General features: G+C 43.4%; 1 protein-coding gene across 1 annotated transcript; it reads right to left on the bottom strand.

Annotated features, from left to right (window-relative positions):
• Positions 1-36,604: 36,604 nt before the first annotated feature.
• TNFSF13B (TNF superfamily member 13b) lies at positions 36,605-67,540 on the bottom strand. Its single transcript, XM_049647207.1, has 6 exons — positions 66,915-67,540; positions 66,734-66,821; positions 52,241-52,297; positions 41,769-41,881; positions 41,533-41,683; positions 36,605-38,479 (listed from the first exon to the last, which is right to left on the bottom strand). The coding sequence occupies exons 1-6, from the start codon at positions 67,482-67,484 to the stop codon at positions 38,367-38,369; spliced, it is 1,092 nt and encodes a 363-aa protein (XP_049503164.1). The 5' UTR covers positions 67,485-67,540; the 3' UTR covers positions 36,605-38,366.
• Positions 67,541-72,089: the final 4,549 nt, after the last annotated feature.

The raw sequence follows: 72,089 nt of genomic DNA, 5'->3' as shown, positions 1-72,089 counted from the left end.
AATCTCACAGTTGTGAGATCAAGCCCCACATCAGGTTCTGTGCTGACCATGCAAGACCTATTTGGGATTCTCTTTCTCTCTCTCTCTCTGCCTCTCCCCTGCTCATGCTCTCTCTTTCAAAAAAATTTTTTTTAAATAAAATAAAAAAATAAAAGCAATATAATAAAAACAAAAAAATAAAATGGTAGCCACGTTTTTATTTTTGTTTAATGTTTATTTATTTTTGAAAGAGAGACAGGGCATGAGTAGGGGAGGGGCAGAGAAAAAAGGAGACACAGAATCTGAAGCCGGCTACAGGCTCCGAGCTGTCAGCACAGAGCCTGACGCGGGACTCGAACCCACAAACCATGAGGTCATGACCTGAGCTGAAGTTGGACACCCAACTGACTGAGCCACCCAGGCGCCCCAGTATTTTTAAAAAGTATAAAGAGACAGATAAAACTATTTTTATACACTTTATTTAACCCAACATGAAATCACTATAGCTACTACTGAGATATTTTAGATTTTTTGTACCAAGTCTTTGCAATCAGTTTTGTTTTTTTTTTAATGTTTATGGCCCTCCTCAATTCAGATGCTAATTTTTCAACAGGAATTCTTGACCTATACTTGCATTTTGTACATAGAAAAGTAGAGTCACACACTCAGGCTGTTCCCAGTGTACTTAAATGTTGTCCAATAACTGAGCCAATTACCAGTTTTTGTGAGCAAGGCCAGTGCAAATGCCCAGTGGCCGCTTGGTGTGCTTGAGAGACTGCATGGACAAAGCTGTTCTATAGCTCAGCCTGCATGCCAGTTACTTGGCTGTGCTCACTCTGCAAAAATCCACCTGGATACTGATAATTTGTGTCTTTTCCTGTACATACACGTGATTCTTCAACTTAAAAAAGAACTTACTGCTTTGGAGTAAAGGCTGAGAGTGAGAAACCCTGGACCAGGGGACAATGTCCTTTTATCGTAAGTCCTCCAGCATCATTTGCTTTCCTAAACATACGTGTAACTTGTGGGACATTCCCTTAATTTTACATTTAAAGAAAACTTTTCACATTTTGTTTGTTTGTTTGTTTGCCGCATTCCTGGTAATGAGATGAATACCAGCCCTGAAATTGAAGCTTAGTCTGAGCACCGTACCTCTGCCCCTGAGCTAATTCACTAGATGAAGCGGCCGGACCGGAGGAGCTGTAAGGATTCAGTGGCTTCATGATGGTATGAATTCGTCTACTTGCTTAAAAGGCTTTTGAGAAAGTAATAGCTGCTATCGTTTTCCGGTTTCACGTTTTTCTCCGAAATGCATGTATTTGACCCTCACAACGACCTCATGAATCGTTGCCGTCATAATCCAGGTGCCCACACGTGGGAGCGGAGGCACAGAAAGGGTATGTGATTGCCACACATCCGGGAGGTGGCGGTGCGACAAGCGTTCAGACCCTTCAGACAAGCGTTCAATGCAGGTGTGCGGCATTGAATCAGCACACTGTGTAGATAAAAGTACGTGTGGATGTATACACACCCATCCGTTCTCTGCTGTACGTTAGTACAGGGGACACAGAGGTAAACAAGAATAAACCCACTCCTTGTCGGGCTCTACATTCCACACCCGAATACTGGAGGCCGTGGGGCCGCTCAGACAACTGGTCACTCATTTGTCACGGCCCCGTCATGACAGTCCCGGCTGTGTGATCTCCCACCACCTGCTCTTTCCCACCCATCACGTGAACAACTGGTGTGGCCGCCCTGCACTGAGACCGGCAGGTGCAAGACGCGCTAACCACGGCCAGCGCCCTCACCTGTCGCTCCAACACTTGGCCCTCGTGTGTCCTCAGCTGGTCTTCCCACCTGCCCCCTCCGCATCGCCACTGGCTCTGCTCCTGTTTGGAATCCGTTTCACCCTCACATTCCACAAGGCTTATTTTCTGCCTAAGGAAGGTGGCTGACCACTTTGCTCTTGAACAAAAACTGCATCAGTTCTGTGTATATTTTCAGAATAGAAACAGAATGCTCGATCCCCTTCCTCCAACAGAAAGCCGCAATGCCCTCAGTCCCCCACCCCTCTGGGCCCTCTTAGGATGCCCAAGAGCTGGGACTTCCAATACATCCATTTCCTGTGCTTGCCCAAGAGTTATCAGCTCGATGGTGTGAAAGGGACCTGAGAACTCAAAGTGACATTGATAAGTAATAAACCTCGGGACTCAATTATGGGAACCTGGATGATCTAAATAATTTTCAGGTATTTGCTTGTCACATTCATTCAGGCAAAGAGGAGTTTTCAGGTGTGTGGATGACAAGAAGGCATAGGATATAAGACAGGTTTATTACAGCTCATACACCTGCCCTGCCTTTCTTACAGGACCTGTGCAGACAATAAGTCCCAGGCACTCAGCACCTGCTACTCCGATTCCTGTGTCGTTTGCTCATCCCCAAAACAAAATTCAGAGGTTAAAGGCAGACCCCTGCCAGATTTATATCCTAGCATTGACAGCCCTCGCTGTCCGTATTTATGCAGGATGTATCCGTTACATGAATATTGTTGCTGAACTTGATGAACCGTGACAGAGGGAAGGCAAAGTCCACGCAGAAATTGCTTTTCCTGGTGCTTCAGACCGACTGTGAAATAGTATCGTTGACACTCCCGTCTTGTAAATGGGACTGCTAACTGCTAATTGCTCCGTTGATGAATAGGTAGCTGCCGGCTGCCTCCACAAAAATGAATTGCTGTCTTTCAAGGACGTCTTTAAAATCTCCTTGGATCGTGTGGACTCTCAAGGATTGAGTGGGTAAACATTTTTGTGCAGGAAATAAATATTTAAAACTTCTAACGCCATCCGGATAGCCTACCATACCCATCCAAAGAATAACTGAGTCACCTCATCAAGAGCACAATTACAGTCAGTAAGTTCACATTGGTTCTAAATTCTTCATTTATGCCTTAACTGTCTCCACTCCCTAAATTTGGGATAATCTTTAAAAACCATCTTCCAAGTGTGGTGATGTTAACTAGGCTTATGGGGGTGACCATTTCACAATATGTACACAAATATCAAATCATTACATTGTGCACCTGAAACTAATATAATGTTGCATGTCAAGTGCAGCTCAATAAAGAAATGAAAATTTTTTTAACGTTTATTTATTTTTGAGACAGAGAGAGACAGAGCATGAACAGGGGAGGGTCAGAGAGAGAGGGAGACACAGAATCGGAAGCAGGCTCCAGGCTCCGAGCCATCAGCCCAGAGCCTGACGCGGGACTCGAACTCACAGACTGCGAGATCGTGACCTGAGTCAAAGTCGGCCGCTCAACCGACTGAGCCACCCAGGTGCCCCAGAAATTAAAATTTTTAAAAATTGAATCTTGAGGGGCACCTGGGTGGCTCAGTCAGTTGAGCATACTACTCTTGGTTTTGGCTCAGGTCGTGATCTCATGGTTTGTGGGTTTGAGCCCTGCTTCAGGCTCCTCACAGTGTAGCGCCTGCTTAGGATTCTCTCTCTCCCTCTCTCTGCCCCTCCACAGCTCACCCTCTCTCTCTGTCTCTCAAAATAAACACACAAATAATTTTTTTAAAATTGAATCTTGAAGTATGCACAGAAATTAAATAAATGGCTCCTTCTCCCATGGGTCAGAAACATTTCATTATTTAGACACTTCGTATTTTGAACTGGCTCTTGGGGAAAACTGTGTAACATGTGTTTGTCTCCTAGACATCATGCCATCCCTCCTTTGTAAGTCCTCTCTTTAGGCTTCAAGTTGTCAGCGGGTCCACGCTATCCTGTAATCTGTGCAGATCCACCGGAGGGAGGGCCACAGCGTTGGGTACGGGTATTGATATGTCTGAAGCCGAGGTTTTCTGGGGAGAATAGCCTTCCTCAGTGACCGTGGAGTCATGTCGGGAGACAGCACATTATGCAGTAGATGTCCTCTGGAAATCCCCCAACCCTGTGAGCCTCAACCTTGGCTCCACAGGAGAGTCCCCTGGGCAGTCAAGACAAACCATGTTTTCTTCATTTCAACAGAGTGGGAAACCTGGCCATAGAGACTCTGGGTTGTGTCCTGACAGGCACAAAGCAGAGTCTGGGGGTCAAATCGTAGGACTCAAGGTCATCACAGGTGTGAGGGCCCACAACGTAGGAGGTATCGTCTCCAGCCCTGATCACAGGTCAACCATCCACTACACAGGGAGATAAACTTCATTTTGCCCTTTAAGGCCCATTTTTGTGATTTCTGTTTTTGCTTTTCTACATGGCTGTCATCACTGACACCAAGGCCATTAAAGCCAGGGGTAATGCAAGAGAAGCGAGGAGCTCTCAGAGAAAATCCTTGCCACGTGATTCACTGTCACACCTCTGCCCTAGCCGAATACATTAGCGTTCCAGCAAAACGGCATTAGCAGAAATTAATTCAGAGCAAATATATGGGCGCTCTACAAAGAGCACTATTATTCTTAATTTTTGGCTATTGTTGAAATGTCTGCTAAGTATACACTTTTATAGTTATACAGACAGTTTGTCTAATAATGTGCCACACGGAATGTCATTGTCACCTCCTTTTAGAGGTAAAAACAGTAGTGCCAGTCCTTTTGTGATTCAAAAATCACAACCTGTTCTTTTCCGTGTGCCCTCTCTCTGGTATATAGGTGATATCTGTGCCCTGCTGTTGGAGGGTATGCCCTGGGAGTCTCCCCCATATCGTGCATGGATTTGGGGGCCACACCATGTGAATTCCCTTCACTTCTCTCATCCTTAGTTTGGACTGCTTATAATTCTGTTTTTAAATTGAAACTTTATTTTAGTTAAAGTGTAATTGACATACAGCGTTATGCTAGCTTCAGGTATGCAGTATAATGGTTCAGCAGTTCTAGACATTTCTTAGTGCTCGTCATGGTAAGTGTGCTCTCAATCCCCTTTGTTTGTTTCATCCAGTTCCCTGACCCGCCTCCAGCAACTACCAGTTTGTTTTCTGTATTTAAGAGTACATATTTTGTTTGTCTCTTTTTTGTTGGTCATTTGTTTTGTTGTTTCAAGTCCAATTACGAATGAAATCATATGGTGTTTGGCTTTCTATGACTTCTTTCACTCAACAATATATACAACCTGTAGGTCCATCCATGTTGTTGCAAACAGCAAGATGGCATTCTTCTTGTTATGGCTGAGTGATATTCCATTGCGTGTGTGTGTGTGTGTGTGTGTGTGTGTGTGTGTGTATCACATCTTCTTTATCCATTTGTCTATCAGTGGACTTGGGCTGTTTCCATAATTTGGCTATTGTAAATAATGCTGCAATAAACTAGGGGTGAATGTATCTTTTCCCATTAGTTTTTTCATTTTTTTTGGATAAATACCCAGCAGTGGAATTACTGGATCACATGGTATTTCAATTTTTAATTTTTTGAGGAACGGCCATACTGTTTTCCACAGTGGCTGCACCAGTTTGCATTCCCACCAACTGTGCAGGACGGTTCCCCTTTCTCCACGTCCTCACCAACACTTGTTGTTTCTTGTCTGCTTTATTTTAGCTGTTCTGACAGGTGTGAGGTGGTATCTCATTGTGGTTTTGACTTGCATTTCCCTGATGATGAGTGATTTTGAGCATTTTTTTCATGTGCCTGTTGGCTATTTGTATATCTTCTTTGGAGAAATGTTTATTTAAGTCCTCTGCCCATTTTTAATCATATTATTTGTTTCTGTTTTGGTGTTGAGCTGCATATGTTGTTTATATATTTTGGATACTAACCCCTTATCAGATATATCATTTGCAAATATCTTCTTCCATTCCTTGGGAGAAGACCTTGCTTTGTCCTTGTGTTGATCATTTCCTTTGTTGTGCAAAAGCTTTTTATTTTGGTGTAGGTCCAATAGTTTATTTTTGCTTTTGTTTCCCTCTCCTCAGGGGACATATCTAGGAAAATGTTGCCATAGCCCATGTCACGAATTCGTGTCTGTGCTCTCTTTTAGGAGTTTCATGGTTTTGTCTTTCACTTTTAGGCTTTCAATCCATTTTGAGTTTATTTTCATGTGTGGTGTAAGAAAGTGGCCCATTTTCATTCTTTTGCATGTAACTGTCCAGTTTCCCCAGCACCATTTGTGAAAATGACTGTGTTTGTCCCCGTTGTATATTTTTGCCTCCTTTGTCATAAATTAATTGACCATGTGTGTGTAGGTTTATTTCTGGGTTTTCTAGCCTATTCCATTGAGCTATATGTCTGTTTTGGTGCCAGTACGATACTATTTTGATTGTTATAGCTTGGTAGTATATCTGGAAGTCTGGGATGGTGATACGTCTCACTTTGTTCTTTTTCAAGACTGCTTTGGCTACTTTGGGTCTTTTTTTGGGATTCATACGAATTTTAAGATTATTTCTTCTGGTTCTGTGAAAATGTTGTTGGCATTTTTTTTGAAAGAGAGAGAGAGAGAGAGAGGAGAGAGAGAGGATGAATGGGGGAAGGGCAGAGGGAGAGAGACTCTTACGCAGGGTCCACACCCAGAGCAGAGCCCTATGGCAGGGCTCGATCCCACAACAGTGAGATCATGACTTGAGTTGAAATCAAACGTCAGATGCTTCACCAACTGAGCCACCCTGGCACCCCTGTTGTTGGTATTTTGATAGTGGGTGCATTGTCTATGGATTTCTTTGGGTTTTATAGACGTTTTAACAATGTTGGTTCTTCCAATCCTTGAGCACGGAATACCTTTCCACTTGCTTGTGTCACGTTCAATGTCTTGCATCAGTGTTTTACAGTTTTCAGAGTACAAGCCTTTCACTTCCTTGGTTAAGTTTATTTCTAGGTTCTTTTCTTTTGGTTCCATTTTATTTATTTATTTTATTTATTTATTTTTTCAATATATGAAATTTATTGTCAAATTGGTTTCCATACAACACCCAGTGCTCATCCCAAAAGGTGCCCCCCTCAATACCCATCACCCACCCTCCCCTCCCTCCCACCTTTTTGGTTCCATTTTAAATGGATGGTTTCCTTAATTTATCTTTCTGCTACTTCATTATTAGCGTATAGAAATGCAACAGATTTCTGTATATTAATTTTACATGCTTAGATTGTAACTCATAATTTTATATTGTGCACCTGTAAAAACTGAGGTTGTGGGCTCAGTACTTTACCCTATGTGAGGATACATTCCCCACACCTATAAGAAGTGGAAAGTAACCCACGTTCCAAACCTTGTCGCATAGACCACATGAAAGCATGGATGTCAAAGGCCCTGGCAAAACGCCTGGGTGGCCATGGGTGCTCGGTAAATGTTATTTGAAAGCACTCAGTTACGGCCCAGACCAAGTCACTAAGGCTGATTTGGGATGACCAGCATTCGTGCTTGCCATCTGTATTTTACCCCTTTGTAAACGAATCTGCAAATCTACTTAAGATTTTTGGCCTGGCTTCCCGATTATGTCTCTCACTAGCAGTTTATGCAATTATGCTCTGTATCTTTCTTTAGCTTTTCACTGTCAGTCCCTCCACTGCAACTCTGCAGACGCATCATTTATGCACCTCATTAGACCACGGCATGGGATCGTGAGGGGTTTTTAAAGGAGTCCGTGAGGCACAAAAGGCCTAATTCTGTTGTTACCGGTTCAGTTTTTTTTAAAGAAAAAGAAAACCTTTGTTATGGCAGTGATTAGCAACTGGTCCTCTGGTGGAAAGGATCAAAAGTTTACCCCCCAAACAGCTGTAATTCCTGCCATCCACCCCCAGCTGTCCCAGATGGTATTTTTAGCAGCACACTCTCTAAATGCGGGAGGCATGAGTCAAAATACAGTTTAAGAAGAATATCATTATGGAGGCTCCAGGAAGGGAATTGGGTTTTTTCTCTTTTTTTTTTTTTTTTTTTTTTTAATTTGTGTTTGCTGCAAATAAGTAAACCCCAATAGGGGTGAAAATAGTTCCTCATCGGCTGGTCAATAAGTAACCACCAGAATACACTGGTGCAAACGGAGATCATGCAGACACCTTCTGGACGCTCTTCTGTGACACTAGTGCAAACCGGGACCACGTTCGCTTCCGGTGAAAGAAAAACATGTGACTATACACTTCCTATCTCTTCACGGGAAGGATTCATCGCTTACCAGGTAGTCTAACCTTCCTGTGAATTGTGAAAAGAAATATCCTTTATCTGTCAAAAACAAACCCAAACAAACACCGCCACACCCGACTGTCTAGCTGTTAACCCCGGGGTATGAATGAGAGAATCGAGAACAGACTGAAATGCTCGGTTTTGCGGCAGAGTGTTTCCACAGGCGAATACAGTTAGTGACCTTTGTGACCGGATCTTTGCGTCGGCGGAACTGCCAGTGAGCGCACACTTCACCTCTGCTGCCTCAGTCCCCTCCTCTGCAGACAACGAAGACTTGGAGCCTGTAGGTCTGAGATATTCACACCCAAGATCCACCTTTAACCAGGCCAGGTGATCCACTGTGAGGCTGGAGTAGACGCCGCTCCCAAGGCTGGTGCTTGGATTCCTCTGACATTCCTGTAGCCGCCCCGGGGCCGGCTCGGAACATGCCAGGGTGGCCAAGCCTCTGCTGCCATCTCTGCCTCTTTGTCTTTTCTGATGAAGATAAAAAAAAAAAAAAAAAAAAAAAAAAAAATCAGGGGCGCCTGGGTGGCTCAGTCGGCGAAGTGCCCAACGTCAGCTCAGGTCACGATCTCATGGCTCGTGAGTTCTAGCTCTGCGTGGGGCTGTCCGCTGTCAGCACAGAGCCTGCTTCGGATCCTCTGTCCCCTTCTCTCTCTGCCCCTCCCCCTCCCCCTCTCTCTCTCTCTCAAAAATCAACTTAAAAACAATTTTTTTTTTTTTTGAATCTTATTCATGCTCTAGCTGGTATCACCCGGTTTCACGGTGTTGCTGTTTGCTGATGAGTCCCGACTGTGCATCTATAGTCTAGGCTTTTCCCCAAACTCCAGAAACCATATGTCCACTTGTCTCCTGGTCCTTCCATCGGGAATCATCGGAAACTTCTGCCCTAACGCAGACTTCTATATTCCTGCCAACAGGATTTCACCCCATGACTTTTCCCAGCCTCAGGCAAAGGCAACCCGGTCCAGCAAAACCCTCACTCTTGAGCCTCCCCACCACTCTCACACCTGCATTTCCCCCCAGCTGTAAGTCCTGTTGTCTTTCCCGCCATCCTCACGGCCAACTCTTTGGTCAAGGCCATCACTCACCCTGGGTTTAATCTTGCCCTGACTTCTAACTTCCTGCCTGCCTCTGCCACGGCTTCTCTATGGTATATTCTCCACACAACCATCAGTATAAACCCGTTAAAATATATGTTGGCATTGCTCTGTGCACGACTCAACAACTGATTCCCATCTCAGAGAAAAAGCCAAATTCCTTTCCATCCCCATAAGGCCCTCTCCTTACGGGCTGCCCTGGCCCTCCTGACCTCACCTCCCGACCTCTCCCCACATCCCCTCCACCCCAGTTTTCAGTTCCCCAAACATGCCAGGCTGTCCACCAGCACCTGGTCCACTATTTGCCACATGACCGGCCCTACTCGTTGATCAGTTTTAACTCAGAAGTCACTCGCTCTGTGAGGCTCGCTGTCTCTGTACTACTGAACTATCAGAGACTCCGAGCTCATTCCTGCTTTGGACTCAGACATTTCATAAGCCTCCTCCCTCTTTTACATCTTCTCCCAAGCACAAATTACTATTATGTATAATGTGTGCTTTATGCATTCAACCCACTTGTTTTCTGTCGCCCTCCCTGGAATATAAGTGAAATCGCCAAGCAGAGGTTTTGTCTTGTTTCATACCACATCTCCCAAAAACTAAAACAGGATGACACATAACAGGCTGCCAATTAAAATCTGTCTCATGATCCCCCACGTGGCTTGGAGGGTGAATCTTCAAGAGTTATGGTCCAGAAAGCAAGGCACGGGACTGTGGTTTTACACAAGCAACACCAAAACAGAAAATCAAGGGATGATGTTCAGCTAAACAAGTGAACAAAGAAACAGAGTTGCCTCATATTGGAATCCACTCATGTGATCAGTTAACTCAAGAGCCTATGGAGACATAGACTATATATCCCTTTTCCTGTTGGAGGCGTGAATGACCGGGTTTCAAATGTATCAGGAGCTTCCATGAGTTTGACTATTTAGATACTTCTCATGTGTAGAAAGCGGGGTTCGCTTGGGTGGCTCATTTAGTTGAGCCCCCGAGTTGATTTCTGCTCTCAGATCATGATCCCAGGGTCTTGGGATTGAGCCCCATGTTGGGCTCCACACTGAGTGTGGAGCCTGCTTGTGATTCTCTCTCTCTCTCTCTCTCTCTCTCTCTCAAAATTAATTAATTAATTAATTAAAAAATAAATAAGCAGAAGGTAGAATGGAGGTTTCCAGGGGTTGGGGGGTGGGGAGGGAATGAGGAGGAGTTGTTCAAGGGACAGGAGACTCCAGCTCTGCAAGATGCCAAATGAGTTCCAGAGACCTGGGGTGCCACACGGGCCTATAGTTACCAATACTGTATAGTACACAAAAATTTGTTAGGAGGGTAGATCTCACGTTCTCTTTTCTTACCACAGTAAAGGCAAACTGTATCTGGGAGAGAGTATTATATGGATTTGTCTCCTGAGACCATGGAAACACCTTCACATCAATGAGAGTTTCTCAAAAATTATTTGGTTGGTCAGAGAAGTGAAAACACCCCCTTCTCTCAGGTAGAGATGGGGCATAAGAATATACAGCAACAGGGGGTGTCTGGGTGGCTCCGTCTGGGTGGTTGAGCGCCCGACTTCAGCTCAGGTCGTGATTTTGCAGTTCATGGGTCCGAGCCCCACGTCGGGCTCTGTGCTGACAGCTCAGAGCCTGGAGCTTGCTTCGGATTCTGTCTCCCTCTCTCTCTGCCCCTGCCCTGCTCATGCTCTTTCTTTCAAAAATAAACAAACATAAAAAAAATTTTTTTTAATATATTGCGACATCTTATGCCTGGCCCAACATCCTTATAAAATAAAAAAGCATAACGGAGCTCATCACTGCCAAGAGCTCTAAGCTGTAACCATTCCTCAAATGGCTAAAGAAAGTGCTTGCTGACCCTGAGTGTATCTGCTGCCTGTAACTCAGGAGGGGTGTTAAACACTAACAGCGAGCAGTTGGCCACCTGCGCTAGAGGTCATGACACCCTCCTGGATGACTAGTCCCTTGTATGGGATGCCTCCTCGGGTTTCACCTGCAGAGGAACAGAACCCAACACGACCATGTCAGGGAGTCATCAGATAATACTGCAGGATTCCTGCCCAGCTGCTGATGGCTCACAAGTGCAGAGCTAGGTTATCAGGTAACAGAGGTTTCCCCGGGTCCATTCTGTGGGGGAGGGAATCTAGCGCCCCCCCCCCCCCACTGCCACTGAGTGTTCGTTGGGAAGAGGGCCCGTGTCTTTTCTATTTCGAACGCCGTGAGTCTAACATACACGTTGCGTGTACTAACAAATGATTGCTAATGGAACGACTCATGGGAAGCTTTCAGAATAAAGCATTGTATACCAACTCTCCATTTAATATGTTTAGTAAAAGCTGATGTGCCCCCAAGGTAAGCCCATTAGAGCAAAGCCAGTGGGCAGTGCTCACCAGCGAATCTGTTGACCTTACTCACGATTTTTCATCCAGGGGCTGTGTTGTTAGTCATCCTGTCAATAGTATATTGATGAAAAGAAAAGCTGAATTCATCTTCCTGTCTTTTTTTTCTCTTCAGGCTTCAACTCACTGAATCTTCAATTACCTAGACCCAACGACAGGACACTTTTTACTAGCCTATTTCCTGTACATCAAAGTTCAAAATATGTCAGATGCTTCCCACAATCTGTCTTCTTTGACGTTAGGTAGTTTTGAACATTTGTGTATATCACTTTGGACATAAGTGCCTTACTCAGCGGAGAGACCTCTCACAGCCACCGGGGAGAGGTTAAATGCATCCCTGGCTCTGTTTTGGCTTTAAATAGAATGGCTCTCAGAGGATTACCCAAGAAAGCACTGCACTTGACAGAGACTTTGAGCTCTATTTTCAGGCTAACAAATTGCCGAGGCACAATGGCGTCCTTTCTCCTCTGGTCCTCATGGAATTCCAGGTTCTTTGAAACACAGCCAAATGAAATTTGGTCTCTTTGAATAAAGAATGGTATCCCCAAAGGACAAAAAGATAAGCTATAGTGGGGAGAGGCAGTGAATTGTTTTCTGGAGGAACCACACCGAAGTCTCTGGCAGGAGAATCGCACGATTTCCATCCACAGACCACTACAATGCACATCTGCCACTTTCCGGAAAAATCGAACCTGAATACTGAATTCTCTGGATCTCTTCTTGTTCTGGGTCATGTGGGGCTTCTGCCCCTTGGCATTTAAGGGCACCCTTTATTTCCACCCCAGCCCCTGCTTGTCGAGCTGAGACAATCCATAATGACTAATTGATTTATATCAGTCCGAATGGATTTAAAAATTATTATTAACACTATGACCTCAAGAGATAAAAATGACAATATTAAACACTAACAAGTTCAAAGCTGCCTATCAGAATTGTTTCTTTCTCATTATGTCCTCACCGTTTTCTTGCCAAGCTTTGTATGTTTGCATTTAGAAAAATTTTGCCTTCAGCTCTCTGTGCACTTGTCTTGCTCTGTCCCTTCTTTACAATGCCAGACCGCGTCAATGACCGCTAGCCCGAACTTCCATTTCGCGGGACTTTTAAAGAAACAGATGCCAGGTGACTGAGATCTGAAAATGTTCCAAGAGTATCTTACAACCTATCAATTTCTCCCTCTGTTTACTCTAGTACTGAGATTCCACTATAAAATGTTCATTTGGGGGGTTAAATGCCATCCTCACCGATGAGGGAGCATGGGGCAAATTGAAGGCAGAGTACAGGCTAACCGTACCCTCCCCCCACCCCTGCCAGGTGGGATCTGTGTGACACTCCTCAAACACTCCTTGCCACCCAAGAACAGGGGAAAGGAAAAAGGAAAGAAAGCAGATGGTTGACTGATAGCGATCACAGTCATTCAGGACAGGGGTCCCCTTCGGTTTAATGGTAACTTACTAAACTGCAAGAAAGAGGCAATTTATCCAGAGCCCAATCTCTGGAAACCTATAGACTCTGTCTCCTGAAGCCCTGATATCACCCTCATTAAGATGTAAGGGGTTTAAGTGCTTGCCATGGTGATGTGGGAAACTAAGGCAAATGAAAATGTAAATTCCCTTACTGCCTACAGCCCACTGACAAGTCCTTGAGAGCGGCAGAGTGACCTCCCTCAGCTGCCTCGATGATGACACTTTTCTGGGGACAAAAGAGAATCTTGGCTTCACATGATCCCAACCTCAATGACCCTGTAAGTCTACTTCCTTTATCTCAACTGCCCCAAGGTACATGCTGGCGATCATGCTATAAGCTTATGACCCCCCAATATGCATCTGAAGGGTCTCATAACTGAGGTTTTATTAAACGGTAATAAGTGGCATTTCCCTGGCAACGGATAGCCCCTCAAGGTCCTGGAAACCTTGCTTCTAAAATACCTTAAACACTTACTCTATCCCTAACCCCCTCCCAACCCAAGGGTAGATAATAATGAGTTAACCCATCAGGAACCAGTGCAGCTCTACCTGGCCACGGGTCTTGTCCCCGTGCTTTAATAAAATCACCTTTTTTGCACCAAAGACCTCTTCAAGAATTCTTTCTTGGCTGTCGGCTCCAGACCACCCTGCCATCACCTGAAAACTTCATCTCTCACCACAAAAGCATTATTTAAAATGTTAAGAATAAACTTTTAGGGGTCTAAGAACACTCTAGATCTGAGGGGGTAAGTATGATGGAGAGGAAGGAGATTGTTGCTTTCTTAGTGGGTATTATTCTCTAGATTTGTTTACATCTATTCTTTTTTCTTAATTTTTTTAATGTTTATTTATTTTTAAGATAGAGAGAGACAGGGTGTGAGCAAGGAAGGGGCAGAGAGAGAGGGAGACACAGAATCCAAAGCAGGTTCCGGGCTCCGAGCTGTCAGCATAGAGCCCGCCGCGGGGCTCGAACTCACGGACCATGAGATCATGACCTGAGCTGAAGGCGGATGCAAAAATGACTGGTGGTGAAAACGACACCACCCAGGTGTCCCTACATTTATTCCTGTTCAATGTCTATAGCAACCATTGATGAGTAAACAGACGTTTCAAAAATTTAATAGCTTGTCCTAAATAATAGTGTCATGACTGCTGCATTCTAAATTTGGCCAGTAAGCATGGGTAAAAGGAAAAAAGCTGGAGATGGTGTCACCCTCTTCTGATTCAGTGCTCACAACAACATGACCAGACGATTCACCCAACTGAATTAAGATTACAGGCACAAAAGCAATTTGCAATAAAGGGAAAATGCCTGACCAAAATTACTCTGACTTTTCTCTATTTGAACTAGTTGCTTTGGCCTGACTGGGAGGAAATATAATGTGGTAGAGTGTGTTCCTTGGGTTACGTACACTTGTGTTAAATGGCAAAGTTGTCACTTCTTAGCCGTGTGACTATAGAAAAATGACTAATCTTGCTACTAAATAAATATCGTTCCGGGAATAAAATGACTTGAAAATGAAAAATATAATGAGAATAAATACTCCCATTAAAATCCCTGGCACAAAGTATTTATCGAAAAATTAATGTAACAATAGTAATGATAATAAAAAGAATCGTAATAGGAAGCCTAAGAGGAAAGAGAAGGCATTGCTTTTTAGATCTTTCAAGATAGTCATAGCATGGTTTGCAAAACATAAAACAGAAATCCTCATAATAGCCCGAAGACACGAAGACATTTATTTTCAACATTGCATTCGGTTCTATGTTCCATGTTTTTACGAAGGCCTTTGGCATCGTGAAATGTTACTGGATTTCGGGCCTAATCTGGGCTTCATTATTGGAAAGATTTACACCTCAGCCATCCCAGTCAAACAGCTGGAGGTCTGTTGTGTCCGACTGGGTTCCACCTGCTCCCTCAGACAACCAGCTGCTGACTACTAGTTGTGGATAGAAACGTAGTCCTGCCAGTCGGTGTCATCACTCATTGACGTGAAGCAGCACTGGGGCTCTCACCTTCCCTTATGCTTGGAAAGAGACCTTCGGTGGCTAAGAACACATTCTGCATCCTTTGGGTCAATGCAGCTGTCAAACAGGAGAGAAAGAACTCGGGACCAGGAATTTTCTTGAAAGGTACGTGGCAGGGGAAGAGAAGGAGTCTCTTGGCAAAATGACACAGCAGGTAAATTCTGTCTCAGGGGTTTGTTCCCAGTTGGCAGAGCTCGGCACCTGAGTCTTGAGACACTACATTCCCACGCCTTGTCTCCCCAAACCCTCTGGCGCAGTTTCTTGCCACAGGAAGTCTCTCCCCTCCAACAGAGTCTTCACATGTCTGCCAACTCTGTCCTAAAACACATGCGATTGTCTTCTTTCTGCCTAATAGGAAAAACAGTCCCTGTTTTCCTACAAGGTTCAATTTTACTCCCTCTGTGACGTGGGAAGACTTCCACAGTCTAAAAGCCACGTCGCTTGCTGGCCTGACCACCTCCGTTCCCTCTGACCTCTGCTGGGACCCATGGCTCCGCGGTCTAAGATTCTCTCTTCCATGTGGAAGGGCAGCTGGGTCAGTACCACTTGTCAGATGAGCCACCCTTGCTCCACGGAACTCAAATACCATTTTTGTCCGGTATTTTATCTCATGTATATTGGGCGGAATTCCTGGATTTCATATGGCTAAAATTATTTGGTTTGCTCTTGGGTTAAACGGATCTATTTATCTATCCCCATGCCAACACCACATTGAGCCGATTCCACTAGCTTTGTAATATCTGCTGACAGCCTGACAAATAGACTTTTCAAAAAGTTTTGTTGGCTATTCTGGAACATTTGCATTTTCATACGAATTTGAAGATCATTTCATCCAACTGCAAATCGGATAAACTCTTGTAATTGTTGTTGTAAATTTTAGCAAATTTACATATTAATATTGACAGAATTGACTTTCCTGGTATAAATAATGCTCTTTATTATGCTTGGCTTTTTGAACATGTCAGATACATTTTAATTTCTTTATAAAAGGCCTTATTAATTTTTTTTACCAAAAAACACAGGACAAATGAAAGTAGCCGTTTTGGACATTCAAAAGGTATTTGGGCTTTTTATAGCTTTTTTTGAGAAGACGGAAAGAAAGACAGTGTTAAAAGGAAGTGTTGGTGGTGGGGAACTTCTGGGTGACTGAGGTAATGACAGTCCCTTAAATCTGCGTCACTTTGCATATCCTCCCAAACTCTATGCAGATCACCAAGAGGGACAAATAGACCCACAAAGCATCATGCCTTTAGCAAAACTACATCAAGGAAAAAGCAACAGTTTCAACAAAAATAACACGACAGAGCTGAGGGCAATCATATCAGTGCCATCGATAGCAAGAGCAGGTTACATGCCACACACACACGAGAGACACACGCCAAACGGTGATTCAGCACGGCTAACACGAGAGGAGGTACAAAGCACACAAGGCCCGTGGAAATAACGAAAATGTTGGAACGTCGATCCTGATAGAGACAAAGTAGAATTTGAATCAAAAGCCTTCAGTGAAACAAATTAAATACCATTTCATTACTTTAAATATTTTATATTAAGACCCAGAAGGCATGAATACGTAGACACTAAATCACACATTTACTCCTTCATGAGACAGAAACTATGGGAGGTGGAAGCTAAATAGTAACACACTCTTGGTGCAGAGAGATCCAGTGGACAAAAATATATCGAAGAATGTTAAAGACCCCAAGTGTAATTCTAGGTAAGTTTCCCCTTCGCCAGATGCTGTTTCCACCTATGATGAAAAAAACAAACAAACAAACAAACAAAAACACCCATCATGAGCAGGAGTTAGGGAAATATCACAGGATTGGATGGGAGCATTTGGAAGGGGTCAACTGAAAGAGCCCCAGTCGCCAAAGCTGGAACAGTTAGAGGAAGAACAAGAAAAGGGGTCTTGGATTATAACCCAAAGCATCAAACAACATCCAAGAGTCCATCTGATACAAACAAATGATTGAATATATTAATAGATACGGGAGAGGAAACAAATCTGCCATGCAGAAGAGTTTCAAGTAATTTAAACACATACTCTACCCTCAAATGAAGGCAACTTCTCACTTGGGTGTGGGCTGAACACGGTGATCTCCTTCCAAAGTAGAAAGTGGAGGAATCTGACATACTACCTCAGCCAGGCAATCGGGGCCAACATCTAGTCATAAATCAGGCTGATAACATGTATACTCATCCAGACAGGATGACAATGGTTCTTTGTGCCTATGGTCTTCCTCTCAAGAATCCATAACCCCTGTCTCATCATGAAAAAAAAAAAAAAATCAGGCAAATCCGAATAGAAAAGCATGCCGCACAATGCCTGAGGAACACTCCTGAAAACCATCAGCGTCCTCACACACAAGGGAGGTGTGAGAAGGGGTCACGGCCAAGAGAAGCAAGAAACAGGGCAGCTACGTGTGATGTGGGACCCTGGATGGGACCATCAGGTAAGAAATAGGACATAGGAATAGGAAACCAGAAAAGGACTTCACGTAAAAACCAAGAAAATATAAATAAAGCATGGGTCATAGTTCATAATTGTGTATCAGCACTGGTTCATTAATTGGGACGCATGGTACAGGCCAAATGAGAATTTTGTACTAACTTCCCATTTTTGCCTATAAAGCTAGAACCATTCTCAAAAAGTCCACCAGATTTAGGGGCCCACATAGTGTTTTCCTGTTTCCACCGAGGTATTTTTCAGGAATTCCTGCTAGCAAAGTACGCTCAGGTGTTTTGAGTTCGGGGGATTTTTTTTTTTTTGGTCCCTGATAGATGAAAGATGAGACATATTTTGAAGCAGGTCCCCCAGAGCACAGCATGCAAGTGTTCACTTGCTTAAAAAAGCTGGCCTCATGTGAGGGCATGTCTTACATAAATGTCTTGTTACTGTTGGGGAGAACAGATTTACGATTATTGGCCATGAGGGAGCACTTCGGTGACTTGGGAAATAACAGAATGTAAGGCCATTTTTACCGGCCTCTCCTACTTAATCATGTAATCAATGGCTTCTTTTATAGCAAAACCTTAAAATAAAGTGCCATCTCTGTAACCGAATGTAAAGGACACTTCAACTGACAAACGATCTCCTAGTTGCTGAGATGTGTTGGCAATGCCTGTTCTTATCTCCATGGATGTCGTTACGCACGTGCCCCATGAGACTAGCCGGGGCGCCGGGCAGGGAGCGGAAGCAGGTCGTTTCCACTTGATCACGCTACCCAACCAGTGAGCAAGCCACAGACGACACAAACTGGGCCAAGGCTTCAGGTGGACACAGAGCCCTCTCACTCCGCAGGGTTCTCGGAAGCCAGCGGGAGTTCATGGTCAACGCAGTCTGCGTGGGCTGGAGAGGCCCCCAACCACAGAATCACGCCTTTTCCCATTCGAGGCTGGGGAGGAGGCCAGTACTGCACCAAGGTCCTTCTCGCGGTGCGAGTCACACGCCTCGCTTAGTTATCTCTTTCTGAGCCTGGGGTGGGGGCGGGGGGCCCACGGCGCCGGCCAGCGTGCGTCATCGGAATGGCGCTACCCCACAAGTTACCCGCTCTGCCCACCGGTTCCACTGCCTCCTCCTCCGAGCGACTGCCAGGGTGCAGAACTTCCCGATGTTCTTGTTTCCTCTCCCACGGTGACGAGCCAACTACTGCAGCGCCACCAACATCATCTTACAACTAAGAACATCGCTTCCCCTTCAAAAACAAGCCAGTCACTTAACTCCCATCGCCCCCAACGGGCACGTTAAACTCCCTGACATGTCCCATGGGGATGTGCTCTCCCAACAACGTCCTTAGGTTTCCTGGGCAGATGGAAACCCTCCGTTACGTGATGCCTGCCTCCAACCCTGACCCCAACACTTGAGCCCTTTGAGAACATCTCCCTAGTGTGTACTGTTAATCTCTTTGCCTATAGGGATATAAAACTCCTGGAATTTAGGTGTTCATGTGAATGTTAGAAGGTCTGTAGGCTTAACCTTAAAACGATGGATGAATTGTTGGTTGAGTTAATTAAGACCTCCTAAAAACCTAGGGGCGCCTGGGGGGCTCGGTCAGTTAAGCATCCGACTTCCACTCAGGTCATGGTCTCACAGTTCATGGGTTCGAACCCATCAGGCTCTGGGTTGCCTGGAACCTGCCTCTGATTCTGCGTCTCTCTCTCTCTCTCTCTCTCTCTGCCCCTCCCTTGCTCACACTGTGTTTCTCTCTCTCTCTCAAAAATAAACATTAAAAAAAAAAAACCCTCCTGAAAACCTTTCAAACCGAAGCTGTTTGAGGAGAATGACGATATTTCACAAGCCCTGACTAGGTGTTAGACTCTGTGCTGCTCACTGATGTAAGATAGAAAACATAAGACCCCCTGACCATTGGGTCTCAACAGTCCCACCTGGATGTGAATAACTAATGTCAAATTGAAGTAAATGAAGTAAATAAAAAAAAAAAAAATCTAACATTTACTGAACGCTGTGATGGCCAAGCTGAAAGGCATTTTACATATTTGATTTCTGCTAAGCCTCAAGAAGATTGACGGTGCATCACATGATTGGCCCTGTTACAAAGCCCAAGGGGAGGTCCCCCGTGGTACAGCTGGGCAACACGGGACCTGGGATGCAGTCCCCAATGTGGCTGCTTCCAAAGCCCTTGGAGAGTGAGAATTTGCAGCATACTTTGGAGATTGACTCTATGGTTCCACTCCACAAACACTGCCCAAGGGACTCGCGGTAAGGACGGATCACTCAATTTTTGAGTGGATATAATATGGAAGTTGAGTTGGGTCGTAGTTATAATAAGGTCTGTGCTGGAGTTTCTGTGTCCAGCCCAGGGATATTCCCGCCCAAGTCCATATTCTCCCTGCCCTACGGGGGGCTGGAAGTCCGCAAAGTACATTTTCCAGCTTGCCTGCAGGATTTTAACTTTGATGTCACCACTGAGAGTGCTCTCGAAGAACCGGGGGAGGAAGTTGCTGAGGGCGCTACAGGCTCCGGGGACCCTCCTGTAGGTCACTTTCCGTCCTGCCATTCCTGACCTCCTGAAGCCCAAAGCCATTGTCCTTCATACTTTATCAGGCGTAGAAGTTCAGATTTATGCGACATAGTCAGGGATTGATCATTTTGGGTACCGGAACTCCTCAGGGCGACCTGTTACTTTGGGTTTCTCCCAAGGTGCAGAGTTTGTACCGGTCTGGTGTTTGCTCCTTTCTGACAGTGGGACATGTGAAGTTCTTGCCCGTGAGCAAAGTGTCCACTTCTGCTCTCGCACAATGTAAGCACCTTTCATTCCGAGTTTTCCTTTTCTGTCCCTGACAGCAAAGACGAAATGTTACAGCTAATCACGGCTTTGGAGAGTTTAAGGCTCAGGTCTGCATTCTTTATTCTTTTAGATAAAATATTAGGATATTATTATTACGTGCTCACCTATTCTTGGGTCCCCAAATTGCCCACACTCACATGTCGCCCCCTGCTCTGTCAGCACTGGGGGCCTCAGCATTGTACACATTTGTTGCAGTTTCTCAGAAAGAACCAGAAGGCATGGAGGCACCAAGGACAGCTCAGAGGGCTCTCCAAAAAACATGGCCCCAGTAAGACATGAGATCGGCTCAATGGCAATTAAACCTCTGAGTTCTCATTGTAAAAATACGATTCACAAACTGTATGGAGAGTTGAGTTTACAGTTTTTGCAGCTCCTGAGAAGAGCGTTCTGTTATTAGCCACCGAAGAGCTGGAGAAGTAGGCCCTGTCATTGCGCCCCATCTAGTGGGTCAGCACCAGAGACGGGAGCAGCCTTTTGTCCTCACAAGTGAGGACCCAGCTGGGACCGAAGCCAAGTTTTCTCATGCCTTCAAGTGCTCCCTGTCAGAAATCAAACCACCTGGAAAAGTAGATTAATTTTTTTAATCCATTAGAGTATTAGCCAGTGAAACTTAAGACTGGTGCTTAATGAAGAAAGTATGTCTTCAAATACTTGAATTAAATGTGATAATTTTCAAAGGTCATTCTATCCCACAATTAGCTTCAAGAAATCACCGTTTTCCTTTTATTGTGCTCCTTCCCTCTTCCCAGAAGAAGGTGTCTTTTTTTTTAAAGTGTATTTATTTTGAGAGACAGAAAGCATGAGCGGGGGAAGGGCAGAGAGACAGAGAGAGAGAGAAGAGAATCCCAAGCAGGCTCTGTCCTGTCAGCACAGAGCCCGACATGGGTCTCAAACCCCTCAACCACGAGACCGTCACCTGAGCTGAAATCAAGAGTCGGATTCTTCACCAACTGAACCACCCAGGCACCCCAGAAGCAGGTATCTTCAATATAATTTTCTCATGCAGGAAGTTAGATTTCTGGTCAGTACCCTTTCGCTGTTAGTGTCCGTACTAAGTGACCCACTTTTGTGCAGGTGATTTTGTTAAAGGCTTACACTTTATTAGACAATAACGGATATTGGGAATGGCTTGTAATTTCAAAACTGTTTCTCCATCCTGAATTTTTTTCCTACCAACTCCAAGCAAACGATTGATTTATCCCTAAAGACCATCTCTCTAATGAAAAAGAATCCTTTAAGATCACTTCAATTACCTGGTAGCAGCCTCACACGGCACTGTGTTAAGAAATGGCGTATGATTAGGTGGAAAGCAATTTAGCCAAAGCAGTTTGGATTATGGTGGCAGGACCAAAAGTACGATGTTTGACATAAAAGCCCAATTGAAAATGAATATTCTTCCAGTGATGTGTTTGTCTTTTAAGTACAGTGCTCCTGAAAATATCTAGGTGCTATTAAGAAATGGGGAGGGGATTTCTACTGTATTCTTTTGTAATTTACTTTTTAAAAATCTATATTCATCCTGCTTTGCTCTCTTTGCAGTAGCAGAAGTGTGGAAAACCCCAGATACCCACACACTGAAAATTGTGACATCTTTAAAATGACTATCTCTGGGTCGTTAATATTGCAATGCGGTCTCTGGAGGGGGGATGATTTTATTTTTCTCCCTCAATCTATTTAAAATAGAGCTAAATCAATTAGAAAAATTAGGACAAAGAAATCGAAGGTATTGACAAAGATCTGAGAATTTGATGAAAATATTCAAAGACAGAATGAGATGCAAAACTCCAATGATGCAGCAAAAGTATCACTATTCAAGGAGTTTGTGTGTGTTGATTATTATCTCTAACATTATTATTCTGACTAAATTATCGCAGGGCTGAGTTTATGCTTGGCCAAAGGATATTGATCAAATCAGCGATGGGCAGGCAGGATGGACCGAAAGCCACAGGGCTCAGCCAGGGAGAACAATTAGATTGATCGGAGATGTCAGCAGGTACTGGAAGGGGAACTAAGTCATGATGGTCACTCAGGGGCGAGAAGGCCAATACACTTGCCCCGGAAAAGAAACCATATTTCTATAAACAAAGAGAAAATGTTTGGAGAGCTTGTCTTGCCATCTTCCTGCTGCAGTAAAAATAACAAAGGGATCAAAGAATTCCTCTCACTTTAGCCTTTCCTTGGGAAATAGAACGTAAAATCTTCTGCCAACTCAGACATCAGTACAGAGAGAAAACTGCTGTATTACTGAAGCAGCGTTAAATCAGAAGGTGGTGCACATAACAGGTGATCTGCAAGGTGAGAACGAAATCTCACCCTCTTGTGCAGCGGAACAGGTGCAACCTAGTACATTCGTGCTCTCAGGATAGACAGTAACTAGTCCTCAAGTGACAGGACTTGACAGCCCTTCTTGCCCCACATGGTTCATCCTACATCCACCTGGTAATCAGGTGACCATCTGCGTTAGTTAAATGGCTTTATACAGAGGGAAATAAACTACCTCTGTGCAGGGAGATGGGGCAACCATCTTTCTTGATGTCACGTCTCATAGAGAAGGCTCCCGGTCCTTGAGAAAGACTTTTCCAGGCTGGGAAACTGGCAAGTTTAGCTTTTAAAAAGATTGACATGCATTCAAAGAGACAGAGAAAGAACCTGCAAGGTTTCTAAAGAAAAAAAAAATGCTCTAAGGAAAAAGAGGAGAGATGTGTCTCCTTATTTTTAACAGGCAGGATTAAACTCTGAGTGTACTTTTTATTTTCCCTACAGCTTCTGCTCCTGTTAGATCGCACAGCAGACCCACTGCCTGTGCTGCCCTGCTGTCCTTGCATGCCAGCTGGGCAGTTCTGGGTGGTCGTCTCCTCTGGGTGGTCGTCTCCACCCTCGGGGAACCTGCCTTCCAATGTCACCCCTCCTTCTGTGGTTCCCACAGCTGCCTCGCCTCCTCTATCGCAACTGCTCTGGGACTAAGCTGCCAGCACTCTGCAAAATTGCGGAGTGCTTTAAAATAACAGGTATCATGGATAACTTCACTGGCTGATGCTGTTACACGATCTGTAATTTCTTTGTATATTTCAGCACAAACGTGGCGATGTGTGTGTGTGTGTGTGTGTGTGTGCGCGCGCGCAAGTTGCCTTTAATTCGCGCTGGAGGATTGAAGGGCGATGGAGGAAGCACAGAACAAACCTCAGGGTGGGTGACTGAAGACCCTGGTCAGGACTCCAGAGGCTAGGACATTAAGCTCCATGAGTAACACCATCCAATCTGCCCTGGAGGGCTATTAATTAGCATATTTCACTGGAGAAATGAGTGGTGTTCACGCTATATGGTTGCTGACAATAGTGTTAGGCACCTTGGCTCTTACGAGATCATGTATAACAACCTGGTGAGTAAATAGCTTAACCTTCCAAGTGGCGCCAAAGGTCTAAACCTTTGGTTGATCCTGTGACCAACATCTTCAAAAACTTTGGTATATCTACCGTCAGACATGGTTGATTTTGTAACTGAGTAAAGTTTTCATGCAAACCACTTATTGAAGTACCTAAAAAGACAGAGGACTGATTGTCTGGTTGTGTGGCCGAAGTCAATACGCTCTGTCTCTCTCTCTGTAGTATTGTCTCCTGGTAGGCATTTTGCTGGGGGTGTGGCAGTGGGGGCTACCTCCAACTGTTAGAAAGCTACTGATGCTCGAAAAGGATATGGCAAGTATGAATCGCCAAACTGACTTGTGTCACATTTTAACAGGTATATCAGGAAAAACTTAATTCATGAAGCAATGACAGAAACAATAGGATGTGCCAATAGGAGACACTGAATGCAATGAACCCAAAATCTAAGAGGATAAGTAAAGCTTCACTGTTTTCTGGAAAAGAAAAAAACGCACATGTTAGTAATAAATAAATGAAAACTTAATTATGTAAAAGGAAATAAAAGCGATTCCACAAATTTTGAATCCACCAAAACTTGCAGTAATAATCTTAAGGAGTGCCTGGGTGGCTCAGTCGGTTGAGCGTCCAACTTGGGCTCAGGTTGTGATCTTGCAGCTCATGGGTTCAAGCCCCGCGTCGCGCTCTGTGCTGACAGCTCAGAGCCTGGAGCCTGCTTCGGATTCTGTGTCTCCCTCTCTCTCTGCCCCTCCCCTGCTCATGCTCTGTCTCTCTCTCAAAAATAAATAAACATTAAATTTTTTTTTAATCTTAAAAGATCATTTGGTAGGACTTGTCTTTTGAGCCACTTATTAAAAAAAGGGGGGGGGTTGCCTGTGTAGCTCAGATGGTTAAGCATCTGACTGCCACTCAGGTCATGATCTTGCAGTTTGTGGGTTCCAGCCCCACTTCTGGCTCTCTGCTGACAGCTCAGAGCCTGGAGCCTGCTTTGGATTCTGTGACTCCCTCTCTCTCTGCCCCTCCCTCATGCATGCTCTGTCTCTGTCTCTGTCTCTGTCTCTCTCTCAAAAATAAACATTAAAATTTTTTTAAAAAGATCAAACGATAAAAGATTTGATAAAAGATAAAAAGATAAAGATGGGCCTACAAAATAAGCAAAGTTCTCACTTATTGTCAAATCAGGCTTTTCTGACCTTCATTTCTCCCCATGCTTATTTATTTTGTATCAGGAAATACTTCCGTGCAAACAGCATTTATAATTTTGGGTATTTTATTGTGGATGTAATTTTATGAATTACAATCCATAACTGTGGGTTGGTGAATTTCAGGAGTTGCCCAAAATGGTGTTGGCTGAGCTCGAACTGCAAACTCTATTTCTTGGTCAGAGGTCTGGTCTCATTTCAGATATTCTGTTTTCAGTTCTGTGCTTTGAGTCTATTCTTTGCATGCCTGTGTCAAGGGTCAGACAGAGAGGTGGGTGGGTGGGCCTTGAAAGACCCTGTCCTTTCAATATCCTTCAACAGCTACGTTTTACCAGCTCTTTTCTGACTTCCTAGAGAATTTGACTGGATTTTTCAAAAATTTTTAATGTCTATTTATTTTTGAGAGACAGAGACAGAGAGAATGAGCGGGGGAGGGGCAGAAGAGGGAGCGACAGAATCTGATGCAGGCTCCAGGCTCCGAGCTGTTAGCACAGAGCCCGATGCGGGGCTCGAACCCAAGAACCGCGAGATCATGACGCAAGTTGAAGTCCAACACTCAACCGACTGAGCCACCCGGGTGCCGCAAGACTGGATTTTTCTACACGTGCCCCACAACCCCTGGAGAAAGTTCCTGGTAGAACTCTGATCTCCCACCCCCTGCCCCGCAAATGCACACCCCCCACCCCCACGCCTCTCCTCACACACCACAGCCTCCAGGTAACGGCTTTGTGCACATCCAGGTTTTATACTTGTTTTCTTCTGGGGGTTTTGTCTAGTGAAGACTTGGTCTTTTAGTGGGGACATCATGGAGGTCCTGTAGCAGAAGTCCCCCGATTACTTCTGACCATACTTAACATCATTACCAGAACCTGGGGAAGGAGAGTGTATGCGCGGTGAAGAGGGGGGAGTAAGTCAAGGGCCTACGCCCTAAGCTTCCTAATTCAACCATGCAGATAATTACAGTACTTTACCAGTTTGCCTGTTTCTAGGACATTTAAATCCAAGAACAGAGATGACAGGGGTAGTTGTCAGAACCTCTCATAGACCTTATCCATAAGGAACAAAAACAGTATCGTCAAATCTTTGCCTCAGATCTTTGCTACCTGAATGGTGACTCATCTGGAGCCATTGTTATTACGAGCTTCCTGACAAGTGCTTCCTTGACCCCGTGAGAATTGTGGATACAGGAAACAACACCTCACTTAACACACTCTTTGCCAGTATCTTAATTCCCTTTATTTACTTGAAATGTAAAAAAAAAAAAAAAATTTATTCCTCCCAATAAGACCTTAGATGATGCAACGTAAAAGTACCTTACCTGTTTAAAACCTGACGTCATCTATAGAAAGAAATTGATACAGGACGAGAAAGTGGCTTCCCAGGTTTTCCAAAGTTAGAGTTTACGAAGACTTCCTTCCTTTAATAATTAATGTCCTCAATCAAGAAAAACAGAAACCGGCAACTTTTCTAAGCAAAACACCCACATGGGGAGAGATGCAAAATCCTCATGGCAAAGAAAGTGAGTTCCTAGCCACACAGAGATACTAGTATTCGATTCTGAGTTAAACACAGCAAAATGGAAGTGATTCCATCCCAGCTGCCATTTTAGAGACATACACAGACTGTTCCATGGTTATTAATTCATAGCTTGGAATTTCCAAGACAAGTGTGGGGGTGAAGATTTACAGAAGGTTTTTTTTTAGTTCAGGAGTAAAACGTGTTTGATTTGAAACATCAAATATGCCCTGTGTCGTCTCATTGTTTTGGTCTAGTGCGTTAATTTAAAAGAAAACCAATCGTTTGGAACTCCGAGACAGATATGGATAAGACAATCATTAAAGTGATAATATTTCTAGATATTGACAACATAACCATTAAAATTCTTATACGTTACAGCCTACCATTGATACAGTTTACAACATAGATGAATCTGTTGACTCCTGGAGATGTGTGGTTCATCCAGTTCAAGCTAAAGTAAGTGAAATTCAATGAGGCTGCCTCAAGGCTCGGGGTCTATTAAACTTAATTCATTATTAAACTGAAAAGCTAATTAGAAATGAAGAGAGACAGGGCCGTCGATGCGTTCCATCCCGCGCCAGCCCGGTTCCGGAGACAACGTGGGGGCACGATCATCGCAACTCAAATGGAGTGTTGCACATTGAGACTTGCAAGAATCCTATTTATAGGAACTGTTTTGTCACCATTCAAAGGGAAGGTGATGAGGCTAGGGCGTGCTGGGCGGCTCGCTGATGGACAGCGGGGGTGTCAACCAGGCCAGGGGCTGGGCCGGGAGGAGGAGGGTGGAGATCTCGCAGACAGCCAAGGGCACTGGGGGGCACAGGCTGCTTCTGCCCAGAGGGCGACACAGCCACCTGAGCCCAGACTCCCTGCAGAGGGGCCCAGGAAGGTGAGAGCCTCAGCCCCAGCCCTGCAGCCTCTGTCTCGCTGCCATCAGGATGCTCAGCTCCCACCAGCCAGCAGAGCGAGCTCTCTGTCCAGCCTGGCTCCTTCTCTGTCCCTGCCTCCTGCATGCTCCGTGGTCAGATTAGTCCCTGCTGCCTCAAGTAAAGCAACCTCTGAAGCCATCTCTTTGCTGGGATGCTGAACGCCACCTTCTCCAGCATCGTGCTTCACTTCCCTCTTCTCTGTCTTCACACGGACTCCCCTCGGGATCCAGGACCAGGGCCTGGTGTGAGCCTGGAATCCTCCCTCCAGCAACTGTCCTCGTTCCCTTTCATCTGCAGACAGCTTGGAAACAATTCTCTTTGGTCATCAGGACGGCTTGAGATAATACGCCTGCCCTCTGCTCTTCCCAACTCCCACCTGTAACTTGACCCACTGCCAAGTGACTTCAGACTCCACGCTCACAAATTTCCGCTTTTCTCAGATGTTCCTCTCGGTCCTGGGCGCCTGGCGGAGGCTGGGCCTCCTCCCCCCCTCCCCTCTCCTCGTGGCCGGCACTGAAGCCCACAGGTTAGACGGTCAGCTCTGTGCCACAGTGAGTGTGGGCCAGGCTCACCAACCCAGACTCTGACGGGTGGTGAGGGGGCAGTTGCATTTCCAGAAAGAAGTTTCCTTGTGTGGAAAGAAAAATTTGCCTCAGATTGAGCCCCATTGTGCTCTTTGGAGTGAGGCCGAACAAAGAAACTACTGCTGTTTCTTCAAGAAAGCACTTCAGATAGTTGAGGGTAACGCCACGCTGCCCTATACCCCCCATTTTACTTTCCAACATCCCCCCTTTTTTCAATTTTGTTTTTAGAAAAATTGGTAGAGTTGACAATGCATTCACAACACTGTTCATTCACCTTTCTGTGTTTGATTAAGTGAGTTTTCCAGCTCTCTCCCTAGAAATTTCCAGGCCAAAGTGTCTGAAAAACAATGCTGGTTGACCCCACGCTTCTACTCCTGCATATCCACTACCATTTCCTCCAACAAAACAACTAAAATCCCCTTGGTTAAGTTTCATTGGAATTTTATGCGACCCTTCCAGAAACCATTCTGTTCCCTGACATTGAAAAATCCCCACTGTTGGTCTGAATGTAACTCTTTTGAGGCTGGATTTGATTTTATGGTACTTAAAGGTCCATTTTCAAGCACCCCTATTGCATTTCTAAACAGGCATTAGTATCTAGAGTAATGTGAATGGAAAACGGACGAGTATCAGGGTCTCATCATCATTACTGACCTCAGTCACGCACAAACAGCCCGTGGTGCCCAGCTAATGAGCGCGGACTATGGGAGCAAAGAAGCCGCCCGCCCAACAGACTGCCCTGTCAGGGTTCACAGTTCAGAGTGAGAGCTTGGATGAGACACATAACTTCTCCGGGATCCCATGTCCTCCGCTAGTTATAATAACCCCCATATCACGGAATTGTTGCACACACTAAATTAGGTAAGAGAGTATGAAGAGAAATCACAGACTAGAAGGAAATCTTAGCAAAACACCCCTCTGACAAAGGACTTGTAGCAAAAACACACACAGAGCTTTTAGAGCTCGGCAGTAAGAAAAAGAACTTACCAACTGGACACGTGGGCAAAAGAGCTGAACAGACACCTTGCCAAAGAAGACCACCAGATGTCAGATAACCATGTGAAAGTTCCTCCACATCCTGTGTGGTGAGGGGATTGCAAATGGAAACAGTGAGATGACTGGACTCACCTATGAAATGGCTCAAATCCAACACCAAATACTGGGGAGGGTGTGGAGCGACAGGACTCTCATTCATGGCTGTAGGGGATGCAAAATGGCGCCCCCATTTGGAAGGCAGTGTGGCCTTGTCTTACAGAGCTAAGCATGCTATTACCCATAATGTTCCAGCAATCGTGCTCCTTGATACTTGCCCAAATGAGTTGAAAATGTATGTCCCCACAGAAATCTGCACACAAATGTTTATGGCAGCTTTATTCATAATGGCCCAAATTTGAAAGCAACTCAGTGCTTCAGGAGGTAAACAGATAACCTGGACCATTCATATGATGGAATATTATTAAGTAAAAAGAAACAATCCAACAAACCACAAAAAGGCATTGGAGAACCTTAAATGCGTATTACCAGGTGAAAGAAGCCGGTCTGAAGAGAGCTACATACGGTATGATCCAAACTGTATGATATTCTGGAAAAGAAAAAAAACTAGGCAGACAACAAAAAGATCAGTGACTTGTCAGGGGGTTGGAGTGGGGAGGGGTGAATAGGTGAAGCACAGAGGACTTTCCGGGCAGCCAAAGATTCCGTGTGACACTGAAGCGGTGGGCACGTGACTTTCTGCATTTGTCGAAGCCCACGGAACGTATAACACCAAGAGTGAGCCCTGACGTAACCTGTGAACTTCAGTTAACAATCGTGCATCAGCGTCGGTTCATAATAGTAGCGAATTTACCACACTAATACTAATGTTAACAGTAGGGGGAATTGACAGTGGTGATTGGGTGTGTGGGAACTCTGTACTTCCTGCTTAATTTTCGGTAAACCTAAAACTGCTCTAAAAATAGTCTGTTGATTTTTTTCACTCAAATTAATGAAACCAGTGCAAACTGGTTCAGTGCAGTGAATATACAAGCCGCTTAAAAATCTAACAGACATCGTACGTCACGTGTACGTGTCGGCATCAGACTACATCGCTTACCACTTCCTAGTAAGAAGTCAGAGATGAGAAGAGATTTCTACAAATCCTGGGCCAACTTAGGAGGGAGAGTTGCTCTTCAACTTCCCTCCTCCAGTGTCTCCCTGCCATTATCTCTCCCTCTGCCCCCAACTTTTGGGGATAATACCCTTGCCAAGTTTCCCAGGTTCACAAACCATTTCTTACAACTCAACAGGAATCAATGGCCGTCACATAGGGACAGAGTAGAGATTGTGAGACTGCAAATGTTCGTTGAAAGTTGAATACGACGTGAGAAAACACTAACGGGGTCTGGTTTGCCTTTTACCGTTCCTCCAGTTCCTGGTTTTATCATTCTTAATATTTCTCCCTTTGACTGCCCTGGAGTAGAAGGCAGATGGTTCACGTTCATTGTTCTAGTGCTTCCCTCTCGTGGTTGCACGTGGGTATAACATCTCAGCAAGGCAAAGGCAGGACTCCGTTCCGTTGCCCCAAAAGAACATTTTGTGTTCTGTTTTGTTTTGTTTTTTCCAAACAAATGCAGCATATACAGGGAAATAGTCTCACGACTAGAGAAACATGTGACTTTAAAAGCGGTCTCTTGGGAACTCGGTAAACACTACCAGGCCAGGTGGTCCTGTATCTCTGGTTTGATAGGAGGTGAAGGGTACTTGACCCCTTCGGTCTTCTTCCCCCAGAGGCATACTAAGCCCGTTTCAACCGTGAGGAAAATATCAGGCAAACACAGACCGAGGGACATCCTGCAGTGCAGCTGCCCCACACTCCCCCAAACGAAGGGGCCGTGAAACGAAGCGAAGTCTGAGAAACGATCACAGACCAGAGGAGACAAAGGGGACGGGACAGCTGAGGTCAATGTGGTAGCCTGGATTGGATTCTGCAAAGAAAAAGGACAGCAGTGGGAATACCAAGGAAATCCTAACCAGGTGTGGAGTTCAGCCAATCCGTCTAGTTTCTCGGTTGTGAGGATGTAAGACATTAACAGTAGGGGAGCCTGGGTGAGGTGTATCTGGAAGTTTCTGTGCTGCCTTTGTAACCTCCTATAAACCTAAATCTAGTTTAAAATTTAAAAAATATGTATATACTTCACACATTTTCTTTTCCCTTTTTCTAAATGTTCTTAAGTTTAATTTATTTTTTTTGAGAGAGAGATCAAAAGCATGCGTGAACAGGGGAGGGGCAAAGAGAGAAGGAGAGAGAGAATCCCCAGCAGGCTCCACACTGTCTGTGCAGAGTCGGATGCGGGGCCCGAACTCACGCACCCTGAGATCATGACCTGAGTCAAAATCAAGAGTCAGGCACTTAACTGAGCCACCCAGTTGCCCCACACGTTTTCTTTAAAAGATTTTTTTTTAATCTTCCTCAAAGCCCCTCCCCTTCCTTCCTGGCAATATAATTTCAAGTTCCTAATGTTTTTAATTAAATTCTGTAACTTTCTGCACAGCTCGTCAAATTCATTTAAAAAAGCCATTGAGTTTTGCACCTTAAGTGAGTAAATTTTACAGGATGGAATTTGTACCTTAATACAATTTTTTAAAAGAAAGCAATCCTGTAAGGCCTATGCATTGATTCTAACTTGATTCCCTAGCCCTTTAAATATGGAAAATGTTTCTTCCTTCTTCCCGTCACCCCTTCCTTCTTTTCTTCCTTCCTCTTCCTCTTATTCTCTTGTTTTGGGTTTCTTGGGGCAGGGGGAAGTCTTTCTTTTTAATCTTGTCCTCTTGTATCGAAATTTCTTTTTCTTTTCTCTTTCTCTTTCTTTTATGCTTCATTCGTTGGCAATTTCTGTGCTTTTGATGTCAGGCATCGTGCTGGGAATGCAGGGACTTCCACGGCACAGGTAAAGGCAGGATGGGCTTTCATGAGACGGGTGTGGTGCCGGCTCCCCACGACGATGCCCAGCCAGCAGCCGGAACTCCAGCTAGTCTCGAGTTTCACAGATGAGCATTACCCCCACGCGGACAGGTGGCTGGACGGATCCTGCCGGGGAGGCAGCCACCCCCCTGTGCGTGTTCCCACCCGGCTTGCTCTCCTGGGATGTGGGGAGACGGGCCTCTGGGAGCACAGACCGGGTCCCGCTGGCCTGCAGGACATGTGGATGCCTGCAAGAAGGCATCCTGTCTGGTCTGCAGGAGTTTGCCCCGAGGCTGGACGACAGCTCCCAGGGTGGTGGAGAGGGAACCTCAGCAGGCAAGGCTGCTTAGAAACATCTTGTACAGGAGCGCCTGGGGGACCGACCTCAGCTCTGGTCACGATCTCGCGGTTCGTGGGTTCGAGCCCCGCGTCGGGCTCTGGGCTGACGGCTCGGAGCCTGGAGCCTGCTTCGGATTCTGTGTCTCCCTCTGTCTCTGCTCCTCCCCTGCTCATGCTCTGTCTCTCTCTGTCTCAAAAATAAATAAATGTTATAAAAAAAAGAAAGAAACATCTTGTTCATTTCTGCTGTGGTTTTTGAACTCTAATCTGGCAGCCCTGGCCACTCTGTGGTTTACCCTTAAAAAATGAATCCATTTGTCTCATCTTCCAAGGGAGTCAAATTGCCACATGTTATGCAGTAGACTTATCTGAAATGTGAATAAAAATGTGGCTGTTTTTCGTTCCCAGGTGACACTTTACCCACACCGCCCTGTTCACACCGAGGGTGGCTTCTAGTCCAGTGGGTGACCGGGGACCCCAACGGGATGCTCCCTCCCTGATGAGCGAGACCCTGCATGGGGATCAGCTGTTCCTCAGGTTTGGAAGGAGGCAGTCGGGGCGATCCTGAGGGGGTGTGAGCAGAGCCCCCTGGTCTGCTCACACCGCAGGCTGGGCTTGCATGGGTGTCTCCAGACCTAGGAGAATCGTTTTTGAGGACATTTTTTTTTCTCACCAAACCCCACCCCCTTTCCGAGTTTCTTGCCACTGGCACCTGATCCCCTGAATCCCGGTTCTTTTGCTCTTATCAGGTTACATTTAGGATGACCTCGGCTCCCTACGGATGCTCTTGCCCCACCTGTCCCTGAACCTTGGAAATGCTTAGTGTCCAGGGCAGGGTGTAGTCACAACTGTTTTTCACTGGCACTGTTGGGTAAGGACAGGTGTTCTTCTGGGACCTGAAGAAGGGCTGGACAGAGTGGTGTTCCCAAACCGGGGTGGGGGGGGGGGCAGAGGCCTGTTCTCTCTTTCTTGTTTCTTTCTTTCTTCTCCCCTTCCTCCTCCTCCTCCCCCCTCCTCCCTCCTCCTCCCCCTCCTCCTCCCCCTCCTTCTCCCCCTCCTCCTCCCCCTCCTCCTCCCCCTCCTCCTCCCCCCTCCTTCCCCTCCTCCTTCCCCCTCCCTCCTCCTCCCCCCTTCTCCTCCTCCTCCTCCTTCTTCTTCTTCCTCCTCTTCCTCTTCTTCTTCTTCTTCTTTTAGTTTTGGTCTATTCAAGATAACTTAAAACCAAACAACAAAACCAGATTTCTTCAATTTCCTGCTAATTTATAAAACCAAACAGTGCGTGTCTCTTTACTTCTTTTGAATTCCAATGGCAACCCCTCTTCTGTGTGTGTGTGTGTGTGTGTGTGTGTGTATCTTTTAAGCAACAACATTTAACACATATAACATGCCAGGCACCATTCTGTTCTTTCACATGTTCATTTCTCCCAACAACTCAGTCACTTGAGCAGTACCCCTACCCCCGAATCCCAAACAATCCAGCCAGGGAACAGCCCAGAAAGGCCTTGAATTCCAGGGGCACCGCCCTCGAGAGGAGCCCTTACTCACCACCCTGTACTCCTCTCCGCGAGCTCCAGGCAAGACCCCTCCGGAATTTTCAGGGCCCAGTGCAAAATGAGAAGGCACAGCCCCTTGTTCAAAAGTATGACAAGTTTCAAGATGGGGACAGCAGAGGACTAACCAGGAACAGCAGCCTCTGCAGCCCAGAAGCCAGTTCCGTCGCCAAGTGCTGCTTTCGGTCGTGAGGTCCAGGGGTGCGTGTGGAAGTGTGTGTGCGCCTGTGTGTGCCTTTGTGAGAAGTTACTGCCAGTTTTATAGAGAGGGAAGAGGGAGACACAGAAATTAAGTTGTTCTGCTGCCTACCAGGCATATGGTTGTTTGGTAGTGTAGTTGTTTGCTCCTCTGCAACGACTAGCCCCTGGGCCCGTCTCAATGGACAGGTCGGTGTCATAACAGGATATGTGATTAGCTTTAAAGACAGTGTGTGGGGGCGCCTGGGAGGCTCAGTTGCTCAAGCGTCTGACTCTCGATCTCAGCTCAGGTCGATTTCTCAAGGTTTGTGGGTTTGAGCCCCGTGTCAGGCTCTGTGCTGACGGTGCGGGGTCTGCTTGGGATTCTCCCTCACTCTGCCTCTCCACTTTCTCTCTCTCTCAAAATAAATAAATAAATAAGCCCAAAGAACAATAAATCCAGTGTGCCCTAAAAAATTAGATAAAACAAAACAATTTGCCTAACATCTTTTCTTTTTTTTCTTTTCTCTTCTTTTCCTTCCTTTTCTTTTCTTTTCTTTCTTTCCTTCTTTCCTAATTTATTCACTTATTAAGATCTAATTAGCTTTATGAAATGATTCAGCCAGCATCTCATCTAGCAAGTAGAAGGGACCTCCCGCCTAACAGCTTTTCACACATACAAAACGAAGTGTCCTATATTCTAAAACATTTTTTTAGTGTTTATTTATTTTTGAGAGAGACAGAGAATGAACGGGGGAAGGGCAGAGACAGAGGGAGACACGGAATGGGAAACAGGCTCCAGGCTCCGAGGTGTCAGCACAGAGCCCGAACCGGGGCTCGAACTCACATACCGTGAGATCATGACCGGGGCCAAAGTCGGACGCTTATAACCGACTGAGCCCCCCAGTCGGCCCATGAAGTGTACTATATTCTAAATATTGGTAAGGATCACACCAGGATAATGTTGCAGGATTTTTCACCACAATACCCGGGGTTTGTTGTCTTGCCACTTGGAAGAAGGAAGAGGGGGACACAGAATGAGCATCGGGCAGAAGTTTATTAAAAGTGTAAGATCAGAAGGGAAGAGTAGTAGAAAAGCTCTCTTTGCCGAGAGGGGACATTGGAAAGTTAACACCGAGGACTGTAGGGGAGGGTCCTTGTTTTATAAGGTTCTGGTCAGCCCTCCCCCTCCCCCATGCCTTCCCCCTCGGTCCTTCTCAGGCTCTACCCTTGTTGGTAGGATCGCTCTAGATGCTGGGTTGTCCATTCCTGATGGGCTCCTTTCCATTGTAGGAGGGGTGGTCTCTGGCCATAAGTATGTCTTTCATCAAATTCCCGAAGGAACCCTGAGGGGGAGTAGGTGGGGTCTGTTCCATTGTTAAGAGGAACCTTAAGCCTGAGGGGGTTTGCTGTGGTCACACACCCCCAGCATTGTTTCCAAATAAGTGTTTTTCTGCAAGAAGGGCTGGATTGGGGGGGGGGGGGGGGGGACGGGTGGGGGACTGACAGTGTTCCATAGTTAGATTTGGGGGTGGCTACAGGGGGATGCCCACTTTGTAAAAACGTGTCACCAAGTTGCACCCCCGAGGTATGGCATCTTATTGCATGCATGTTTTGAAATAAAACGTCCGTATTTCAAAAAAGAAGTTTAAACGTCCTGTTTCACATAATGAGTCTAGATTTCTGTCTTAGCAACCGAGTGGAAAACTGTAAAGCAAGGAGGGAGCCGAAGCCCGTCCTGCGGCGCTGCTCAGGGGTTACAACCTCTCCTCCAGGGCGGGCAAGCCGGATTCCTAACCCAAACTACAAAAGGGTTTATTCGGTTCTTCTATCAGTGAGCTGATGCCCCCAGAGCAAACCAGGCTGGCAGGTCCCCTCTCTGCACAAGGACTGAGAAGTACAGCTGATTTCTGCAGGCGTCAGGTGGGCTGCACGTCACTTCATCGTGGACACTTGCTGGCTGCTGGATGGACTGTCCCCAACAGACGGCAAGTCCACACCCTCGAGGAGCTATTTACTAGCCCGATCCTGACTTCACATTTAAGACCAGGGCGTCTGGTTGGTTGGGCCCACACACTTAACCTTGCAAGCGCTGTCACAGGAAGTCTCAGGGTAACCTCATTTTTCCTAAAGTCAACTGGGGGCAGGATAGAAAAGAGGGAAGCGGGACCACCGGTGCGTTGCACTGGAACACCCCCGTCCCCGCACCGCGTCACCTCACCTCCGACCCACGTCCTCATTGCTAAATACACTCCCTGAACCAGTCTCACTTTCTGCACAGTTTCACACTCGAGGAAGACAGGATTCACATTGCAATGCTGGTTTAAACTGTAAGTATAGTCTATGTGGCTGAATTCTGCACCTGCTGATAAATGATGCTAAGTCATCAAAGAAGAACAAGGCGGCCAGCTGTCGATCACAGTAGCTTGGTGTGCAAGCCTGTGGATCCGTAGCATGGCCTTCTTTAACCGTATGCTCCAAGAAATACTCAGTGTAGATCTTTATATATATATAGTATTGATGTGAACAAATCCTGTTTGAAATATGTAAAATATTCATAATTTCAAATACTTTTTTTAACATGTTTTTTTAATGTTTATTTATTTTTGAGAGAGAGAGACAGAGACAGAGCACAAGCAGGGGAGGGGCAGAGGGAGAGGGAGACACAGAATCGGAAGCAGGCTCCAGGCTCTGAGCTGTCAGCACAGAGCCCGACGCGGAGCTCGAACTTGGGAACGGCGAGATCGTGACCTGAGCTGAAGCGTGACGCTCATCCCACTGAGCCACTCAGGCACTCCATTGCCTGAATTTTTAAAATGACATTTAGTTATATGGGGACAAACCAAAAGAGGGGTAGTGTCAGCCAAACCCAATAAAAAAGCCAGGCAGAAGGCACCGAAGATTTTTATTTGGTGACTCACGTTAGCAGCAACACTAGGAAAATGACTCACCTCCTCGATCAGGACTCTTGCTCTGCCTATACTGTTTAAGTATACTTTTGTAAAACAAAATACGTTGCAAAATATATTTGACTTTAACCAAAAAGCCAAAATTGTGGAAATCAGAGTTCTAAAGAAAGTTTAATCTTGAACGCAAAATACAAATCCTTCTCTGTGTTGTCTTGAAAAGCACATTGTTAACAACACTTCAGTGTAGACTGGAGTGAATTATTGTAGCCCAGGGTCTATTCTTGCATTTACTGTTTAAGCTAGAGAAGGACATTGTTGAATGAAGTAAACTCTTTACACCAGTGACATTTTTAAAAAGACAAGCAAAACAAGGGAGACTGACGTTATAAAGATAACTATGCCAGCATCCACAAACGTGATTCCCTATTAGACAAAAATGAGGATAGCGTCCCCAGCGTATCAGGATCCGTTTAACAAGCACACGGCACGTAACATCCTTCAGGATGCCAAGAACCTTAGTGAAGCCTCGACTTCTGTAAAGCTAATAACATGAGTGCTCTTTTGAAAGGCTGGGATACCAGCAGCAGTTTACAAAAAAGAACAGATCAAGAGAAAATACATTCCATTATTGTAAATGTACTCATTAACTTCTACTGGAGATTTTATTTTTACAGAATAATTAAAGGTATTTTTTCGCTGAATGCTTATGTGCATGAGAATTGGAATGACCCTACAGGAAAAGTTTCTGAAGTAACTGAATAAGCTAGGAAAAATACGTGGTAAGTGTTATCTGGTGTTCCATCAGGTGATACGGAATATTACAGACAAAAATTGCAAACTTGAAATAAACCAAAAACCTTTAAATAGTGCTTGTATTTTATTTTAAGTCCAACCGTATAATACATTGAAATGGAAGCTTTATTTCATTACTTTTTTAAATGTTGAACGCAAGATTTCTGTAAGGTTTTTTTTTTTTTTTCTTACTTCCTACAACGTTAACTGGAAGAGGTGGGGGGGCATATTTAACATAGAGGGGATGAATCCTGAGATTTCCCAAAATGTCTCAATTAAGGTCCTGCGGACATGGGCACTTGTTCCCCGGCGCACAACGGAATGCCGTTTAGGAAGAAATAGGATTATCGCCCCTTGGAAACCTGTGTTTGCTACCAGCCAAGCCGCGATGCCTAAGTTGCTCAACGCTTTTATAGTGAGAGGGCTACTTCTATCTTTCCTCAAACGGGTTCTATTTCTTGTAATTCACATGACACCCCTGGGCTGCGGCTGTCTGTTCAATTTCCTGTTTTGCTCTAGGTTCAGCAAATCAAAACAAATAGCTCACAGAAAAGAGTTCGGTAACTCCTGGTTTTCGTCCTCTGGTATTTCCAGTGAAGTGTTCTCTCCTTAGAGGCACAGAGAAAGGAAGGAATTCGCTGTGAACAAGGTAGAAGTAGGTCACAGAAGTTTCAATGCTCCAAAAAACGTGCCATCTCCATCTTGCGATATTTTGGCGTCTTCCCGCGGTATTGCCAGTTGGAGTTCATCTCCTTCTTCCAGCTTTGCGATGCCTGGAAAACAGTGATTTACAGGGACTTTAAGTGGTTGTACGATGCGGGGGGGGGGGGGGGGAGGACGCGTATTAAATAAAACTAAGTCATGTTGGGAAAATGCTAACATCGGCATGCACACCTCAAATCACACCGGTAGACGTCTGAACGAGTTACACCATTCCACCAGCCGGCAAACAGAAACAGCTAAAGCAAATGAGCAGAAGGAATGACAACAGATATAACTGTGTTTACCACTTACTGTCGATAAAATGGAGACGCTGAACGGAAACCAATGTCTGGTGGTAAGAAAAAAAGTTAAGTAATCATAGCACGTCGTCTTGATGGGATAGTATATGGTTAAAAGTGGTTTTGCTTCCTTGTATTGACAAAGAAAACTATTTATAATAACGTTAAGCAAAAACACAAAATAGAAAAAAAACGACACACACCGTGCAGTGTGGGTATGCTGCACGTACACACTTAAAGGTGCACATAAAATGCACACATTGTTAAAAATAAAAAACAAAACACCATTCATTAGCAAAGCTTATATGCTAACATAGTTTTCTCTTCAGTCCAGACCATAGGATTAGGACCCATTTGCATTATTTTTTACAGCCTTCTATATTTCACATTTCCTTAAATGACCATATCTGACTTTATAACCAAAAGCACGAAAGTACTTAGCTTCTCAAAACTGATCGATAAATCTGTGTGTGCCTAGTTTACAGTGATGCATCCTGTGATTCAGGAATACAAAACACAACTCGGGAACTACACTCAGTAAGCACAACGATGCGGACCCCAATACGGACCCCATGTTAAAAGGAAAATAGGAGGGAAAAGGAAGGAGGAGAAAAAACAAAGAAACCAACAAACAAAATAATATCAAAACTGCTAATACTTTCAACCAATAATTTAAAAGGTAGTTGCGTTTTCATGAATATGCAGTGAAAATGTATTATAGGAACTATGTTACATATGTTAACATCCATCATCAAACCCAAAGCACCCAGATCTCCTCAGTGACAGTGGACAGTCAGTGTTTATTTACTGAATACTTAATGATGTGCCAGGCACCTTTCAAGACACACAAGAGCTGTGATCAGAATTACAAAAGACTCTGTCTCCAAGGATCTTGGGTGTTTGTTTGTTTGTTTGTTTGTTTTTGTAATGAACTAAGACAGACAACAAACAAAAGAACATAGTTTCAGGTACTGTGAAGGGTAATTGTACACTTTTCAGGATTAGCAAGGCATTTGATGACTACATTAAATAGTAGAAAGAAAAAAAATAGATTGGAATTTATTTGTTGAAGAAATCAGTTGTTATAAAGACTGAAGATAATCTAGTATTTCGGAAAGGCTATTGATCACAGAGCATTAAGTAATGCTAACTCTCAAAGTCAGTGTGAACTATTTTCAAGTAGGTTCTGTTTAAAATTTTAATGCTGAGTTATTGGCTATTTCGAGTCTTCCAGATTATAGCTATCGGCTGTACCTTCTACAACAGACACACTCAGTTTGTTCATGAGATAGTGAGTAAGTGTGTAAAGAGGCGCCTGGTCTTCTGCTGGGCTCCTCACATGGACCACCTACATTTTTTCCAGGGTATTCTGTATGGAAGCGCTTCACGCACTCAGATACAAATCTGTGGTTTTTAATGGTTTTAAACAGATTTGCCCCAGAGCAGATTAAAATTGCAAACCTGAGGTGTCCTAGAGAACGGTTCTCATGGATGATACTACGCCACAGGCATTGAGACTCAGCTTTACGGCAGTTAACTACTCTTAAAAAGCGGGCAGCTAGGAAGTGTGGCCGAGACTGTGAAAGCGGAGGGGCAGATGACTAGAAAGCCTCCACGAGCAGCTCGCGAAGCCGTAATTACTGCTGCATGTGAACAGCACAGACGGGGGGCGGCCTCGCCATTTCCAAGGATCCTGCAACAGCAGGACATTGGTCATCGCTGGGCACAGGGGAGCTTTTCTTTATGAAAATGAGGGAGTTTCAATTTAACACACTTCCTCGTCATCCCGTAACATCTATTTAAGGCAGTGGATCCAGAATGACAATCGTCTCCGTTTTTATGAACTATTTTCCTTCCTTCCCAATTGGTTTCTTGTGTACTTGTCGGCAGACAGCTTTGCGAGTTAGTGCTTCAAATAGAGTGGCCAGTCCCCGGGCCTGTGTTTCACGCTGTCTTTTCACGGGAACGGTCTGGAACTGAAGACATTCCTCGGGGTTCTCCATTGGATTTGTCAAAACCACCAGGGAGGAATCAATGTGTTTAAGGCAAATATGGGCTCCCCCCACCCGCCCAACACCAGCTTTGATGAATTCACCCCCACCACGAAATAAAGACTATGTAGGCAAATACAGCCCAAAGGCCTGACACGAACAAATCCCACCCTTCCTCTTTTCTCTCTGCGTCTTCAGGGCCCCTGGGCTGCGACAGCCTTGCGCCTACATGTTCACATCCCAAAGCCATCCGTCTGCTGTCCCTTTCCACCAGAGGCCACCTGCATGAGGCTGAGAGAAAGCCACTGTGCAACTTGACCAGACCCTCAAACCGGCCAGGGCATTCTCTAGCAGCCCTTAAAAACAAAAAAGAAAAGAAAAAGAAAAAAGAAAAGCTTTGGGGGCTCCCACTCTGGGGTCACACCGGATGGTTTATGCCAAGTTCTGGAACTTAGAAACTCTGCAAGCTAGGACACCGTGTGCTGCCTCCCTGTGTCTGGATTCCGCCTCCCTTCAACAGGGCGGATCCTGTGAAGGAGCACAGGTAAGGGACAGACAAGGTCGCCGGGCACGTGGTGACCGTTCTCGTTCTATTATCACTGCTGTCGTTATTATACAGTTTTACCTGCTGAAGAAAACGCAGTTTAGAATTGCTCTCAGTGTTGACAGCTCTGAGTTTGTGCCCTCTCTCAATGTATAGAAACGGGATAGAACTCTTAGTAACGATTTTTTCTGTTTCGATTAAAAGGAACCAGCTCATCACTCAAGAGGATAAAAAACGCACAGCATATCAAGGAGTGTCTTTCTGTCTATTTATACAGAACTGTTATTTACCAGCGGAATAACAGGAATTATTGGGTAGTGTTTCAGGCATATTTTGAATACATCGGAACAAATTCACCAGACTCAGTTCGTCCCCAAAGACATGGACTTTTTTCCTCTGTATTAGGTGTCCCATAGCAAAGGTGTTATCCGTGTATAAAACCTGAGGAAGAAACCAAAGAACTCTGTCAGAAGCGAGCACAAAAAGGAGGCACTGGGCGGTGGCACAGGTGGGGCGTTGAACCTACCTGCCCATATATAAAGAAGTAACCGGTTTCTTTCACCAGGATTTTATTTTCCTTTTCTTCCAGGGCCCTTCCTCTTTTAAAGCTGAGCAGCCACGGAACGAACGTGTAGGCTCCTACAATGGAGAGAGTAACTTGTGAGGAAAGCAGTTTTTCACCTCCGCTTAGTTGCTAAACCGAGTCTGAAACTTAGAACTGAATTTCATCTTCAAGGAAAAAAAAGAAAAAAAAAAGAGGAAAAGAAGACAAATCAGGGCGCTCTGCTGGTTTTTCAGCTGTGCTTGCCACATTAACCCGGACAACCATTGGAGACAGGAACCTGAGGGCAAACACTTCATAAGAATGTTCTGCGTTTTCTTTTGTTCTTGTGTATTGCAGCAATTTTCATCATGGAGCCCGGTCTGCATGGCAGAGTTGGAGGCAAAAGAAAAAAAAAATGGACCAAATGTCTCTGAATAACACTCTTACACAAGTTTTCTGGTTGTTCCTTGCTTCCCAGAGAGGAGGGGGCTAGCAGGGGGAGAATTTAGGGAAGGGCATCAGGGGAGAAGCCCCCTCCCCAGTGCACTGGGCAACAGAAGAGAGCTTCCAGAGAGCGTGGGAAGTTCCCAAGACATAGCCTTTCCTAGGACATGGTCAAGGAACTTGGCAATGTCCCTCTGTAATGTCCAAGTAAAGTGGTTTGTGCTCAGCACATGAATTCTCCTCCGGGACCCCTCAGGCTTCCCTGGGGAGTGATAGGGGAGCTGTGGTGTGGAAGAACCCCAGGAAGGGTGCAGACAACAGCCAGCAGCTACAGAAAATGGGTCGGCAGGAGGGGACTCGATCTCTGTGCCAGAACATGGTGCTTCGGGACAGACACCCTTGAGGAGGGTATAAACGCTCCTCTCCTATGAATCCACAGTGTAAAGTCACTGGGTTTCTCACCGTCATGTAAAGATTGGAGTAAATGGCGAACCCTGAGGCCAGATTAAGAAATGTGGGGTTGCGGGGGAGGGTAGAAGTAAAATAGCATAAAATAATTGAAAAGAAGATGAGGCAAATGGTAACATACAGAGAGAATAATAAAATGAAACTGTGGTGGTCTAAAATAGTATAAAAAGTGTTCCCATATGATTGGTCATGTTGGACCACACGTGTCCCCAAGCTTCACCTCGGTCGTAGCAAAAAGGGAAACAATAATCAAATTCAGAGTCCATGGGACAATATGCCAGAAGCTCAAGAAAAAAACAACTTGTCCTAGACTGAGTTTAAAGAAAATGTTCCCTGGGGATTTCTGAAAGGGGCTGCACGGTAGGACACAGCAGCTGGTAACGCTTTCACATTCGTAAACACAACTGCTGAGTGCGTGCACCCACTTCAGCGAGCTCCCCGAAGGCCAACCCGTCACATCTGAACTTTTTCCAAATGGGATTCTTGAGGGAAAAATTTAAAACGAAAACTACGCATTTTCTGAATGTTTGGAGGAGGAAAGGACCCGAGGTGATCACACAAAGCAAACTACCCCTTGAACCTGAGTTCAGTTCCCTAAGGCAGCTCTCCCAGTTGACATGCCCACAGGTGCAGGGTGGGCGCTGGGAGGGAGAGCCAGAGAGGAGAGACAGGTGCCCTTGTCCCTCCTCTCGTGTATTCCCAGGACCTGCCTCAGTCCCCCAGGGGAGCCAATGCCCCCACAGTATCCGGCAGGCCCCTCACCACCTCGCTTTGCTGTTCCCAAGGTCTGTGAGGAAGCTTTACTTCAGTAAAACCCACCAGTGCCACTCTGGATGGTGATAGTCCCTGGACAAAAGATCTCCCCAGTTACAAGTCACAGAGACAAACTCATTGTCCCGTTTTGATACTGCATCATTTCAGTGACGAGATGACAATAAGGTAGTTTCACATTTGTTTAAATGAGATCATGTACCCGAGGCACTTTCAAAGACAGCTGAAAATACGAGGAAGAATTAATCATCCTGGTTGTTCTTACTGAAGGCGGCTGCTCTCGTGGGTTCTGAGGGTACCTACTTGATGCTCTGACCAAAGAAAGGCGTCTTTTCCCTTCAAAACAGTACACATCTCGGATCCCGACTTCTCTGGGTTCAGACACTGTTTATGTTTGGTTCTCTGCTGTTTGCCCAGGGCCTGACACCATGCCTGGCCTCCAGCAGACATGCAGCAAATATTTACTGAATTAACTAATTCAACTTTAAACATAAGCTAATTCAAAATGGCAGGGCGTTCTCTGCAACTACCCGCCAGCATCCGATCGTTTTTTAAAAGCATTCTGTTATTTATGTATTTGTTTATTTATTTTAAAAGCATTTTGTGAGCTAGTTACTGAAACCGTGTGAAATGCGACATCACTCGTGAACTAAAGTAACACACAGAGTTCTAAAACTGGCTAGAGATGTTTACTTACTAAACATTTTTTTTCAATGTCGTAGGTTAATTTCCTATTTCTTTACACCATACTTATATCTATAAAATCAGTGAGGTGCTTTTTACCCAATTCCGCCGCTATATTGTCAGCAAAGAAAGAAAAACAAATAGTTACTAGGTATATATTCTTACGTCCTCTCGGCATTTTCTTTTGGCATTTCATCCTATCTTGCTGGGAATGTTCTCATTAAAGAGAGTCAGTGCATGGTTACCTGTTTTAATGTACTGTCTGCATTTGTCCCCCACTGCACACACACACAGCACACACACCCACATACACGCACACACGCGCACACGAATTATACTCCCTAAGGCCAAATGCCAAGAATACAGCCCAGCACAGTATATGCACTCAGTGAATACGTGCTACTGAATGAGTGTCGAATCCTTTAAGCAAACAGACGAAACAGTAAATTAAAAGTAATTATAAACTTAAGCATAAATATTATAACATGTTTCTACATCTTAAAATGTGCTTAGATTTTTCACACGCAAATTAGACTACAGAGAAATGCTAATGAAAAAAATACACATGAAGTGCCTATTCTGTAGGATGCTTTTCTTTTTTTTTTTCCGTTTTTTTTTTAACATTTATTTGTTTTTGAGAGACCGAGAGAGACAAAGCACAAGTGGGGGAGGAGCAGAGAGTGAGGGAGACACAGAATCCAAGGTAGGCTCCAAGCTCGGAGCTGTCGGCACAGAGCCCGGACGCAGGGCTCGAACCCATGAACCACGAGATCATGACCTGAGCCGAAGTCAGATGCTTAACCGACTGAGCCACCCAGGTGCCCCTGTAGGATGCTTTTGTAAACCAGAATGCATTACTACTTATAGTTAGTATTTGAAAATTCGGAAGTATACTCCAAGAGTATTACTGCTTATTTTATCTTTGCTAGTCCACAGCTAAAACACCGATGTGCTGTGGTGTATAAAAAGGCTGAACTTCCCACCTCCACTCAGCTGTACATACTTGATGTACTGATCTGTTTTTGAAAACTTAAGAAAATTAATGTGTGCAACGACCTGCGAAATTCAATAAAAAGAATGCCAGTATTAGTTTGTGAAAATAATTTACGCGTGCACTTGAAAGTGTTCGCTCTTAAAAGAGTAGATTTTTCCTGTTCTGACATATAACAAATACATAAATTTTAGGTTGGCAACATTTTATAGAAGAATCAGACATATTTCATTAATATTTGGTTTTTATTCTATTTTATGAATTGGACGTTTCCTTGCAAACATTCGTACCCCCAGTGTTACCTCCTTCAACAGCTGAAAATAGATGCTCAGACGGCAGCTGTCGATCAGAGCTGCTACATTGGTGACGTCTCTTGATTTTTAAATGTTATTATCGTACAGCTGCTGGAAGTAGTTTTAAGGGATAAAATATTGATAACACATTTTTAAAAAGAGAAAGTAAACCAGTTCAAGACATCGTGATTTTTCTGTATAAAGCAAGTATAGTGTGGCCTGGAAATCCATAGTTATCGTAGGCTTGATCCCATAGCTGAGGTGGAGGAAGGGAAATCAGGAGAAAACAAATGCAGCCGGGCAGGGCCGAGGGGCAGAGCTGTATGGAGGGCAACTGGAGGGCCCTGTAGGGCTGTGAGCAGTGGAGAGAAATGATTATTCCATCTTTTAGAAATATCACGATGCGGCTTCCAGGCAAGAAAAGGTACAAAAATGGGGGCAAAGAACCAGCCAAGGTGGGAGATGATGGCCGTCTGTACCAGGATGGTGAGATGGGAATGAGTGAAATGGATTAATGCAGGTTGGATTCATGGGGAATAACTCGTAGGGTTTTGAGATTAACGTAAGGTGGTAGCAGGAACAGTCAAGAATGACACCCAGCAATCTGGGTTAGAGAAGGGAGGACACAGCCATCACACTAAATGACAGAGGAACACTGCAGGAAGGGATCTGGGGACAAGTTCTACAGTGAGGCTGAGGTGCCACCAAGTTGTAAAGGAAGAGATGTGTACAGGCTTGGAGCTTGGTGGCTCGGGCTAAAGATCTACATCCAAACCATCAGCATGTGGCTGGTATATGACAATGCAACACAGTATTTAAGAACACCACAGAAACAAGGTGAAAACAAAAGAGAACAGGACTACATCAGAGATCTTGAAAGACACCAATATGGAGGAGATACATTTAGGAGTAATTTGCAAAGAGATTTAAAAGGAGACGCTGAAAAGAGAATGGTTAGAGAAACAAACTTCAGGAAGCCTGTATTTCTAGAAGAAACAGTCATCAAGTGCTAAATTCTACTGGGAGATTAAAAGTAAATCTCATCTTCGCCTCTATGAAATAATTACGAAACAATTATGTAGCAAAGCAGAAATAAACAAGGGACTTCTGCCATCGACATGATTGAGGAAAATACATCTGCCCTTTCTTTACCTCTGTTAAGTCATGTGAAAGAAATGGACAGAAAGAAATGGCACGTTTTCCAGAGTAACTTGAAAGGGTAACAAAGTCACTGAGCTCACACCTGGGCTGGGTGTGGAAGGGGAGAGAGGAGGCAGAGAAAATAGCGACAGGTCCCAGCAATGGCCAACTTCACAAAGAGCCAGCAAAAGTCAACTCCCTAAAGGTGAAGAAGCCCTCACATGTACACAGAAATCTAGAATCTTACCATCCTGGAAATTTCAGTGCGGGTTAAAAGAACTTGGAAGATGAGGAGGAAAAATCCTCATTTAAATGAAAATAAAAAGTTTCAGAATGGAAAGTTGGTTTTACCCAAAAGAAGATGGAAATAACGAGTTTAGAATTTGAGAAAAGAATGTACAGCTATAGAATATGTAAGACAGGTAAAGAATTACCATCCTACACCAAACTGGAACCCTGAAAAAACCAGCAACAACAAAAGTCTGAGAAACCACATCCTGGGCCCAGAAAGGTTGATTCCAAAATTCACCAGTTCCATGTGGCTGCTGTAACAAATTACCACAAACTCAGTGGCTTAAAGCAACACACATGTATTATGTCACAGTGCAAAACATGAGAAGTCTCACTGGGCAAAGCTCAAGGTGTTGGCAAGATAGTGCTTCTTCTGGAAGTTGGAAAACCCATCCATTGCCTCTCCTAGCTCCTCTAGTCCATCTACTTCCCTTGCCTTGTGGCCTCTTCTATTTTCCCAGGCAACAACCACATCATTCCGAGCTTCGCTTTCATCACCGCATCTCCTTCTTGGACTCTGACCCTACCAACTTCCTCTGTGAGGACCCTTGTGATTACACTGGGCTCGCCAGGGTAGTTTCCTCACATTTCTTATCTCAGTCACATCTGCAAAGTCTCCTTTGCCACATGAAGTAAAATGCTCACAAAAGTTTCAGGGATCAGGCTGTAGACACCTTTGAGGGCTGTTATTCTACCTATCATAATAGCCAAACCTGACATATACAGCCAAATAAGTTTTGCCTTTTTAAGGTAAATAAATAACTCTTTGTACAGTCAGGCAAGAAAGTCAAGCCACTTATGAGATGAAAAATTTCTCTTACCTTAGTTTTCTTTAATGTGCATCTAATGCCCAAAGACAGTGGAGAAATTCCTACAACTCAAGAGAAGAAATGGGAATTTTGTATCTAGACAGCTGTCCCTAATGTATAAATGTTTAAATGTTTATTTTTGAGAGAAAAAGAGATAGTGAGCAGAGGAGGGGCAGAGAGAGGGGGACAGAGAGTCCCAAGCAGGCTCAGCACTGACATCAGCGAGCCTGATGCAGGGCTCAAACTCATGAACCATGAGACCGTGACCTGAGCTGAAGTCGTACGCTCACACTTACTGAGCCACCCAGGCACCCCCAAAGATACAGTTTTATCAGTGCAAAAACTTTGTGAGCATTCTTTTCATGAGCCCATTTTGGGTAAACTACTCAAGAATGAAATTCCAGAAAGTAAGAGATGAATGAGGAAAGCACAGTACAAGCAAGCACCTGCAGTGGGTATCGAGTATATTTATCTGTAAAATCCCAAACAAATGAAAGCTTGTAAAGAGAATGACGGCTTGACAGAAAAGAATGGAATCGGGGTGCCTGGGTGGCTCAGTCGGTTAAGCGTCCAACTTTGGCTCCGGTCATGATCTCACGCTTCGTGGATTCAAGCCCCGCGTCGGGCTCTGTGCTCACAGCTCGGAGCCTGGAGCCTGCTTCAGATCCTGTGTCTCCCTCTCTTTTTCCCTCCCCTGCTCGCGCTCTGTCTCTCTCTGTCTCTCAAAAATGAATAAACGTTTAAATAAGTAAATAAATAAATAAACAAATGTTCCGAATGATGGATTATGTCAGCAAGATGGCAGTGTAGGGAGCCTTACACATCATCCCTGCACAGAAACATTGATTTAACAATAATATTGGTGCTGAGATACCTTGAAAAGAAATTCAGAATCCAGCTAAGAAGTAGAAGCTAAGTAGTAGAGCACAAACTGAGAAGCAGTCACATTTTTATAGGTAAGAGGAGCGGTTTCAATTTATTCACCTTAGTCCCTCCCCCAAATAGGCGTAGCTCAGCACCAAGAAGGCTGCCTCAGCCTGTGAGTCCTCCATGGGGGGTGAGATTGAAGGGTGCACCTGTGCCCTATGGCCTCTCAGAGTGCCTTCTAGGGAGCTGGTTTCCATCATCTCACCCTGTACTTAGTGTGGAATAACCAAAAGAGCTTGGTGCTTGATACAGTTAGAAACAAAGAAAAGGACAGGACAGTCTCTTATACCCAGCATTTTGTTTTGTTTTGTTTTGTTTTGTATGACTGAGGAGAAGCAGAGAACAGATTCTTTTCCTCCAGGAAGGAAAGGAGGAAGCAAAGGGGACCTTGCTCCTGTCTGGCCTTAGAGTGGCTGATATCAAGCACTGCTGACCAATGAAAGTGTCTTCCAGGGAAAGTCAGTCCATGGGGAGTAGGAGGGGTAGTGCTTCTTCAAATGCAGAGGTAACAAAGCAACTCTACAAGGAACATGAAGAACCAAGAAAACCCAACATAAATAAAGGGATAAAACAAATCTTCATAAACCTGAAAGAATTGGCTATCGTGAATTATAAATCACTTTCAACTCTAGTATAAAAGTTAAAAGATGAAAGTATTAAAAGAATTATAACTATAGTAATTGGTTAATAGATACACAACATAGAAAGATGTAAACAGGCATATATCAGTAACAAAGTGTGGGGGAGGGAGAAGTAAAAGTGTAGTTTTTGTAGGAAATTGAAGTTAAGTCGCTATCAGCTTAAAATAGACTACTGTAGGGGCGCCTGGGTGGCTCAGTCGGTTGAGCGTCCGACTTCGGCTCAGGTCATGATCTCACGGTCCGTGAGTTCGAGCCCCACGTCGGGCTCTGTGCTGACGGCTCAGAGCCTGGAGCCTGTTTCAGATTCTGTGTCTCCCTCTCTCTCTGACCCTCCCCCGTCATGCTCTGTCTCTCTCTGTCTCAAAAATAAATAAACATTAAAAAAAATTAAAAAAAAAATAGACTACTGTAACTAAGCTGTTTTATGTAAGCCTCATGGTAAACACAAATAAAAAACTTGCAGTAGACACTCAAAATACAAAGAGAAAGGAATCGAAGCTACCAGTACACAAAATAAGCAGCAAAGAAAGACAGCAAGAGAGTAAGAAAGGGATAAAGGAGCTACGAAACAGCCAGAAAACAATTAACAAAAGGAAAATAATAAGTCCTCACTATCAATAATTACTTTAAATGTAAATGGATTAAATTCCCCAATCAAAAGGCATTGAGTGGCTGAATGATTTGAAAGAAAAACAAAATCCAACCATACGCTGTCTACAAGAAAGTCACTCAGCTTTAACGACACACATAGTGAAGGGCAGGATAACAATATTTCCTCCAATGGTAAACAAAAGAGACAAGAAGTGGCTACTCTTATATTAGACAAAATAGACTTCAACAAGTCAAAACATGTCACAAGGGATGAACAAGGTCATTACATGATGACAAGTGGATTGATTCATCAAGAGGATAAAACAACAACTATGTATATACATACACACACACACACACACACACACACACACACACACACATACACTCAACATTGGAGCCCCTAAACGTATAAAACAAATGTTAACAGATTTGGAGAGACAAATAGATAGCAATACAATAACAGTAGGAAAATTCAATACCCTACATTCAATAAAGGATAGGTCATCCAAAAGAAAATAATAAGGAAATAGTGTGCTTGAACAACACTACAGAGCAGTTGCACTTAACAGATATGCACAGAATGTTTCATTCTACAGTAGCAGAATATGCACTCTTCTTAGATGCACAAAGAAAATTCTTAAAGATAAATAAAATGTGAGGGCACAAAACAAATTTGAATAGATTTAAGAAGACTGAAATCATACCTAACATCTTTTCCAACCACAGTGGAATGAAACTAGAAATCAGTAACAGGAGAAAAATTGGAAAATTCACAAATATGTGGAAATTAAACAATACATTCCTGAACACCTAATGGGTCAAAGATAAATCAGAAGGTAGAGGCACTTGGGTGGCTCAGTCGATTGAGTGTCCAACTTTGGCTCAGGTTATGATCTCATGGCTCATGGGTTCAAGCTTTGCGTCAGGCTCTGTGCTGACAGCTCAGAGACTGGAGCCTGCTTCAGGTTCTGTGTGTCTCTCTCTCTCTGCCCCTCCCCTGTTCATGCTTTGTTTTTCTCTCAAAAATAGATAAATATTTAAAAATATATATATTTAGAAGGTAAATTAAAAAATATCCTGAACGAAAGGAAAATGGAAACACAACATACAAAAACGTATGGGATGCAGGAAAGCAATGGTGCTTAAGTGCCCATGCCCACTAGCAAATACATGTTGTTCAAGGCTTGCTGGTCTCATAAGGCTGACCCATGGGTCCAAAGAGCGAAGCACCCACACAAGCACCCTTCAGTCAGTGGAGATCATGCATACTACTCTGTGCAAGTCATGTTCACGATCAAGTAGCAGCCTCATCTTTTAGAGTGATTCACGGCATTTTTGTTTGGGCCAAATGTGTGAAACAAACCTTTTCTAAGTCATATGTTAAAGATTTTATCTTTGGTCCTAAGGTCTTCTTCTGACCTTAGTTTAATCCTTAGTAAACAGTCTGCTGCCTATTAAAGGTTGCAACCGTATGACTTTGGAAAATGCAGAGCAATAAATAATGGAATCTCAAATAGTTCAGTATCTGCGTTACATTCAGGATAATTAAAGTCACAAAGAAAAACACAGATGGAAGATAGCACTCTTGGCAATCATTACAAAGGCCAATCCAAATTCATTCTCTGGGCTTCTTCTTGTTTCCCCATTCCTGACCCCCAGCTTAACCCTCTGACATGAACTCCCTGTTCTGGTTCACCGCCCAGACATTCCCCAGCCCCTCGCCTGCTTTATTTCTCTCCATCACACTTAATTTTTTCATTCTACATTTTACTTGTTCATTTGCTTTTTCTTTTTTCCTGTTTTCCCGTCATCAAAAGGTAAATTCCGTGAAAGCGAGGAACATATGTATCTTATTCATCGCTAAGCCCCACTGCCCACACAGTAACTGGACGTTGCATGTTCTTAACCAATATACGTAAAATAGAAAGCAATCATCTCACATTGGATTGTCATAAAAGTGTTATGTTTATTTGCACATACTATATATTTATTAATAAATTAATGAATATAAAATATTTATGACCTGTTCAGTTCTATCTTCATCCTGTTAAGATCTCTAAAACCTAACAAATAGGAGAATTAATACTTGTGAAGAAGATCTCAAGTCATTAGAGAAGCCAAAATGATTTCTAAAAAAAAAAAAATTGAGTTTGGCTTAGTACTGATTTTGGCTTAGTACTAATTATTTTAAATCTCTAAGTGTTAGTGTCTCTAAGATAAGTCGGCTTGTTGGATTATTACATTCACCTAAATATTTATTACCCAATAATTTTGATAACGGTTAAGTTTCTTACTTTACACCTGATTCTAAGAAGTTGAGGAAAACAGCTGATTCGTGATGAAGTTTGAACAGAATCTTAGAGGTGTGAGTAGAAAAGTTACGGGGGGGCCATCTCATTACCTTTTCGTATAGTAGGTGTGTCGCTGTCTGCGATCAGTTGCAAGCAGTCTTGAATGACTGAAAAGCAAAAATATATCCTTTTAGTTACTTGAATAGGAACAGTAAGGGAAGGAAGAAAAGTGCCTGAGTCCACAAAGCTATTTTTCCAGAAACACCGAGCCAATTCTACCTCCTACGGATCCTGCACATTGTTCTACAATTACTTTGTGAAATTTGCCCACAGATATTTATTATAAATTTTACTTAAAATAGAATATGTCCTTGAAGTTCATGGTTTAGAAAAACCCTACACACTGTTGAAAAACGGTAAGTATATCATCTTTATTGTTCAACGTAACTTGCCCTCAAATATTATGCCTGGACAGAACGCGAGTTTATCATGTGCTTTTCAAGTCTATCATAGATATGAACCAAACTACCAGAATATTCCAAAGTCATGTTTTTTTTTTGTTTAAAAAAATCCCTAACGCTAATTAATAAGTCAGTGGTCGTGCTAATAATATTAACATTACTGAAAATAAAAACAATTGCTAACATTTATTGAGCAGATATAAATACAGGCAACCTCACAAAAATCCTAAAAATTACATCCTGGAAACTAAGTCCTGCAAAGTGTAAACAACTTGTTCGGGGCCTGCAGCGGGAAGTGACGGGGCCAGAATTGAAACCATGCCCATTTCACTCTGGAGCCAAAGTCAGGCTTTTGGTAAAGTGTTTTGGACCCAAAAAAAAAAAAAAAAAGAAAGAGGGAACATCGTTAAAAATAAAATGGGAGATTTCCCTGAAACTGCATAATCAGTAAAACTTCTGGGAAGCATCAGTTCGCATCGCATCACTTATCACATGTACAATATTCCAGAAAATATTCAAGGAAAGAGAGAACTATTCTGTTAAATAAAGACAAATGCCTCCAGGTGAACGCGAAATAAGGACATTTTCCATGGGAACAGAAAACAAAGCAGTATATATCTCTGAAAATCATAAAACAGAAATTTAAGTATGCTTCTTTGAAATTAAGAAAATATTAGTTTAGAGTTTTTATTATCCAGTAAGTATTTTATTCCGAGTTGAAGTGGGATATTAAGAACATGCTTCTCTCTGTATACATTTTAAGAGCTTGGCACAGTGAATTCTGCTTCAGTTGATTAACTGAAAACATTCTGATATTTACAACACAGAGTAACAGAGGTAATCGTGATAAGTTCTTCCCAAGCTGTGCAAAGACACAGGCCTGCAAAGAATACGAGTATTCACATAAGAAAATCTGTTATCAAGTTTCCCTTGGTATTTCAAGGCGGAAATATCATGTGAACAACTGCAATTCTTTTATGACTCTGAAACTTTTCTACCACGTTTTCATGTAAACCTGATCATTTTGACAGAGGCAGAACATTCTGGACTATTCTGTGATTCTTTTATTGATCTGCAAAACAACGGGGGCCATGTCTATGCCATAGGGAAAATGTGACCCAGTGCTGTTATGCTGACAGACCTTCTGCCACGACAAATATGTCAAAGCATCAACAGTGGCAAGATGGTCATGAAGAAGGGCGGCTTGAGAGAAAGGATTTAACGAAACAGCCAAAGCAGTGAAAGTCTGAGGAGCGTGCACAGGATCTAGGGGAGCCCTGCTAAACCTATTTGAAACATGTTCCTATCTCTCTAACAAACACTTCTTAAGGGCTTACTGCTCAGTTCTGTGACGGATGCAAGGGTCAATCAGAGCATGTGAAGCTTTAATCTTTCTTCCACACAGAAGAAGAGGCGGATGTCGACACAAGTCAAAGTCAAATTTCCAAACGTTCCATCTTTCCTTTGTGGCACATGTACGCGTACATAGAGATTAAATGAGATAATGCATGTGGAGTATTGCGGACTACTCCTGATACACAATAATTGGGAAATCAAGCTTGGTTATTACGGCAGTCGCCATGTTAGCACTCTTGTTCTTGTTCTTTACTGAACCCAGTTAACTGGGCACATGATGGAAGCCCACGAGGAGAGCACAAAGATCCAATTAACCCAATAAAGAGAAAACCAGGTTACTCCCTGTTTCAACTGACCCTTTTCTTGACCATTTACCCAAAACTCCACAGGAGTTTGGAGAAAGACTGATGCCTTGAGGCTACCAAACTGATAAGAAAACATCTAAGTTTTAATCTCCGCAGCCCAACTCCAGTTGGCTACAACCTACACGTCAAGAAACAATGATCTATTCTATCATGTAGTAGCAGAAATCTAACTTTTAGAAGAAAACACACTACGGAGGGAAAAGTGTGTTTCAAGAAATACTCTTCAGAAAGGAAGATGGAATATTAAAAGAAAAGTTCAACAATAGTATTTGAATTATACTCACTGAAGCCAGTGCCATTCATTAATTTTCCTTACTCCAGAGAAAGTCACCGGGCTTCTGAAGGAGTTTTGTTGGAAATCAGCAGAGGACTTCCCATTCTGGCCTCCAGAGATGCTGCTTGGGTCCTATCAACCTTATCAGTGTTATTTACCTCTTCACTTTCAGCTCTTCCTTTTTAGAAAATTCCATATCCATTGTCATCTTCTCTCTCGTACAACAGTCCTTTAGGACTTTCCCATTCAACACAGATGTGACCTTAAACTATAGATTGTCACTCACAAAAAGTGGGTCAAAATAGAAACACTTTTTCATCTCTCCCAGTAGCAAAGATATCCAACCACAAGAGTTCTGAGAATGCACAGTCTTGTAAGAAACACAAGATTGGTAGCAAGTATGATGTTCACCGATTGTGTTTAGTTTTTAAAAGTCTTCATACATCTTTCCCTCTACTACAACGGAAGGAAATTTGAAGAGTCTGAGAACAATTTATCTTTGTAATGAATCAAGGCAATAGCATACATTAAAACTTTCCTGTGTGTGATGGGGTCACACATATTTCTAAATGTATATATTATATATTATAATGATGTGTGAAAAAAAGGAAAATTGATCGTGTTAAGTACAAATTTACAGCATAATATTTATCCATAATATTAAACTTTGTGTAAAATATTTCTAAAACAAATATATGATATTGACGGCCAAAACAGTTCGCAAAAGAGAATTCCTAAAATAAGAGTTTTCAGAACAAAAATAATTTGCTATTGCTCAATATCTGATACAATGAAATCCAACCAACCTCACAACTAGACTAGCGTTGAAATATTTTCCCTATGGAAAACATCTTGAGTTTGAAAGCCATCTCTTTACGTATAACCTTTATGTTACATTTGAAACACCATTTAAATAGAAAAAGGGATTGGAAAGTTTACGGGATTGCTGCTATCTGCTGTATTGTTTTCTGTATTGGACCCAAACCTTTTCAAACTGGGATCGGGTTTATTCTCTTTATTTCAACAAAAGTTCGATCTAATATCAACCACCATAAATACTGCAATTACGCAGATTATACATAACTCCAGTGGAAAACACAGAGCGCTTCCCATTACATTCGCCCCATCCATATGATCCACACCTACTCCTCCTTCGTAGTCCTTTTTACTCTTCTCATTCAACCTTCTTCCAAGCTCTTCAGTCTGGATGAGATGTCCTTCCTGCATTTTCCTGTGTCCCTTCCTCCTTCTGTCTTCTTACTTACTGCACCACAGGTTTTAAAGAATGAGGACTCTGAAGGCGATGTCTCTCTTTTATTTCTGTATACCTTACCATTCAGTGTATGAGGTCACGAGAAATACAGTTTGATTTTTCCTGAGCTAGTTTTGAATAAATAATCAGTGGCTGGAAAAGTTTAACCAGGATAAATTCCATAAAGACCCCAATACTGACCTAATGATGAACACAGATTTATGAGGAAATTCAAGAAAGCATGATTTGGGGAAAAACATTTCTACTGGAATGGGAATACAAGAATTTAGGGGTGAAAAACTAGATTATAAATTCTTATTTGATTGGCGATAAACAGTTTGCCAATACAAGTTAACAGAGTTTTAAAAGTATGTCTAGAGAGCTAAATTGAGAAGTATGTATTTGACTTACCAGGAAAAAAAAATTGAAATTCCTAATCTTCAGAGGGGCCTGCCTGATATATGTTGTGCTTGAGAAACATCATACATGTGTCCTCGTGGAGACTAAGTTGCCACACGGAGAAGAGTGAAAACAAAGGTTCAGCTGTTGACTGGCATAAATATAATATAAGGGTGATTTGATCCCCAAAGCAATTATATAAATACAGCATCCAAGATAAATTGTGAAAAAAAATTAAAAGTTTGTGACCGAGTGTGTGTTTGAAGGAGAATTAAAAACTAATAATAAAAACAAGTTTTCAATTCTGGGTAATTCAGAAAGGTGGTAGCACTACAATGGCCCTGAGGAAGTAAAAAGGGGTGCTGGTTCTTTGGGGGTTTTGGAAAGAAGTTGACAGAGCAAAACAGAAATCACGACAGTTGATAGCAGTAAAGAAATACATTATCTGAATGGAAGACTCTGTGTGTGTGTGTGTGTGTGTGTGTGTGCGCGCGCATGTGTGTGTGTGTGTGTACAGAGTCCTAAGCATTAATTGGACATTGTCACACTGCCAGGTACCACTCCTGATTTCAGTATTTTCTATGCCTAAAGCACTGTAGGATATATAAAATGGCAGTCCTTTGTCTTGGCTCATAAACACTAAGAGTAAAAACACAAAACAAAACAAAACCCCAGGAAACAAAATGCCATCTTCCTAAGTTACTTCATTTTATAATTGATGAAACATTTTAATTTAAAATGACTAATTTTATAACTGAGTCATCATCTCCACAGGATATGGCTTTTCCCCCCTTTTACCATGAATTCCTTGCATCGCTTTAGAACACTTCTCATTATTAATGGTGTATACTCATAAGGCACTGGGTATAGGTAACTTACCAGTGATGAAAATTAGCTTCATGACACGATATGCACACATACTTGAAGCCAAGGAAGGTAAACACAAAAATATACCTAATGCTTGGAGAAAGCTATCAGTGAATTGCACAGCCAGCCCTTACACCTTCCGCTTCGCCTTGGACATCTCTGCCTGGCTGCCACAGTGACGATTCAACCTCAGCATGACCCAAATTTATTTCTTTGTCTTCCTCACACCCACACGCCTCTTATGCTTCTGTTTTCTCTTAGTGGATATAAGTATCCTCTGAGTTGCCCAAGCTAGGAACTTTGTAAACATGCCTGATTCCTTCCTCTGCAATCTTGAAATCCAACAAATAATCAAGTTCTGATGGTTTGAATTTTTCAACTTTTGCTCAGTGTGGATTCCGCCTGTCGTTTATCTCATCCAACAGTTTTACTGAGCACTAAATTTAGGTCATGTGTTGTGTTCGGAATAGCAAAAAAAAGAAAAGAAAAAGAAAAGACACTATCTCTACCCCCATGGAGCTTGCGATCTAGGGGGAGGAACAAGTATGAATGAGAATCCGAAAGACACACTGGAAGTTGCAGCTGTAAGAGCAATACAGTGGCCAGACTTTGACCCAATCAGGAAGGCTTCTCTGAACAGTGACACTTAAACTGAAATTAAAAGAAAGAAGGGGTGGCAGGGCGGTGGGGGGGGGGGGGGGTGGTGGGAGGGGGGGTTTGGCGCGCCTGGGTGGCTCAGTTGGTTAAGCATCTGACTCAACTCAGGTCAAGATCTCCCAGTTCATGGGTTTGAGCCCCGCAATGGGCTCTGTGCTGACGGCTCGGAGCTCGGAGCCTGCTTCGGATTCTGTGTCTTCCTCTCTATCTGGTCCTCCCCTGCTCACCCTCTGTCTCTGTCTCTCTCTCTCTCTCAAAAATAAGTAAACATTAAAAAATATTTTTTAAAAGAAAAGAAGAAAGAAGTGGGTAGGAACATCCCACACAAAGTCAATAGTCATGAATATACACAAAGGCTAAAGTTGGAGGGATACAGCAATATGGCTGAAGGGGGTAGAGACAGACAGACAGGCAGAGACTGAGAGAATAATCAAACCCGACAAGAGGAGCAAGCGGGGTGGGTCCGTTCAGATCTTTACTCTCACTGTTCTCCTGACGCTAACACTTGCTCACCAAGTTGTGCCTCTTGGCCTTTCTACTACTTCTACTCCATCGCTTGCATTTCCTCAGATTTGCCTTCCTAAACCAGAATTTTATCTTGCCTTCTAATTCTTATAACTCCTTCAAGTGGGGTTCCCCTGCACACAAAACCCAAACCTCCCTTCACAACCCCACGACCTCTACCCTCCCACACCTAGAAGCACAGAAGTTCATCCTCCCGCTCCCAGGACTGCGTATGTGCTATTCTGCCTGGCTAAATACTCCTCACCTTAGTATCTGGTGAAACCTGTCCATCCCTCAGGGCTCAGGCCAAATATCAACTCTTTCCCTGATCCTTACAGCTAACTATTTGATCCCACTACACTTTGCACATACATCTATTGAAATAACATTTCACTATATATCCTAATTTTTTCTATTACTGTCTCTTTCCCTAGGCTGAGTCACTTGACATTAAGAACTATCAGTTACAAATTTGCACAGCATCTGGTTTATATCAGACTAAAAACAAAAAATCTGTGGCACATATGGAAGTGATGAATCACTAAATTTTACTCTTGAAACCAACACTACATTGTACATTAACTAACTTGGGTTTAAATAAAAAAATTTTTACATGCTTAAAAAAGAAAAAAGAAAGAGGAGGAGAAAGCCTGAACTTGTAAAAACACCGCAGTCAATAAACACTTGCAAAAATCCAAGCAAAGGAACGATACCGAGGTGCTAGTGTGTATTTTGATGGTTCCACCTACTACAGTAAGACCTCTTCTTGTGTTTTTTCTACTTCCTGTTCCATTACTGTTCCCATGCCCTGGAATACTGTCTCTTCTTCCCTGAGTTGAGTCAGTCTTCAAAACTCAGCTCAGCTCTTATCCATCATGGTCTTAATAATCTTTCAATCTGTGATCTGAACTAACATCCTATAATACCATAGATTGTTGTCCTCTTGTTGGTACTAATGTTAATAACGGTCTAGGTTTCTTGGAGACCCAACAGTTTTTGTCAGATCTGGTGTATTACGCAAACATTAAGTGCATATAGCTCGCACAGTGGAAAACAACTCAGAATTTATAGTTAGCATATAATGAATGTAAACCTTAGTTCTCAAACCAATTTAGCTGTTTAATCATGAAATTAACACTTAATATGAAATTAAAATATTTTATCTCTAGAATAACAATAGTTTTCTCATAGTGGTGTTGTGAGAACCAAGTGAAATCATAGTTTACACATGCTTTTTGTAAAGGCTAAAGAGCTTGTTTATTATTTTTAAATTTACATTAATTTTGTTTAATTTCTCCAACTCAATATTTAGCTTGTGGAGAGAAGGGACTGATTATGTCTTGGCTTCAAGTCTCTCGTCTAAAATGAGGACAATAATGCCAACCTAACAGGGGTTACTGAGAAGGTAAATGATGTCATAGAGCCCAACCCAGAGCTTGTGTGTGGAAGACACCCAGTGACTGAGTCTTTTTCTCCACTTTCCTATATATTCTTGAGTGTCCACCCCAGACCTTGGCCCAGTGGATGCTTCCTGTATATTTGAGCAAAATCTGTTTCTTCTCTAGCTCTTAAAAAATGAGAATACCTTTTATTTATTTTTATTTTGTATTATTTAAATTTTAGTTAGTTAACATACAGTGCAATATTGGTTTCAGAAGTAGGAGTAGAATTGACTCATCACTTACATACAACACCCAGTGCTCATCCCAACAAGTTCCCTCCTTTAATGCCCATCAACCACCTAGCCCGTCCCCCCACCCCATCAAAATCTGTTCGTAACAAAGATACAGCTGTCCAATACAGTTCTTTTAAATAGGACTTGACTTATAAAAATAATAAACATTAAAACCAATATCCATTCCTACAGGATTACTGAGAACAACACATTCCTCAACATTATGGATTTATTTCTTAAATATCTACCCATTTCCACAAAAGTCTTTTAAGGTGATAGAATAAAGAATGATTGAATCTTCAGGAAGAAACAGAAAGACTTTTCCTGACCTCTCCTTACACATCTTCTCCCCTCCTCACCCTTCACGCTGCCGAATCTGTTAATTCTGCCTTAAATCACTCACTTCTTCATGATATTTGCCATTTTCTAGTATTGTTACTTACTCATTACTCATGTTTATTGACCACTTTCTGTGTCTTTCCACCTCACTGCAATGCAATCTCCAGGGGGCAGGAAACTTTTATCTGTTGTGTTTTCTGATCAACCCTCAACACCTAGAACAGAGTTTGAAAGCTAGCAGGCCCGCGGCATACATGGAAGAGACACAACATCACTTTTGGCTGCTTTGATTGACTCATTTCCTGGTTCTTCTGCTTCCCAAAACTTTAAACTTGACAAGAACAGGGTTCAGATATTTGGTTGTGAGGTCACTATTTTATTTTATTACTGCTTTTGAAATTGAACGGGAGCCAGCTCTTGCAACACTGAAAAAGAAGTCATTATTGAAGCAGGGGGGGAAAAATAGCACTTGGGGAAGATTCTGGTCAAAGATCACCATGACAACAGCCAGCTGTTTCTGTTCTAGGAAGGAACACACCCTTACTGGGTAAGAGCCTCCAGTTAGCCTAATTCTGGTACAAATTGGATGGTTGAGTTCTACACTATATATGCTTTCGACACTCACTTTACAGTCTTGTAAGATACAGCCCTGCCGGAAATCTCAGTGAAACAAAGCCTGGATGCTACAGATCTTTCCGACCTCCCATCTTTCCTTACAAAGGAGAGGGACTATGGGTTTCATGAAAGAACACTCCGAAATGGAGTTCAGCTTTTAGTTAAGTACCAACGTTGGCTTCACAGTTATGACAAAGGATGGTAACGTAAGACAACAGGAGACACTGGATGAGGGGTATATGGCAACTCTCTGCCGTGTTCTTGCAACTTTTCTGTAATTCTAAAATAATTCCCAACTAAAAAAGTTTATAAAAAGAGAGAAAAAGAACATAAAGCAGATTGACCAAAATCTTACAATAAATATTTATTTAGCAGAGGAAAGAAAGATGGGTAATTTTTTCCCACTCTTGTTTTTATATTCTGTTCCATGTTGTCATCACTATTTTACTATTTTAATGAGACACGTATAATAAACATTATCAATAAAAATAATTTTTGTACTTCTATCATCTAAAACACATGAACTTCTTTTTTTAAAATTATTTATTTATTCTGAGAGAGAGAAAGTGCAAGGAGGGGAGGGGCAGAGAGACAGGGAGAGAGAGAATCCCAAGCAGGCTCCACGTTATCAGCACACAAACCATGAGATCATGACCTGAGCCAAAACCAAGAGTGGGAGGCTTAACCGACTGAGCCACCCAGGCGCCCTAAAACACATGTATTTCTATTAACTTTTAAATTCCCTACTGAATAACAAGGGGGGAAATATAAAGGTCACCCGATTTTATTAATAAACTGTTTAGTAATAAACTTAAATAAATATAAACTGTTTATTAATAAACTGTTTTAGCTCAGCAGGTATCCATTTGAAAGAATTCATCGTCCTGATGGACTCTTAGGATGCTTATCTCTAGGTTCTTAGAGTGAACAAGAGAGCTGACAGCATTGATCATTATGACTCCATTTGTGAAGAAACTTTAACATGTAATATTTCAAAGCCATAGCGCTTTCATTATTATTTTTAATTAGGAATATCTCCAAATACACTTACGGGCTTAAAAGTGAGCTTTTTGGCTAATATGAGCCATCTGGCAATTCTTTGATCCTGGATTTCCCCACATTTCTGTTTGTTCTACTACAATCAGAAATTATCTTATGAAACACAGAAAACTTAATAAGACCTCCATTTGAAACACAACACCATTAAGAAAAACAAAACAAGAGCCAAATAACCAGCCTGCGCAATTAAATAAAAGCGTTTACCCCGGGGAGGAGTGGATGGAGCACCGAGTGGGCACGCAGGCTGACGGTGATGTCCGCCCCTTCAACTACTGCCATTCAGTCTGTGAATACCCCCCAAGCTGTACCCTTAAGACATGTGCCCTTCTCCGTATGTAAACAATACTTCAGTTAAAACCAAAACATTAAAACCAGAAATCCACGAAATTAGAGTTAGATTGCTGACTATGAGAGTGTCTCTATGACTTTTAGTGAGCCCAAACTGTGCCTCTACCCGGTGAACCAAGGTGGGGGCAAGGGGCTCTCAAACTCTCCCTGAGACTCTCGCCATGTGATCAAATTCATTCTTTGGCGAATTCGTTGTTTTAAATGTCAAGTTAAAAAATTGCATAAGATGGCCTCTGATCAAAACCTGAGAAGTGAAGAAATATGGGAAAAATCCCCCCTCCCAATGATTGCCAAATCACAGCATCTTACTTCATAGTGAGCCCAAGATCCATCAACAAATATTCATAGAACACCCACTGTGTGCAAATACCACGAAGAATGTGCAGAGGAAATATGGCCTATACCACAGAAGCCTCTACTCTTTAGTTGTACAGACAGGACACGTACAAATGACAAGGCAAAAACCCCACAGGTGGTATGTGACACTTACCAAATACTGATGTGATTCTAGGCATGCTGTGTGCTGAATGGAGGCTTTCTAGCCCAACACGCTGGAGTTTACTCACAAACCGAATATACATGCAGTAAAATTGAAGTGCCTGAGTGAAATTTAGGTTGGACTTATAGAAAAATAAAAATGGGCGACATTCTGGAGTGTCATTTAGCAATACTTAGCTCTGAACCTTTTTGACATAGTCATAAAATGATGGCAACGAACGTTGAGTAGCAGAGGTAGAAAGCAGAGTATTCTAAAAAAAGACTAAAATAAAATTATATTTCTGTTAAGTATACATCCAATATGTGTGTGGATGTGGCTTAAAAATAACCATGTGATTGAATGCTGCATTCGTTTTTGAGAATTCTGTACATTTTAATTTTTATTATTTTTTTAATGTTTGTTTATTTTTGAGACAGAGAGAGACAGAGCATGAGCAGGGGAGGGGCATAGAGAGAGGGAAACACAGAATCTGAAGCAGGCTCCAGGCCCTGAACTGTCAGCACAGAGCCCAACGTGGGGCTCGAACTCACAGACCGTGAGATCATGACCTGAACCAAAGTCAGACGCCTAACTGACTGAGCCACCCAGGCGCACCATGAGAACTCTGTACATTTTTAAAGAATTTAATGAGCCATTTGAAAATACCAGGACTCCAAAATTGCAAGAAAACCTTTTTTAACTAACTATGAAAGAATCATAAAACCTACATAGGGAAAATTATATCCAATTGGGAAATTTAAATTTTGATATTTAGTAAGGAGATATCACGCATTTAAGTATTCTTGGATATATAAATAAAACACCGTAAGAATTCGTTTTCTTCCACAGAATTACAATTTTTATAAAATTCCAACCAAAAATGTCAATGGATCTTTAAAGTATTTGGAAAATTAATACATAAGAACATAAATGGACACTTTGAAAGTAAAAGGGAGAACCTAAGGTTTTTTAAGCCTTACTTAAATCAGAATAGAGTAGAATAAACAGAAACAAAGAAAGCTGTATAGATTCAAATTGTTCAGCATTTTCTCAACTCCCAAAAAAAAAAAAAAAAAAAAAAAAGGATGCTACCAAACAGAAAAATAAAATCATGGACTTTCAGAAACCCTCTTGGTTCTACACATATTTTTGTAGTGCTAAATAAAATATGTTTTCCCTGCATGAGAGAAAAACTGAGAACAAACTGAGGGTTGACGGGAGGGGGGGCTGGAGGGGAGGGGAAAGTGGGTGATGGGCATCGAGGAGGGCACCTGTTGGGATGAGCACTGGGTGTTGTATGGAAACCAATTTGACAATAAATTTCATATTAAAAAACAAACAAACACATTATGAAATTTTACTGAATGTGATAAATATACTACGCGGAAAAATAAATAGAAAATATATGAAATAAGAGAGAAAAAAAAGAGAATGGCGTCTAAAACGACATTCAAGCCAGTTTCACTGAAGAGGAAGGAGAGCAGATATGAGCAGTCACTAAGGTTCTCCTCTTCAAACCTTTGATCTCAGATCTATGAATGTTAAGAGTATATATACAAGAAGAGAAAGAGAAAGAGAGAGATGTACTATATACTGTATATATACACATATAGGATATATCCATATGCATACATACTGTATATATGTATACTATATATATACTATATATATATACTATAAATATATATATACTATATATATACTATAAATATAAATATAAATATATATATATATATATATATATATACACTATATGAAAGGTTTATAAAAATCTTAGGCAAACCATGATCACGACAATAGCAATTACATCTGGGTTTTAGATACTAAGTAAATTTTGATTCACTTGATAGAATTCTCTATTACTTTCCAAACTTTCTAAAAATTACAAATTATTTACGGAAAAATTTTAATCAGTGTATCATTTGTGGATGCCATCAAATCACAAATTTATAAAAATGTGCACATGGGAGGAAATTTTAAAATATAATAGAGGGTATTTTGAGGAAGTGGGACTCCGGAAGTTAATTAATTTCTTACTCAATGTCCTTTCTTCTTAAATCTGCTGTAAGGAGCCTGTATCATCTCTGCAATGGTAAAGTTAAGGTTTATTTGTAAGATGAATGGGCAGAGGCTGGGGAGTAGTAGCACAGAGGTTGAAGAAGATTGAGGCATTCTGACCCTACTAGATATTAAAGCTCATTATGTTACAAAATACTTAAAATATTTTATTTAATACAGATAAACAGAATAATAAATCAGTGAAAAAACAGTCTCAAAATAGATTCATGAGAGACTTAATATTAACACAGTAAGCTTTCCAATGCAAACAAGTTGAAAATAAGCATCCCATGAAATTAGCTATATTTAATAGCAGTTTGGTAAGAAAACATAAAAGAAGAAGGGAAGATAAAGCTGGTGTGATGTGATCCACCAAATAAACGCCACAAGGATTAAGGAGTTAAATACCAAACTAAAACACTAAATTATGAAAAAGTCAAAGTAGCAGGCTGTAGAATAGGCTGTGTAAGAGATTACAAATACATATATTTTCAGCTTTGATATAGTAGAGAAAATCAAAAAGAAAAGTTTATCACATTAAATACATAGATGTAAAATCTCTGCAGGAACTTTAAAAAGCAAAATATGAAAATAGTTACACCCAAATTTTGTTAAACAGTATGTCTAACATAGAGCTTGTTCAAAATCACAAAAACAAATTAGGATAAATGAGGGAAGCCATAAATAAAAATTAGTAGGTGACAAAATTAGAAGTTACCCAAATATGCAGAAACAAATTCATCCTTCTCTTCAAGCAAGCAACAGATTACATTTGAGATACTGTTTGACAACTACTAAACTAGCCAGAATAAATTTTAATAAAATGCTGTAAGAATGTGGAGACCTTGTGCACTGCATTTCTGACTGTACACATTTATAATTCACTTTGAAAGCAACATAGCAGTAATAAATGTTCATCCTCTTTCGTTCTGATATTTCATCTATGGAATTTATATGGAACACATAAAATTCCTCGGAAATGAGAGATCCGCGCAACAACTTTGGAAATGATCATTGTGACATAACTGCATGATAACGAACTAACGTGGATGTGTGAGAATTACTTAGAAAGAAGGAAAATGCTTATTGTATAACGATAAGTGAACGCAAAAATATGCCGTAGTATATATATGGTGTTTTTTAATTGTGTACAAAGTACAGATGATAAAATGCAAAGTATAAAAACAATTCACCTGCTCAAGTATAGTAAAAATATGAGTGTTTCGTAGTCTATATTTGCTTAAAGTCAATTGTGTCTAATAGACACAAAGCGATACTAAAGGTAATCGACACAAAGCATTTATAAAAATCATGGTTTTGCAAAACAGGAAAGACTTTTTTCCATGAATAAGGCAGTCAGTGAAAAATACGTTTACAGTCAGAGCATCGTGTGTGTGTGTGTGTGTGTGTGTGTGTGTGTGTGTGTGTAAAACAAAGTCTGTTTTAAAGCTAGAGCAATAAACACAATGAATCGCGGCCGCACACCTGCTCCCGGCGTGATCCCAGGGCGCGCAGCGCACCCTCAGGGAAGGTATCTTTACCTGACCCTCCGGGACTCAGGTGGACACAGCGCGCGGCGCTCTTCTCCTCGAGTGACTGACAGGGCTTCTGACGCAGGTGTGTCCCATCCGAGGAAGACCCTGTGCCCCCTCCCCTCCTCTGTGGTTAAGGCAGGGCCCAGCCCTCCAAGTCCGCTCGTCGGGGACAGACACCTGCCGGCGCGCCGGCTGTGCCACAAAAGCCACACGTGCTGTAGAGGCCACTTGCACAGCCTCCGGGCACCACTCAGCGCTCATGGAGGGGAGGGGGTCCCCAACCCGGAGGCCGGGGTCCACACCCGCACACCCGCGGACGCCGGCATCCCGTCTGCTAAGTGCTTCCGCGCCCCAAACGTACCTGTGTCTTCGGGACCCAGAGCGGCGCGCTTCCTTCTGCCGCTCTGGCTGGAGTTGCTCTCTCCCGCCGGGGCTGGTGCAAAGATCCCCTGGGGAGACAGAAACCCCAAGTTACAGCCCCGGCGTCGCAGGGGCGCGGGGGTGGCGGGGGGCGGGGGACGGGCTGAGGCGGCTGCACTCACTTTCAGCGCGCTGGGGACCGCGGGGGCCAGGCGCGCGCCGGACGCCCCGGGGGTTGCGGTCCCCGCCCGGGGAGGGCCCGGCTCAGCCCGAAGCTCGCGGGGCTCCCGGGGTTCGCGGGGCTCCCGGGGCCCCCGCAGCTCCGCCCGCAGGCTCCCCAGCTCGGCTTGCAGGACGGCCACCCTGCACAGGGACACCACCGACAGGCAGCAGGACGTGAGCGCCAGCAGCAGGGTCACGGCCAGCAGCGCTGCGTCTTTGGGGCGCGAGCCGGGCGGCTCCTTCACTTTCATTTCTTCTCCCCTCTCCGGGCGAGGACGAAGGCGTGACCGCTCGCCTTCCACGCAGCCCTCCATGGCACTCGGGGGACTTGGAAGGTCCGGGCCTTTCGAGAAAGTGGCCGCAGGGAAGGGATCATTTCCTGTGAGCGGTGCTTGCTGAGGTCCCACACCGACTACATGGCCTGGCTCTGCCGTGGCCCCCGGGGGAACTCCCCCGGGTCTCCCCGCGTCTGCCCGGCTGCATCCCGGCCCCCAGTGGGTGATAGGGCTTCCTGGCACCGGCCCTTCCATCCGATTGCCCAATCATTTCCTCATTTCACTTTCAGTATCTGTAAGAATTCTAATGGCATCTACACACACACACACACACACACACACACACACACACACACGGGCCCTTGGCATCTCCCCGCCAGGCGGGACTCAGGGTTTGGACCGGCCCACCCGGGACCTGTGGAGCCCTGAGGTACTACAGGAGCTCCCTGCGGTGTGGCCCGAGCTGGGCCACTGGGGGCCACTCTGCGAGGGCAGGGGAGAAAGAACGAGGTTCCTGCTGGTGTAATAGAAAGAATTAATGAGCAGGTCAGATAAGCCAAGTGCTTAGTACTGAAGTGCACTCTGCTGCAGAGTGATTCATGAACGGTCTCTAAGTGGGAAAGAAAACCAGATGTCCTCAGAGGCCGCAGGGACGTCCACTGGGGAATATTCTCTTTATTATCGTTGGAGCATTGCCGTAAGAAGAATGGGGCTACACATTGGAGATGTCTTTACATTGGATGCGAGGGGGTCTTTCCATGCAGGGGATGCTGCAACCAACCCCAGGAGCGCTCCCCCCAGGTCCCGGCCGGCTCAGCCCCACGTTGGCCGGAAGAAGTGGCTTCGACTCCAGCTCCAACGCTTTGGTTCAGACCCACCATGAATTGCCCTTTCCCTAAAGCAGCTTCTCTACTGGGCCCTATTAGGTTGACTGCCAGAATTGAATGGCTATGTGAACAGCCCGGCTCGGCTCATTTCACTTTCAAATCTCTATTGGTGGACCCAGAGTCACTGCAGAGACACTGGTCCTGCCTGGTCTCCATGGCCAGCTCCTGGACATTTCCCGGTTTCTGGCTCTTTGCCTCCGGCACCGGCAGGTTGTGTAAGGAGCTCACACTTGGACAAATGTTACCGACCACTTGCCAAATTCTGGCTACATGACTCCCCCGTGTGCTAGGGCTACTGAGCGGTAGCCTCATCCCACCTCACTGTCCCATGCCAGCTTCAGAAAGAAAGTGACTGAGATAGTGTGAGGACAAGGGCTCCCAGCCAGGGTGTGAGTCCTGGCTCCACCCTTCACTCTCCTGGGGCCTCTGGGATTCAGTTCCCTCATGGGTGAAATGGGATGGTGACTGCCCCCGGGAATTCTAACCAGGCGTATACGAATATGGAACAAACTATATTCGCGATGCTCCCACTTTTCATCCGTTTTCCTTCATTACATGAAATACTTTTCTTTACTACACACAGCGCTAGCACACACACCTTTGTACGTGTCTCCTTGTAACACCTGCCGGGGTTTCCCAAACAACTGCTGGAGAACGGGCACATCTTCACCTTCATCGGGAGTCACGGAGCTGCCCGTGGATGAGTTCCCACTTCCTCACTGTGTCACTAGGCATCATGTCATGAGACATTCGTTTTTACCTGTTAGGACTATGTTATCTTTTCCCTTTGCGTCTGCAAGTTCTGAGACCTTTTTAAAATGACTTGTCTGTCTCTCTCTCTCAAAAATAAACATTTAAAAAAATTAAAATGACTTGTAAAGAACATTAAAAAAAACTCTAAGATGATCTTTTAATGATTACCTTGGTCCCCCAAGTCAGCTGTTGTCTAATCTCTGGCCTGGAAGGACATCATTTGTGAGTGTGTGTGCACAGTCCTTCATGTCAGACATCGTGTAATTCAAGTCTTCTGTCACAGCCCTTGTTTTCAGGCCAATCAGGCTGACACACACTACATAAAGTTGAAAGAAAGAAAGAAAGAAAGAAAGAAAGAAAGAAAGAAAGAAAAGAAAAGGAAAGAAGGGAGGGAAGAAAGAAAGAAAGAGAGAAAGAGAAAGAAAGAAAGAAAGAAAGAAAGAAAGAAAGAAAGAAAAAGAAAGAAAGAAAGAAAGAAAGAAAGAAAAAGAAAGAAAGAAAGAAAGAAAGAAAGAAAGAAAGAAAAGAAAGAAAAAGAAAAGGAAGGAAAGAAAGAGAAAGAGAAAGAAAAGAGAAGAAAAAAGAACAGAAAAAAAAGAAAAAAGAATTAGTTTGGGGATTATATGAAACCCTTCTGACTAACAGTAAGTGCAACCCACTCAGGTTATATGTGTGCGTGTTAATATTACCTAAATTCATACAGAACTACAAGAATTCAAGGCAGTGCCTGAAACTGATGACTCTCTTCTTTTACTCAGGATGCTTGGCCGCCGCGGCTTCTTTCTGTAAATCAAATTTCTTCCACTTCTCATGGGAGATTCTGCTCTCCAGATGCTGCTGTAAAAATTCCAAAGAAAGGGAATAATTTGATTGTGTTAGAGAATTAACTCTGTTTTTGTTGCTTTTGTGGGCAGAGGCCTTCATGCCCAACTGACTGGAGAGAGCGCCACCGACCAGCTCAGGGGCAGGTAGTGTCTCCTCTTGGATCAAGCAGTGGGCACCCTAAGCACAGAGAGGGAGGGCTGGGGCTTCTTCCCTGGAAGGCAGAGGGCAGCAGCTTCCCTCCACCCAGATATGAGGCTAGCGGTCACTGCCATGTGCAGTCCTCCACAGCGATCACACAATCGAATTTCTCTGAAGGCAGGTAGAAACTACGTGGCGTTCGTGTGCTCCTGGATTTCTTATTAGAGGAACAAAAGGAAGTTATCACTCCATAAATCAAAGATCTGTTTCCTGTCAAGGAAATGGCTTGACAATAATTTAACTGAAATTCTGTTACGCAACTTGCATGCCATTCATTGAACAACAGGCCCCACCACAAGGATATTCAGTGAAGGAAGCTGGCATACCTGAGCCAAGGAACACTAGAATGTTCTCTGTCCAGACTTAGCCACTTTTTACCCACTTCTTTTTCTCACCTGAAATGTAAAACATTCCCCTGGAACAGCTATACCAAATGTAATAAGCAAATACATGTTCCTCGTCCCGTCCGCTCAGAATTGCCTACATGGGAATATGGGACAGTATATTTGAAAAGAATTTAATTTTTGAGTTTATCCAGGCGTATGACTCAGAGAATAAAGCAAACAGGAACTCTGGCTGCTTGCTTCTTATACTGACAACCTCAAAATATCCACAGAGTTTAATTAGAACCTTCTAACTTGATAGTATTATGACGAATTAGCTTCTCTTATACACCTTCTATGAGGACAAAAAAGTGTCCTTCCTGAAGAACTGGACCATTCTAGCATGTAGACAACAACTCTTCTAGACATGTGGATAGACCTAACAATAGATCTCAGTAAAACTGGCTTCCGAAAGTGCTCAAAATACGGTAAATAGTAGGATACAAATAATTATTACATTTGAGAAACAATCACATTGTTTTCTGTTGGAAATATATACGCAGTCAGTGAAACTTGATTTGGAAGGCTAAGTGCTAATCACTCGGTAACTTAACCACGAACTGATGAGATGTTACCGAAAATACACACCTCTAGTCATTTCACATATGAAAAACGATGTTGGCAATGATGATTTCTATTTCTCAACAGTTTTACTAAAAAGAGGAATGTGCATTTACTGGAGTTTAGTTTGTATAACTGGTGGGAAAAACATCCACTTTTGTAAGAATTCAGTTTCATTTGTCAATGTCCTTAATTCGTTGTGGGACTGCGTTCAGATGTAATGCTCTTGAGTAACGGTGGTTAAGTGTGAGCTCTTAGAAAATTTCTGTTTACCTCAATGCTACTTTCAATTACAGAGGTTTAGTTTGCAGTCTTTACGTTTATAATACCCACACAAATAAAATTTTACTTAGTATTAAAATGGATATGTATCAATCGAGGCCATCATCTGCCTCCTTCATAGGTAGATGAATTTTTCTATTTCACATATACAGACACAGAATGCACACTGACACATCGGGACACCTGAATAAAACCTGGTCCAATTGAACCACCTCAAAGACATTGGGCGAAATGATAGAGCAATTCTACCCAGGCAAGAACTAGAACTCTCTGCCTCTAAAAATTGAGGCAGAGCTTGAAAGCATTTAAGATAAGTTCTTTGTTATTTTGCTCCGTCAATGTTGGAAGAAAAATGATAGGGGCCAAGGGCACAGGCTGAGTCAGACATATCTGCGCGCCCCGGGCTGCTTTACCATCTGGACAGACACTTCCCTGCCCTGAATCTACAAAGTGATTTTGTTTAGATGTCTGTCTTGGTGGGATGCTGCCCAGTCAGACGCTTAAATCCTAATCATTGAAAACGCAGCCCTGGTGACTCCATGCACATCGTCCCTGTTTGCTAAGTGTGGACAGACTAGCGAGGTTTCTAACAACCGTGTGTGAGGGGCTCATGAGAAGGAGTTCATCATGCGTAAAGAGAAACAAAGGAAACACTTACTCCATCACATGGCTGTATATGACAATCTAGAACCCAGCCAGCAGTGTGCCAGGCTTCCAGGCTGAGGGCACAGGGTCCAGGAAGAGACCTGGGTCTCTAATGGCACTACCTGCTGCTGAATTAATCAACTCTTCATGCTCCCTGTTAGGGGATTTCGCATATTAAGTACTACATTTTCCTGATTCTTTAAGCCAATTTGCTACATGATTAGACATTGATGCACCCAGAGACATCCCAACTAGCTCTGCTAGCTAGAGGATGTTTATAGTCCTGCAATTAGGCTTTCTGTACAGAACAGTTTTGAACATGCTTT

The sequence above is a fragment of the Panthera uncia genome, assembly GCF_023721935.1.
Source record: "Panthera uncia isolate 11264 chromosome A1 unlocalized genomic scaffold, Puncia_PCG_1.0 HiC_scaffold_16, whole genome shotgun sequence".
NCBI classification, from domain to species: Eukaryota; Metazoa; Chordata; class Mammalia; order Carnivora; family Felidae; genus Panthera; species Panthera uncia.
The sequence above is the reverse complement of the archived record's forward strand: the minus strand, read 5'-3'. Positions and strand labels throughout refer to the sequence as shown.

Excerpts from the sequence above, each read along its gene's own strand:
- TNFSF13B (XM_049647207.1), bottom strand. The coding sequence starts at position 67,484 with ATGGAAGGGCCGGTGCCAGGAAGCCCTATCACCCACTGGGGGCCGGGA. Across the intron at positions 66,822-66,914 it reads CGGTCCCCAGCGCGCTGAAA|GGGATCTTTGCACCAGCCCC; the intron begins GTGAGTGCAGCC and ends CTGTCTCCCCAG. Across the intron at positions 41,882-52,240 it reads CACACCTACTATACGAAAAG|GAGCCTACACGTTCGTTCCG; the intron begins GTAATGAGATGG and ends TCTCCATTGTAG.